We start from the raw sequence: 70,918 nt of genomic DNA, 5'->3' as shown, positions 1-70,918 counted from the left end.
AATTTTCTATACTTTGATCTAGCCATTTAGATATTTGAATATCTACAAATGGCTATTAATAATTTGATTCTCAATAGAGGTTACTAAAACAAACATAATTTTTTAAAATGAACATTTCATTTAACACAAGAATATATATAATTTGTTATATACAAGTTTTAACAATTAAAAACAAGTAGTAACTTCTCCCACTGGATGAGCTGAGCAAATGGTCCCAGGGTCAAGTTAGCATGGTTACCTTTTTTCTGCTCTCTTCTCGACAAGATATTGAGGGCAGTATCTCCTCCAGTGCCCTTCATCGTTGCAATGGAAACATTTCCCTTTGCAACCCTATCTTTGCCTTTAAATCCAGTAGGCTTCTTCTTCCCTTTCCCTTTGTCTTTCTTCACAAGAATACTCTTACTCTTTGAAGAGGAAGCAACTTCAGGTTTGGAGGACATTCCTCATTTCTCGGCAGTAGTAACATTTACTCTAGCATTAGACCCGTTATTCTCAACATTTTCTGGTAAGCCTGTAGCTCATTAAGCAAAGTAGACAAATTTTATTCATTAATGCATTTAGAATTGCAGAAAACTCTTCAAAAGAGATTCTAGAATAAAACCAACTTCTCTCGTTCATGATAACACCATTTACTTCTGTCATATTAAAGTGGACCATCATGTCTAGGACATGTTCACAAACATTGGTCCCTGCTTTAATGCGACTGTTGTAAACGTGCTTAATGGCATCCCTCGTAGAGATTCCATAATATCTTTGGCAGTACTCATATCCTCATGCTTCTTTTGTCAACACATCAGATAAGCTAGCGAGGATATAAGCACAGGCTATATCATTAGCCTTGACCCATCTGTCATGTACATCCCGAACATTTCGGTTTGTGTTAGAGCTAGGAATGGAAGGACAGTCCTCAGTTAAGACAAATAGAAAATCGTTTATCACAAGTATCGTGTTCAAATTTGATTTCAAACTCACATAATTATCCCCAATAAATTTATTTGACGCCAACACTTGTATTAATGAACTTTATGTGCAGACATAAAGGTGGATCAGATTCGAGTAAATAGTCAAAATGATATATAGTACATGGATAAGGTTGGGTACCTTATTCTGGTAACACTATTGGATACGGTCCGCTCTGTAGTTGTTACAAGGAGTTGTGAAGTGCTACAAACGAAGTGATCCTAATTCGTTCATGTTGGACACAAGGAGTGGGGGTGTCCTTGTGCAAAAGAGTTTGTACAAGATCGGACCACGAAATGAATCACTCTTACTTTATAACGCTGTTTACTGTTTAAGACTGACTATTTCAAAGTGATGACCTAGGTAACTTGACCTTAATCCTGAGCTAACTATGAACTCCTGTTTATCTGGGATTGCCTTTAGATTTACATAGGTAAGGGTTGGCTCAACAGCACTGACCCAATATGACTGTCATTTCAGGAGTAAGACTGGATAGATGGTCAGGTCTTATACAAACTCTTTGTATAGGACGCTCGTGACGTGAATTTGGGTAACACAATATATGATGCATGTCTTAGGTTATGTGTTGGTTCTCTTGCGTTTTAATGGAATGTATGCGTTAATCTTATATGCAATGACCATTCGTTTCTGTCACAAGTTTTCTTGCAATCTCGCCAAGTATAACGAGATCACAAGTTTCGCGGATGATCCGAGGTCGAACTCAGGAACTTGTAGCTAAATGTTATGCGGTAATGTGTATGCAATGAATAAATAAAAGAATGATGAAGGTGATAAGTTATGAATTACTCTTATTCCTAACTAACAGATTAAGTGGTGGAAGCATGACTGAGAGGTAGAGACACGACAACTATTAACACGTAGTAAAATGCATGGAAAAATAGATGAAAAGGCGAGGATGTCTTCACTGCAACACTAAGCTTGATCGCAAAGGTAACCCCAGCCAACGCAAGCTATGCGATCATGCTATACACACTTGACGTAGACGCATGCGATGTATATGCGATAATGTCGAGAAGCCTATTTCTAAGCCTCTATATCCCATTCACGTGTTCTCACATATAAACGAGATGACCGCATACCACCATATCCTACTCAAATGCATACGCTGTGTAATATCAAACGGAGCTTATTCCTAAGTTCCTCATTCTTGCTTATGCGACCCAATCTGCTCTCCCGAGACATAGATTTGGTTTTTAGACTACTCTCCCAAGTACGCCTAAATGATAAATGATGCGCTCATAAGACAAGATAATCGCATAAACTTTCTGATGTAAGATTATTCCTATCCCTAGTAAACACTTGCTTACATTGCTTAATGCGACCAACCACTTACCCTCTCGGGCAGTTAACTGCTACTGATTCTACTCATAGACATACATTACGTCCGCTTATAGACAAGCGTTGCTACAGCTTCACACTAAGCAAATAAGGTTTTCTCACAACACTCGCACAATGCACGCCTCCCGGTGGTTTGCTACATGCTTCATATCCCTATGTCGCATGATTAAGTATGCGATACTCTAACAATCTTACTCAGTGATGCAATGAAAGTAAAGGATGCTAAGTAAATGAAGATGGAGATGGAATCGCAGGAAAATATAGAAATGCATTGATCACAAAATGTATTAATTCCTTAAGCCAAAATGTAATACAATACAAGGAAAGAAGAGAAATGGGGGGCCAGCTGGAAGCAATGTCTTGCTTCCAGTAGATGTGTGTCAAGGCTGCCGGTGGTGCCATGGATGGGCGGTGGAGCAGACTCTCTCGAGCTCTAACTTCGACGAAGGCTCCGGTTATCACTCGGAATGATTGAGGGGATGAAGAACTTTCAAGCTATCTTCTCACGCTTTGGTCTGGATCACAAGGATCCACTCGAACTTAGAAACTTGGATGATCTGAAATTCTGCTATACAGATTCTATTTATAGAGTTTGATCGCCAACAACATTTATGGACCTGCTCTGAATCTAACACTTGCGACGTGATGGTCCTTTTCTGAATCTCTGCTGCTAACGGTGTGGTAGGTGAAATGTCAACATCATCTTTTGATACTCCCGAGGTATGCGTTCATGCTTACATTCCACCAACCTTGCGTTCATCCCTATATTATGGTTATTATTATGTAGCCGCAATCTCTCTACGATGACCACATTCGCTTGACGGCCGCAACTTCTATGCGATGGATGCATGCAGTTGATGGCCGCAACATCCATGCGATGGACGCATGCGGTTGATGGCCGCAACATCCATGCGTCAAGCGTATTCGATCGTCTCCGCGATAACCTGGATCCCTCGTATGCGATCGATTTCTGCGGTTGCTATAAAAATAAATAATTGAACGCATAATAGTGAGTTAGCCGAGATTCTTAATGTCGATCGATACAAACTCGTTTTCTCATGAATTCCTAACATATTCGCCGCATATTCTACTTAACAGCCCTCATAATTCTAAATAAAAAGCCTATAATGACATGCATTTCTGCCCATCATCACACCCCCAAACTTAGAATCATGCTTGTCGTCAAGCATGCATTATACTCAAGAAATTCAATATTCACCCTCTGACTTTCCTTTGTGATGACCAGCCTCTCTGAATATAATTTACCCATACCTCTAACCATGGTAGCAACACTCGCCTCCACTTCGGCTATTTTTCCAAATAGATCTTTTCTAAGTTTAAATTTAGCAAGCCTCTGCTAAAAAACTTTTTATTCATTCCCTACAACTTTGCGTTTAGCTTTTAAGAATGCGTTTGTTGAAACAATTCAAAGCTTTGTGATTTTATTATTAGAATGCGGTGTTGAACCTGGTTACACTCTTCTTTTGGCTTGCCCCCACGTGTGTCATGCGGACAGCCAACTTCGGTTGCGTGCCATATTAAACTCAACTTTTGTTTTGGCTTAACTTTGTGCTAGACAGAGAAGTTGCGCTTATGCGCTGATCCTAGCGACTTACTTTCGTTTTGGCTTGCCCCCACAGGTATCATGTGGACATCCAACTACAGATAAGTGCCTTTAACAACTTAACTCTTATCAGCATGGGTTTCCCCATTGCGCTGATAGTGGAGTTGTTATTCTCAAAGATTTTTTTTTGAATGACATTGCAATGTAGTGAACGCATTTCTCCGAGATCGCTGCCACCCCCAAACTTAGAGGTTGGCAGCGCTCTCGCTGCAAACGTAAAGACAAACTCAACAGGAATGCGGTGGTAACTATTTGAGCAGAGGTTTGTACATAATAAAGCTTAGACTGTCAAATTTTGAAGAAGCTATTAAAAGTAAAGTGAACCTTGCAATGTTCAATTAGCGGATGAGTAAATTATATATACCATCATAGATGCATCGCAAAGGGAAGCAATCAGACAAAGAGAATTTCAAAAGGATAATGCATAAAAGATAACAAGAAAAGAACCTTTAGTAGAATCATGCTTGTGACCATGCATTGAAATTCATACGGTCGAAGCCATGCATTGAATGATGGGGAGGATTCTTTCATTGTAACTGCGCACCCAGGAGAATTATTGTCGCACCTATAAGGAGCAAACACACCATATCCAAGGAAGCAACCGCATATCTAAAACAACAATAATTAAAATAAACTAAACTAAGAAAGCAGGGTAAAGATAAAGTAGAAGACGTCCCTAGAGAAATTGGAGTGATGTCACCGCAAGGAGTCTCCCATGCATGAGATTTCTCTCAACTGCTTAGGTCAAGGGGCTCGCCTTGACCATTGGAACTTCCGGCAATTGTTGGTGCATGCCGGCCGTCATGCGCTTAGAACTACCTTCTGCTCATGCGACTGATTGCCCTTCTATCTTAGGGTTCATATTGGCTTTCGGTACATCGTCTACACTTCAATATTGTTTGCAACTTGGTCGCACAAGCTACAATACTCCCAAGGTAAAAAAGTTGCCTGCAAGAACACAAAACTCAACAAACTATTAGCTGCCAAGTCCCCAGCAACGGCGCCAAAAACTTGGTGGCATGAATTTGGGTAACGCAATATGCGATGCATGTCTTAGGTTATGCGTTGGTGGTCATGCGTTGGAATGAAATGTATGCGTTAATCTTTTATGCAATGACCATTCCTTCCTGTCACAAGTTTTCTTGCGCTTTCGCCAAGTATAACGAGACCGCAAGTTTCTCGGATGATCCAAGGTTAAACTCAGGGACTTGTAGCTAAATGTTGTGCGATAATGTGTATGTGGTGAATAAGTAAAAGAATGATGAGGGTGATAAGCTATGAACTACTCCTACTCCTAACTAACAGATTAAGCGGTGGAAGTATGACAGAGAGATAGAGACAGGACAACTGTTAACACGTAGTAAAATGCTAAGAAAAATAGATAAAAAGGCGAGGATGTCTTCACTACAGAACTAAGCTTGATCGCAAGGGCAACCCCAGCAAACGTAAGCTATGCGATCATGCTATACACACTTGACGTAGACGCATACGATGTATATGCGATAATGTCGAGAAGCCTATTTCTAAGCCTCTATATCACACTCACGTGCTCTCACACATAAACGAGATGATCGCATACCACCATATCCTACTTAAAGGGTGCATACGCTGTGTAGTAGCAAACAAAGCTTATTCTTAAGTTCCCCATTCCTGCTTATGTGATCCAATCCGCTCTCCTGAGACTTAGATTTGGTTTTTAGACTACTCTCCCAAGTATGCCTAAATGATGAATGATGCACTCATAAGACAAGATAATCGCATAAACTTGGCTGACGTAAGATTATTCCTATCCCTAGTGAACACTTGCTTACAATGCTTAATGTGACCAACCACTTACCTTCCCGGGCAGTTAGCTGTTGCTGATTCTACTCATAGACTAGCATTGCGTCTGCTTATAGACAAGCATTTCTATAGCTTCACACTAAGCAAATATGGTTTTCTCATAACACTCGTGCAACGCACGCCTCCCGGTGGTTTGCTACATGCTTCATATCTCTATGTCGCATGATTAAGTATGTGATACTCTAACAATCTTACTCAGTGATGCAATGAAAGTAAGGGATGCTAAGTAAATGAAGATGGAGATGGAATCACAGGAAAATATAGAAATGCATTGATCACAAAATGTATTAATTCCTTAAGCCAAAATGTAATACAATACAAGGAAAGAAGAGAAATGGAGGGCCAGTTGGAAGCAATGTCTTACTTCCAACAGATGTGTGTCAAGGCTGCCGGTGGTGCCATGTATGTCACCACATACATGCTTGAGTCACATACAGATAACAAGGGATTTTATGTTTATTGGTTTGTGGTAAAGCAAATAAAATAAGCAAATGAGCAAAAATACAAGATGTAAAGTAAATATATTATATTACCAACACAAACGTTCATAGAAACTATTTACAAACTATAGGACACGAGACTTTAGGCCATCAACCCCAACAATCTCCCACTTGTCCTAAAGCAAAGTGGGGTGTACAAAACAATAACCTGGGGCATAAAAGCCCAGTACAAGAAAATCCTCCACTTGTCCTAGTCCAACCGTGGGCGATCTTGTAGACCCATGCTCCGTAGGTGACCCTCAAACACTGTAGTTGTGAGAGCCTTTGTAAATGGGTCAACAACATTGTGCTCCGAAGCGATCTTCGTGACGATCATGTCCCCTTGATGCACTATCTGGCGGATCAGATGATACTTCCGCTTTAATTGTTTGCCACGCCTGTGACTCCTCGACTCCTTGGAGTTTGCCACTGCCCCACTATTATCACAATAGAGGGTAATGGGCCTAGACATATCTAGAACAACTTCCAGGTCTATCAAGAACTTCCTGAGCTAGATTACCTCCTTAGCAGCTTCGTAAGCCGCTACGTACTCCATCTCCATAGTGGAGTCGGCGATGCATCCTTGCTTAGTGCTTCGCCACACTACAGCTCCTCCGTTAAGAGTAAAGACTGACCCTAATGTGGACTTGCAAGAGTCCTTATCACTCTGAAAAATAAGAATCCGTGTATCCTGTAAGGACCAAATCCTTAGAATCATACACGAGCATGTAGTCCCTCGTTCTCTGAAGATACTTGAGGATGTTCTTCACTACGGTCTAGCCCTGGCTTAGGTTTACTGATACTTACTGACTATGCCCACAGCGTAGCAGATGTTTGGACGAGTACAAAGCATCGCGTACATCAAACTGCCAACGACAAATGCATATGGGACTCGTCTCATCTCTTCAACCTCTTGAGGCGTCTTAGGACATATGTCCTTAGACAAAGTGACTCCATGTCTGAACGGCAATAGGCCCCCCTTAGAGTCCTGCATCGAGTACTTGAGCAACATCTTGTCAATGTATGATGCTTGAGATAGAGCTAGCACTTTGTTCTTATGATCCCGAAAGATCTGTATACCTAGAACAAATTAAGCCTCTCCCAAATATTTAATTTGGAATTGGGTCGCTAGCCAGTACTTAACTGCAGTTAGTACACCTACATCATTCTAAATAAGTAGGATATCGTCTACCTACGACACTAAGAAGACTATTGAAGCGTTGATGATATTCTTGTAGACACAAGGTTCATCAACGTTTTGGTCAAATCCATACGACTTGATCGCAGTATCAAACCATATATTTCAAGATTGAGATGCCTGTTTCAGTCCATAAATGGACCGATTCAATTTGCAAACCTTTTACTCTTGACCTTGGGCTATGAATCCCTCGGGTTGCACCATATAAATGGTCTCCTCAAGATTGCCATTCAGAAAAGCCGTCTTGACGTCCATTTATCAGATCTCAAAATTGTAATAAGCTGCAATGGACAGGAGAATGCGGATCGACTTTAACATGGCAACAGGTGAGAAAGTCTTCTCATAGTCGACTCCCTCTACCTGGGTATAACCTTTTGCCACAAGTCGAGCCTTGAAGGTCTGTACCTTTCCATCAGCACCCTGTTTTCTCTTGTAGATCCATGCCAAATCAAAAGAAGAAATTCACTCAACAGGGCTTCCAACGTTCACAACGGCAAGCAAAAATTTCCCAAAGCACTCAGGGCGTACAGTCACAACAGAAAAGTCAAACATTCACATATCCTAAGTGCAGAAATTGTGGAAAACACCATCAGGGGCAATGTCTTTGGAACTTAGGGGTGTGTTTCAACTGCGGCCAGATGGGTCACTATGCAAAGGCTTACCCAAAATTCATCAACCAAGTATCAACTGCCCAGATCACCCAGCCTACTAGTAACAAGGTTACCCAACAACAGAAAGGACGGGTGTTTGCTGTTACACGTCAAGAGGCAGAGGATCAAGATGCAATTGTTACAGGTACATTACCCATCCTCGGGTATTATGCCTTCACTTTATTTGATTCGGGCTCTAGTCATTCATTCATCTCTACAACATTTGCACAACATGCTCAATTAACATCAAAGGCCTTAGGCTACATTCTATTCATAGCTACTCTTGCCGGAGTATCTATGTTGGCCCACTCAGTAGTAGAAAACTGTGAATTGTCAGTATCAGGACATAAACTAGGAGTGACCCTTATCATCCTAGACATAAGTGATTTTGACATAATACTAGGTATGGACTGGTTAGCAGCAAACTATGCAAGCATAGATTGCCATAATAAAGAAGTGATATTCATCTTTCCAACAGGAACCAAGTTTAAGTTTAAGAGTTCTAATACATAATCAGTCCCAAGAATAATTTCAGCCTTAAAAATAAAACATTTTCTCAACCATGGGGCTTGGGCATATTTAGCAAGTGTAGTGGATTTACGAAACCAAAAGGATGAAATTAAGGTCATTCCTGTAATAAGAGAATTTGAAGATGTATTCCCAGAAGAGCTACCAGGTTTACCATCTAGTCGAGAAATAGAATTTTGTATAGATCTAATACCAGGAGCTGAATCAATATCTAAAGCACCATATAGAATGGCACCTGCGGAATTAAAAGAACTCAAAATAAAATTACAAGAATTGTTAGATAAGGGATTTATATGCCCTAGCGTGTCTCCATGGGGAGCACCTGTTTTATTTGTTAAGAAAAAGGATGGATCAATGCATTTATGTATAGATTATCGGGAGGTGAATAAGTTGACAATAAAAAATAAGTACCCACTCCCACGCATTGATGACCTATTTGACTAATTACAAGGAGCCTCAGTATTCTCCAAAATAGACTTACGATCTGGATATCATCAACTACGAATCAAGGAGTCTGATATACCCAAAACTAATTTTCAAACAAGATATGGGCATTATGAATTCGTTGTGATGCCCTTTGGATTAACGAATGCCCCAGCAGCCTTCATGGGCTTGATGAATAGAATTTTTATGGACTATCTTGATAACTTCATGATCGTATTTATAGATGATATTTTGGTTTATTCCAAGTCTGAGGCAGAACATGAAAAAATATCTTAGGGACGTCCTTTCCATATTAAGAAATGAAAAGTTGTATGCCAAATTCTCCAAGTGTGAGTTTTGGACGCGACAAGTCACCTACCTAGGGCATATTGTAAAGCAAGAAGGAATCTCAGTGGATCCTGCTAAGACTGAAACAGTTAGCAAGTGGCCTCGCCCAACAACAGTCAGCGAAGAATTTCTCAAGTATAGCATTACCCTTAACTAACCTCACCAAGAAGAATAATCCTTTTGTCTGGAATCAAGCATGTGAGCAAAGCTTCCAGGAACTAAAAGAAAAGTTGACCACGACCTCTATTCTCACTATACCTGACGGATCAGGGGGTTTAACTGTGTACAGTGACGCATCAAAGAAGGGGCTTGGTTATGTATTGATGCAACATGGAAAGGTAAAGCATATGCTTCAAGACAACTAAAACCTTATGAACAAAATTATCCCGTTCATGACTTGGAGTTCGCTTCCATAGTCTTTGCCTTAAAGATATGGAGACATTACTTATATGGGGAAAAGATCCAAATTTATATGGATCATAAAAGCCTTAAGTACTTCTTTACCCAGAAAGAGTTAAATATGAGGCAACGAAGATGGTTAGAATTAGTCAAAGACTATGACTGTGAGATCCTCTATCATCCAGAAAAAGCTAACATTGTTGCTGATGCTCTTAGTAGAAATTCAGCTCGTACAGCAGCCCTAAGTACCATCTCCAAATACATAATGGATGACCTTCAAAGAGCTGAGATCTCATTAATACCAGAAACCTTCACAACTCAAATAGCACAGTTAATTGCAAGACCTGCATTAAGGCAAAGGATAATTGATGCACAACAAATAGATAAATATCTAAACAAACAACTGCAGTCAGAGAATGAAGAAACCAGTCAATTCTCTACAGCCCCAGACTCTGCACTCCTCCATCATGGACATCTATGTGTACCAGATGATGAAGAAATCAAGAAAGAACTATTGAAGGAAGCTCATGAATCCTGCTTTTCAATACATCCTAGGAGTACCAAAATGTATCGAGACTTGAAAGCACATTACTGGTGGTGTAACATGAAAAAGGATATAGCCGACTATGTAAGTAAATGTTTGGTTTGTCAACAGGTGAAAGCTCTGCGGCAACAACCACAAGGACTCCTCCAGCCTCTAAATGTTCCAGAATGGAAATGGGAGCATATTTCTATGGACTTCATCTCAGGACTCTCGAGAACTGTTAAAGGCCACAACATGATTTGGGTGATTGTAGATCAACTCACAAAATCGGCCCACTTCCTACCATGCAATACTACTCACACTACGAAAGCACTAGCTCAAATGTACTTAAAAGAGGTCATTCGGTTACATGGAATCCCAGTATCAATTGTTTCAGATCGAGACCCTCGTTTCGTCTCCAAGTTCTGGAAAAGTTTGCAGAAAGCAATGGACACACAACTAAATTTCAGCACAGCCTTCTATCCACAAACTGATGGCCAAACAGAACGAGTTAATCAAATCCTAGAAGACATGTTGAGGGCATATGCTTTGGATTTTACTGGAGCATGGGATTCGCAGATACATCTTATAGAATTTGCTTATAATAATAGTTATCAGGCGACAATTGGTATGGCTACCTTCGAAGCCTTATACGGAAAGAAATGCAGATCCCCTGTACACTAGGATGAAGTCGGGGAGCGAACACTACTAGAACCTGAATTGGTGCAGTAAACATTAGAGTCAATTAAGCTAATTCGGGAAAGAATGCAAACAACTCAAAGTAGACAGAAGAGTTATGCTGATAACCGTCGAAAAGAGTTGGAATTCAAAGTAGGAGATCACGTATTTCTAAAGGTAGCACCAATGAAAGGCATTATGCGTTTCGAACGAAAAGGCAAACTTAGCCCCCGCTTTATTGGACCCTTCGAAATATTAGAACGTATTGGCCAAGTAGCTTATCGATTAGCATTACCACCTACCCTTTCTACAATACATAATGTCTTTCATGTATCGATGCTTCGAAAATTCGTGTTTGACACATCACATGTAGTAAATTATGAACCTCTGCAAATAAGTGAAAACTTGGAATATGTAGAGACTCTAGTTTGCATCCTAACAAGAGAAAAGAAGTCACTTCGTAATTGGGAAATAAGTTTAGTGAAGGTTCTTTGGAGAAATCAGTAAGTAGAAGAAGCTACATGGGAACGAGAAGAAGAGATGAAAGTCAAATACCCTTATCTATTTAAGAACCAAAAAACTTTCGAGGACGAAAGTTCTTAAGGGGGGAAGAATGTAACAACCCAAATTTGTACGCATACACTACAAAAAATTAAATGTCAAATGTTAAGCAGGACGAAATTTTATTTAAAGGGGTGGTAAATTTAATACCCTAACCCGAATTTAGAAAGCATGAAAATAAATAAAATATATAATTAAGAAGGAAAAATATATAAACTTAATAGGAAAATCAGGTGGAAATTTAGAATTGGAAAAAAAATAAGAAATTTATTAATTATCCAAAAATAATGAATAAGGGGCAGAATCAGGGAGGATTAATTAGAAGTTGGACGCTTGCTAATTCAAGAGACAAAGGGCAGTAGATAACTTTTTGTTTGGGCACTGCTCATTGGAAGAATTGAAAGTGAATTAATTGCCCACATACTCTTAAAATTTGAAATAGTTAAAAAGGGGAAGTGGAATCCACAAGCAGTGAAGGCAACCCACGCATGAAAACTAGCGAGATTAGAGAGAAAAATTGAGAGAGCGAGATTCTCAGTGAGAGAGTGAGAGCGAGAGAGCCAAACCAGCGAGAGCGAGAGTCACAAGAGTCAAACCAGCGATAAAGCTGGAGAGAGCGAGATTCTGAGAACAAAGAGAGCGAGATTTGGACAGAAGCGTGGATTATGCGTTGAATTTGGCCACAATCTTATAGATTATACATGGAGAACCCTAAAATGGAATACAAACAAAGGTGGATGACGTAAGGGCAAACGTTAGCCAAAATTAGGTGTCTTATTAAGAGAAATTTTAAACCTAAGTAATTTTAAAGAAGCCATGTGTAGGATGAGTTGTCACACAGAGAAGAGCTGAAAACGGCTATAAATAGGAGGCTTTAGGCTGGAAGTTAAACGGATTCTCAAACAAAACTCAGTAGTAAAAATCGTGTGAAAAGGGTGAAGTAATTCTATTAGTTAGAAGGAGGAAATGCAAGGGAAGTGCTGCCTAAATTTCCTTCTGATTTAAGAGGGAAAGCTCTACTGATTAAACCATAAGGAATAATAAGGAATAACTAAGATCGCAGTCAAGGTAAGTAGTTTATCTCACCCTCTCTTTAAGTGTTTCATGGTAGTATACCTTTAATATGTTGCATAATTATGTTATTGTTATGTTGCATTACATGTTTAAAATATGTTTATTGACAAGGAACCTCATGCATTATGCTTGTTCACAACGATGAAATAAGATTAAATTTTAATTAGATAAAGGTTATGCTTCTAGGGCTAGCAGGGCATGTATGGTTGCACCCCTCTAGACCCAATTCTATGTCAAGTTTATGCTAGGGACTAACAGGGTATGTATGGTTGCACCCCTCTAGTCCAATCTTACGTTTATGTTAATGGTTGATGTTGGATGTGACTCTGGCCCTACTGACTGCATGACCCGCTAATCATCAGATGGGTTAGTTTCTGCCTAAGTCCTCATCTTCCGATCAGGGCATAACCGACCACCACATGTTATTATATGTTTTTGGTCCCAATCATATGTTTTCAGGACATGTTGCATGTGATCGTGCATTTGGTCACTACCTTGTGTGAGAACTACTTACTGGCTATATTATATACTCATTCTATTTTTACAGACTTTGTAGGTAAGGACACAACGTAGGTGGCAGAACTGGACGTCGCTCAAATGGCCAACCATCAAACTCACTATTATAGGCATATGCATTTTTTTATCACTACGCTGATGTTTTATGGGTCCTGGTGTTTTGTAAAATAAACTTTTTATATAGTTTTCTACTTAATTAATAAAATCTTAGATATGTTCTTTTGAGATTTTTACCAAAACTCATCTCATAATAGAAAAGTCTAAGTATGCATGTCGTAGCGGTCGGACCATAATATGTAAGAATCCGGTCGTTACAGTGCGTTATTAACGATCGTTTATTCAGTTACTAAGTGATGAAGCTTACTGACCTAAACAATCGTCTAATGTGCGCGTTAAACGATATGCAAGCATCTAATTATCTACACGACGCGATACTCAGCGATCGCGTACCTGAGTGTCAAAACGATACGATCAACTCTTGATCACATACCTCATCGTTTAATCGATGCATTCATCAGCAATTGCGTACTCCATCGTCTTTACGATGTGATCAACAGCGATCGCCTCCTTTCTTGAAGAACCGCAACGCTTGCCCAGAACTTCTTCGACGAATGACTCAAAACTTCAAACAAACATTGAATACAAACTCGATGACGATTATTAATGCCCAAAACGCAGGGGCCTTTACAAACAACCACAAATGTAATAGGATCTAAATCAAACCGAGGCTAATCAACCCCAAAACATCCATTAATCCGCACATCCACAGCAAATTTAACCATTAAACAGTGTAGAAATGCACCCACCAAGAACGTAATTGTCATTTCGTTGCAACAGATGAAATCAGAGTATCAGAACCTTGCTCTAATACCAATTGAAGGATCTCTTACCGAAGAGTTTCATGAGCACGTTCGGATTGCTCCGATTCATACGTACAGTTATGCAAACAAATATTAATTAACGACATGCTATGAACAAAAAAATAACAAGGGAATGAGTTGCCATACCAATTGAAGATAGACTTCAAACTTCGAAACTCAATGCAGCAGAACCCTCCACGCGATCTACCAACGCCTAGCAATAGTGTCAACGATAGTAGCATGAACAACCGCATAAACACGAACGTTGCAGGGACGACACCACCAGAAAAGAGCCTTAGTTATTCTCGGCGTGAGAACCCAAAGCATGGTATTTGGTGATTTTGGTAGAGGAAGGAGGAAGCACAAATCGTGTAGGCGATAATCAAGTGGGAGGGAAAAAGCGCTATCACATAACAAAATGCTTATCGTTTAGGAGAAGCTACACGATCGTGTAGGTTTTATTGAATGATCGTTTAGGAAATGGTATACAATTGTTTAGCAAAAACTGCACACACTACAATCATTTAGAGAAACTATGCGATCGTGTAAGAACTAGTGTGCGATCGCTTAGGCGCGAGGAGGACGATCGTTTAGACGGAGAGTGCTATCGTATAGGCTCTCAAAATGCTTAAGCGATCGTTTTCTATTCTACCAATGCGCGCTTCACTTTTTCTTTTGGATAACCGACGATGAACTATTCAAAAAATTAAACAATTTCATTTTTATTTCATCAGTTACAATAACCGACTCATTCCCACTAACCCACGTCCAAACGTGATTTTTAGGTTAATTATCATATAATTAACTAACTAAAATATTAATAAATATAATCATATTATATTTTTATCCTATAGTTTGATATCACATATCTACTATAGTATTTTCTCCTCTACTTGATATAAATCACATTTATATCTAATTTCCTCCAAAATAATATATCTCATACATTTAGCCAATTATATCATATATAATTAACCAGTCAAATTATATCATATATAATCGAACATCTTCTTGTCAATTTGAACATTTCAAATTAACCTAAACACCGGTTCTCTACTTTATCTAAGCTACCTAGGGGACCTAATGGACCTGTGGCTCAAAGCTCTAATGGTCCGTGAATAGCTGACTAAACTCTTTAGCCACGAGATCCACCATCCGTTAACTGTCAAGCATTCCACTAAAGACCAATAGCTGAACTCTTCTTACCATAGATATATTTCTGTGTCCATCGGATATAACTAATCATGAGTACGATGACCCTTACCAGATGCTCGTAAGTACAGTTGGACCAAATTACCGTTTTTCCCCTGTAGTTACATCTCACTCCTTAAGTACCACTGATTCCTCTAATGAACAATACAACATAGTCCAACTATGTGTGAATATCTCTCGGACCAAGGGAAGGTGTGTGGCGCCATATCGTTCAAGCCCCGAAATCAGCCCTTAAGGGAGCTATCTATCAACTTAGCCCTACCTCAAGGAAGAAGTGAATTCCATCTTATGTAGCTGAGTTCCCAGCTCCCAAATCAGACGAATCCCCAAAATGGTAGGTTTGAATCGGCGACTTGGGCACTCCACCCATACAAATCAAAAGACTGCTCTCAATGGGAGGAGTTCCCAACTCACTCAGAATTGAGGTCATGTTACCTATGGTCATCCTAGTAAAGTGAAGTATCTATCATGAACGACGTTATATAATGAGACGTTAACTCTTCATGGTCTGGTCTTTTACAAACTCTTTGTATAGGATGCCCTCGCTCACATGTCTACAACACGAATGATCAGGATCAAATCATCTGTGACAAGTCACAACACTTGTGACCATTCCACAAAGCGAGCTGCATCCGTAGCGTTACCAGGATAAGGTTTCCCTCCTATATCCATATACTACAAATCATTTTGATTATCACTCAAGACATGATCCACTTGTATGTCACCATATACATGTTTGAGTCACATATAGATAACCAGGGATTTTGTGTTTATTGGTTTGTGGTAAAGCAAATAAAACAAGAAAATGAGCAAAAATACAAGACGTGAAGTAAATATCATATATTAACAACACAAATGTTCGTACAAGCTATTTTCAAACTACAGGACACGAGACTTTAGGGCATCAACCCCAACAAGAGTGACTTATTTCTTGGTCCGGTCTTATACAAACTCTTTGCATAAGACGCCTCCACTTGTATGTCTCCACATGAACGATTTGGGATCACATCGTTTGTACTAAATACAAAGTATGTTGCATCCGATAATGTTTCCAAAATAAGGTACCCAATCTTATCCGTATACTATAGACCGTTTTGGCTATCTACTCGAACTTGATCCATTCTTATATCTCCACATAAAGTCTAAGTACTCATGTAATAGCCATGGGTTTTAGTTTATTGGATTTAGTTATTTTCTAAAACGAAATGAGCATTTCATACATTTAATAACAATTTTATTGAATAAAACTTCAATAACATCTATATTGATTAACAAAATTAGTTTATTGTTTACAAACCACGAGTTTTAAGACATAAAACCCAACACATACTTGTGGAGACATGTGAGCGGTGATATCTTATACAAAAGAGTTTATATAAAGACCGGACCACGAAATGCTAAGTTTCTCTTTATAACGTCGTTGCTAGAAGAGATTTACATTTCACTAGGATGACCATAGGTGACTTGACCTTAATCTTGAGTGAGTTTTGAACTCCTACTTATAAGGGCGATCATTTAATTTGTATGGGTGAGAGTGGTCAGATTCGTCGACTCAATAAGCCTACCATTTTAGGGATTCATCTGATTAGGGAGCTGGGAACACGGCTACATAAGAAGAAATTCACTCTTTTCCTATAGTTATGTTAAGAAGATAAATTGCTCCTTTAAGGGCTGATTCCAGGGTATGAACATTGAGGTGCCTCACCTTCTCCTAATCCGAGAGGGGTTTAGTCATAGTTGGACTATGACTAATTGTTCATTAAAGGGATTAGTGGTACTTAAGGAGTTAGATGTTACTACAGGGGTAAAATGGTAATTTGATTCAACTATACTTACGAGTAGTTAGATGAAAAACTCTAACTTCGGTCGTCCTCGGCAACAGTGTCAAAAACTTGATGACGGTAAATTAGCTATCAATTACTTGAAGACTAAAATTACATGAACGCATTATGCGATGCATGTCTTAAAGTATGCATTGATTATCATGCATCGTTGGTCATATGTTAGAACGAACTATGCGTTAACGAATGTATGCAATGACCATGCATTTCTGTCACAAGTTTTCTTGTGCTCACGCCAAGTATAACGCGAATGCAAGTTCCTCGAGTGATCCGAGGTTGAACTCCGGGACTTGTAGCTAGACGTATGCGATAATGTGCATGGGCGGTTGAATAAAAGAATGATGGAGGGGTTTTTATGTTAACACTACTCCTACTCCTAACTAATAGACAAAACAATGAGAATATGAATGAGAGGTAGAGACACGACAACCGTCGACGAGTAGTAAATGCATGGAAAATAGATAAAATGTGAGGATGTCTTCATCGCAACCCTAAGCTTGACCGCAAGGACAACCTCAGCCAATGCAAGCTATGCGATCATGCTACACACACTTGAGCCTAATTCTAGGACGCATGTAATGTATATGCGATAATGTCGAGAAGCCTATGCCTAAACATCTATAACCCGCTCATGTGCTCTCGCCGCATGAGCGTATAGCCGCATACCACCGTATTCTACTTCTTGATGCATCCAATATCCTATCTATAGGGTGCATACGCTGTGTAATAGAAAACGGAGCTTATCTCTAAGTTCCTTATTCTTGCTTATGCATTCCAATCCGCTCTCTTGAGTCTTAGATTTGGTTTTTAGACTACTTTCTCAAGTATGCCTAAATGATGAGTGATGCACTCATAAGACAAGGTAATCACATAAACTTGGCTGACGTAAGATTATTCTTATCTCTAGTGAATACTTGCTTACATTGCTTAATGCGACCAACCACTTACCCTTCCGGGCAGTTAGTTGTTGTTGACTTTACTCATAGACAAGTGTTGTGTCTACCTATAGACAGGCGTTGCTATAGCTTCACACTAAGCAAATAAGGTTTTCTCACACACTCCCGCAATGCACACCTCTCGGTGGTTTGCTACATATTTCATATCTCTAATCCACATGACTAAGTATGCGATACTCTAGCAATCTCACTAAGTGATGCAAAGAAATTTAAGGATACTAAGTAAAGAATATGGAGATGGAATCGAAGGAAACACAGAAATGCATTGAACACATAATGTATTAATTCCTTAATCCCAAAATGTTATACAATATAATATAAGAAAATAAGAGAAAATGAAATGACCAACTAGAAGCAATATCTTGCTTCCAGCAGATGTGTGTCAAGGCTGTCGGTGGTGCCATAGAAGGGCAGTGGAGCTGACTTTCTCGAGATCTAAATCCGGTCGAAGGCTCTGGTCGTCACTCGGAATGGAGGAAGGAGATGAAGAACTCTCAAGCTTTCTTCTCACGCATTTGTCTAGATCATAAGGATCCGTCCTAAGGTGAACCTCAGGCGAAAACCTTGGATGATTTGAACTTCTACTCATCGCCTTCTTTATATAGAGCTTGGATCGCCGACAGCATTAATGGACTGCTCTGATTCTGACATTCGCAGTGCGTTAGTCCTTTCTGAATCTCTGCTGCTAACAGCATGGTAGGTGAGATGTCAACATCCTCTTTTGATTTTTCCAAGAGATGTGTTGATGCGTTCATTCCACCAACCTTGCGTTGATCCCTCTATTATGCGTTATCGTGTAGCCGCAATCGTGTAGTGACCGCATTCGTTTAATACCGCAACTTCTATACGATGACCGCAATCGTTTAATACCGCAACTTTAAGTGTTGCCCCCGGTGGTTTTTCCCTCTGTTGACTAGAGGTATTCAAAAAACTCGATGACCCGAAAAAACCGATCAACCCAACCTAATCCATACGATTTGGGTTGGGTTCAAATAAATGAAAATTTTATGGGTTGGGTTGATTCATGGGTTCACCTAATATAATCCAAACCAACCCGAATTTATTATTAACTTTAAAAAATAAATTTTTACTACTTATAACACAATTATTTATACATATATTGATTTTAATTTTATTTAATTCCAATATTTTTTGAATAATTTATTCTTCAACAACTTTTAAAGATAGTTTATTTATACCTTAGAAAGAAATTTTTCACTATATAAATTGAAATTGAGTTGTTAACCTTAATTCAATATATGAAAATAATTAAATTAGATTTTTACATATTACATTTTGCTTCTTTTTAGAACAAAATTTTAAATAAATTATCCGATTAACCCGAACCAACTCAAATATTTCATGGTTGGGTTGGGTTCATTTTTTAATAAGGGTTATTTGGGTTGAAAATTTGAGTTGGATCTAAAAAGTCTTTCAACCCAACACAATTCAACCCATGAACACCCCTACTACTGACTTGGTCAAACGCTCGCCCGAGGTCAGTCGCGCTGCTCTTCCACCAACCGTTGTGGGTTTGTCGTCACTGCTGTCATCCGTCAGCCGTCGTCGACCGTCTCTCACTCTCGTAGATCACACTGTCGCACGTCTGTCACGTTGTGCCACGTTATTCCGTGTCATCCAGCCGTTTTTTCCTTCTCCGTTTCAGATCAGGTCACATTATTGGGGTTCCAGCACCGCCACACATGTCCCTATTTTGTCGTGCAGTTTCCAGTCACCCAAATCTTGAGATTTGGGTGAGTCTTGGTGTATTTTTTGTGGTCTTGAAAACTATTAGCGGCCATTTGGTTGGAGGGAAAAGAGGGTGGGAATGGGAATGGGTTTACAAAGCCCATGTTTGGTTGGTGGGATTTGTTTATTTATCTTGGAAAAGGTAATTCCTAGGCATTTTTTTACCCACGCAAATGAAGGAATTGCATACCTATTGAGAAGTGTGGGTTTTCATTTCTTCTTCCGCTTCCTACCACGATTTTCCTTCCTTCCAACTGTGAAATCGTATAACATTTTGTTACTCAGCGATCGTGTAACATTTGGTAAGCGATCGTGTAGCATTTGGTAGCCGATCGTATAACATTTTATTACTCAGTGATCGTGTAGCATTTAGTAAGCGATCGTGTAGCATTTGGTAAGCGATCATATAACATTTGGTAGGCGATCGTATAGCATTGGGTAGGCGATCGTATAGCATTTTGTTACTCAACGATCGTATAACATTTAGTAAGCGATTGTGTAGTATTTGGTAAGCGATCGTGTAACATTTGGTAGGCGATCATATAGCATTGGGTAGGCGATCGTATAGCATTTTGTTACTCAGCGATCGTGTAGCATTTGGTAAGCGACCGTATAGCATTTGGTAAGCTATCGTATAGCATTTAGTAGGCGATCGTATAGCATTGGGTAGGCGATCGTATAGCATTTTGTTACTCAGCGATCGTGTAGCAGAGTTAAGCGATCATGTAGCCGAGCTCAGCGATCGTGTAGCCAAGCTCAGCGATCGTGTAGCATTTGGTAAGTGATCATATAACATTTGGTAGCCGATCGTATAGCATTGAGTAGTCGACCGTATAGCGTTTTATTACTTAGCGATCATGTAAATAATTTAAGCGATCGTATAGTATTTTGTAAATGATCGTGTAGCGGAGCTCAATGATCGTGTAGATAATTTAAGTGATCGTATTGTTACAGAATCGACAATTAAGAACACAAAAAAAGGAAACGTAGAGATAGAGAAGATCGACACACAGATATACGTGGTTCACTAACAGTGTGTTAGCTACGTCCATGGGCAGAGGGAGTACAGTATTATTAGAGAGAATATTTTTAGAAAATTACATCATAACGGCGCCTCTAGGATTAGAGAGTTTATATAGCGCACTACTCTAAACCCTAGGGTCATAATCGTAAATAAGTACAAATAAATAAATATGCTGAATACGAATTCTGAATAGGTCAACGAGACCCCATACTTGGTTTTTTGAAACGCCAACAAACAGATTCAAGACATTTCATCAAATGCTTGATAGGGATAAGACCCTCAAACTATCTCCACAATGATATGATATTGTCTACTTTGGGCATAAACCCTCATGGACTTATTTTCACAATCTCAATTTTTTTTAATTCTCACATACTATTCCCAGACATTGTTTTCCCATGCACAACCAAACAAAGTCATCCTTGATTTTCAGTAATTTTATTCCCAGATATATAATTCCTAGACATCTTTAATTCTTGGACATTGAGAAAACCTCAATCCAAACGACCCCTTAAGGATTGGGTTAAAAATTCGATTATCTATCGGTGTTGAAGGGAAAATTAACCTACTGTCCAGCAGATTCGGGATCTATTTAGATAATATTTGGGTAAGTTAATTGGAGATTTTTTTATATTAATTACGGTGATTTTATTAAGACCTAATGTTGGAATTTAAAATTAGCTAATAAAGATTCCATTTGATATATTTTCAAATCAAATTATATTTGAAATTGAATAGAACAACTTTTTTTTAATAAATATATCAAAACAATATACATATAATTTAAAAAATATGAAAAAACATAAAAAAATTTAAAAAGCAAAAAAAAAAAAAAAAAAAAAAAAAAACCGTGAAACCAAACCTGTCACATCCCAATTTTTTTTGTATGATTTAGTTTCTGTTATTTGTATTATTTGAGAATTATTTTGAATTTTGGAGATTAAATTAAATTATTGTAAAAGGATAATTCAATTTTAATTTTTACTTAGAGATGAATTTTTAGAATTTATAATTGATCTGCAGAAAAGATGATTGACACAAATGGAGGGCTAGCATTGTGGGATCAGTTTAAAGAGCATTTTTATGAAAAATATTTCTCTGCCAACACTCGATATAATAAGCAAGTTGAATTCCTGAATCTAAAGCAAGGGATTGGTAGCCAGTGGAGAAGTATGAGCAAGAATTTGACAAGTTGTCCCATTTTGCTCCTAAATTGGTAGCCACAAAGGTGGCAAGGACGAAAGGGTTCGTTCAGGATTTGAGGAGCAGACTACGAGTTATGGTTCATGCTCTTGACCTCAAAACCTATGTCGCGGCACTGTAGGTAGCCGTGAGGATCAATACTCATTCCCAAAAGGGGATGAGTATAGGAAGTTGTTGGGAATAGAATCCATGAGTCAAAAAAGGAAATCAAATCGGGTGGGTGAAAATTCTCAGCATAAGCGCCAAAGTTTTGATAGACTAGTACAAGTTCTTGTGGGAAGCATCATTAGGCGCATTGTTTGGCTGGTACAGGAAATTGCTACTAATGTGGTTAGAGTGGGCATATGTTTGATAGGTGCCTTGAAAGAAATAACAAAGGTGGCAGGGATCAGGGACTACTGAGAGGCAAGAATAACGAGGACGAGACATACTATGACTCGACACGAGGCCAAGAGGTTTGATCCTATGGAGAAAGGTATATTTTTCATTCTAGGAACGTATACTATGGTGATGTTTATGATTATGTTTCCGTGTGTTCATTCGTGCTCTTAGTTTGCAAAGTATGCTAAGTTAGTATGAAAGATCATGTTTGCTCAGCTTTCCTTATACAAAGTTATTTTATGGTACATGAAAGGAATAGGGCACGATAGGTTTGTTGGCGTAATGAATGCTAGCTATAACCTTGGTAGTTTTTGACAGGTAAAGTTTAATGTTATTTAGTCATAGATTGGATGGTTGAGAACAACATTAGTAAAAATTGTTTCTATAAGGAGAGTGACTTAGCTATATTGTAAAGACAAGTTCTACACATGAAAGGGCCAAAACTGAAGCTAGTATCAGATATAAGAACAAGAATGAGTATCAACCAAGGTATAAAGGGCCTGGTGAACATGATTAATGCGAATGCACTAAAGTCACATGGTTGTTAGTGTTGGTTGATTAGGGATATGTTAAACCATTTAACTTATGACTTGGAATTGGTTTTTACTTTAGAGATTTGGAGATGTTACTTATGTATTGAAAATTATAGATCTTTACGTACTTATGAAAGTTTCTTAAGGGGGGAGGAATGTAATATTCCAAATTTTTATGTAATGTAATTTTGGTTATTCGCATTATTTGAGTACTATTTTGAATTTTGGGGGTTAAATTGAATAATATTAAAAGGATAATTCAATTTTAACCTCCAAAATTCAAAATAATTTTCAAATAATACAAATAATCGAAATTAAATTACATAAAAAAATTGGGATGTCACAGAACCAAACCGAACTGCTTATAATCTAGAAAATATGAAAAACATAAAAGAATTAAAAAAAAAACTTGAAACCGAACCGAACATGTAGTTCGGTTTGGTTTCAAAAAGTACACTTTTTAAAATTTGTGACTAGGTTTGATTTGAGCCTCAAATCAAACCAAACCGAACCGTGACACCCCTAATGTACATCCCCTATGTATGTTTCGATGTCCTTATGGGTTCGTCACCTATGTTTATGTTATTATGACGCTACCGAATTACTTCTTATGAAAGCGTGCCTTTGGGTTTGCCCTTTATGCCTATGCCTATATCTATGTTCAGAATGTACACCTTTGTCTTGATAGGGAAACTAACATATGCATCTAGTGGATCCAGTAGCAGGTCACTTATACTCACTCTTTTATCTACATCATTTCTAGGTAAAGACAAGAAGAATTTGTGATCGAGCCATTGGGACTTGTCAAACGCTTTTGCCTATGTTTTATTTTTCTCATGTTTTCATGTTATGATTCATAAGTTAAACATTTAAATTCTTGAGTGATTTATTCACATATTTATTTATTTTGTTTTCCAATTGGATTTAGGAGTACCCCGAATGGTGAAATTATTTTCTTTGTGATTTATTATTAGAAATTCATTTTATGAAACTTTGTTGTATTTAGACAAATTTTGCGAAAAAGTCATTTTGAGTTTTGTGCATACATGTAGTAACAGTCCTTTACCTATCTTAGTGAGTCAGATCATTACAAGAGTACTAAAAATAATCTACATATATAAGAGATTGTATTAAATTTGAAAATTATTTTTTTACGATAAAATTAAATTGTTTTAAGATTGAAAATATGGAACTAAGGCCACGTTTACCTCGGATGAAAAGTTATTCGTCAATGGTAATGTAAAAAGTGAGCCTAGTTCATTACTTTTGTTATTGTATACATGTGTTTCGTATTTCTAGTGTGTTGTAGGATCCATCTCGAAATTTGTAATCAAATTGTGCAATCTAATTGAGGAATGAAGAGTGTTCAATTTGATTGTAGTTGAAAATTATGTGGATGCTACTACTTTGACTGTCACAGTTATCGTTTTATTTATTGTTACCTTTACTGTTATCGTCAGGGTCAAGGAGTAACCGTAATGATAAAGGTAACAGTAAAATGTGATAAATTCATAATTTTATGTAAACACGATCAAAATCAATTTAATTATATTTGCAATTTAGGTTTATTACGATTCATCTATCAATAAAATCTTATTCGGATTATACCAATTTTCATTATAATTTGATAAACATGACCTAAATCATCTTCATCTAAATTCTATGAACTAGATTGTTGTTTGGAAACTTTTTTTTTTTAAACAAAAAAATAATAAGAAATAAACACATGAAAGTTAGTTCACAAGTAAAATAAATCACATTTAAATTAGTCAAACCTTAGTTTTTAAACCATTGTCCAAAAGAGGGAGAAAATCATGTTACACGTTATTTCACATGTTTCATGTCTTTTAATTGTGGCTAATTGTACCAAATAGTTTCTCACCTTGTTAGAATTTTCTTATTCACTGTTTAGTTTTTTAAAACTCCCAATTTGACTCTATAAAAAACTCAATTATATCCTTTTGAAAAGACTCAAAAAGAGTTGAATTTTGTAAACTAAATAGCAATATCATAAATTATTCTTTATTAACATATTTAAACATGCGAGTATACATTTTGGATCGTAAACATGATGTAGTTCAATTCTCACTCGACGTATTGTAAAAAAAAAACCTATCTAAATATATAACATACAAAAAAGTGAATTTAATTAATTAGCCATTTAATTTATCAAATTTTATTGATAAGTAGATTGAGTTTGAAGTATCAAGTAGCATTCAAATAAAAAGATAAAAAAAGCATCAAAACTTCTTCTCTCTCTCTCTCTCTTTTGTCTAGGTTGTACTATATTCAAATTGATTTTAAAAACGTTTAGAATATTGAATTGGTTATTATAATTAGTAGATTATAATAGTCAATGAGTTATAATAATTAATGTTTAAGGTACAAAATAATATTTTAGTTTGAGTTATAATAATTTGTGTTTGGGTATAAACTATTTTTGTTTAGGTAGGAAATAGTAAACAAAATAAAATATGAGTGACAAATGGACCTTTAATATTAATATTATTGTTTTCAAAACTTATTAAAGAAATATTGTTGTTTTGAAACTTATTAAAGAAATATTGTTGTTTTGGGAATTCGAGGCTAGAGGTCGAACGTTGAGAACTCGACGAACAAAAAAAAAACTTGGAAACAATACATAAGCCGAAACTTCAACCCTCGACAAGGAAAATCTCGCGAATCTCGCTTAGGTTGTCGAAGGTTGAAGTTTCGACACATATCCACCCTCGAGATTGCAGGTTTATTATTTTTCTTTTTCCCTCATAGAGGAAATAAAGTAATGAGATGGTATACTATATGTATCTGTGTACTCGAGCTGCTTCTAACAACCTATGCATTTTGTTATCATTTCGAATTAGACGAAGGCTTGTAGGATTGACGTGAGGGGGTGGGGATGACTATATTACTGGGAGCGAACTCCAGGCGAATATGAAGCGCATGGATACAAGTTATGCCTTGGAATGAAAGACAATTCCGAATTAGTTTTGTCTACGAACAAAAAAGTAGATCCATAATCAAAAAAGTGTTTGTGATTGTTCCAGAAGAAATGAAAGCTAGTAATCATTAATGGAAAAATAACAACAATAACAGAGAGAGTGAGGTATTGAGATCGAGAGCGAGGGCTTAGGAGATGGCGATTCTGAGAGAGCGAGATCTTAGGAGAGAGGAGAGTGAGAGAGCAAGATCTTAGGAGAGAGCGAGATTGAGAGAGCAAGATCTTAGGAGAGAGCGAGAGTTTTCACTTTATTTGAACTTTTCATAGAAATATATATAAAAGAAGAGAAAAAAGAGCTAATAATCATACTATAATTGAATAATCACTAAACTATAATTGAATATATCATATTATTATACTATAATTGAATAATCATTAGACAATAAATTGAATATATTAGATTATTATACTATAATTGAATAATCAGTAGACAACAAATTGAATATATTAGATTATTATACTATAATTGAATAATCATTAGACAATAAATTGAATATATTGAATTTATTAGATTATTATACTATAAATTGAATATATTAAATTATTATAATGTAAAACTTTATTGATTACAAAAAAAAAATTGAATATACAGTAGATTATTATAAAAAAATTTGAATATACGATAAATTATAATAAAAAATTGAATATATAATAAAAAAAAATTATTTATTATTCAATCCCTAACTATCTAGAGCCCGTCTTAGTAACGAAGGACACTTCCTTCGATTATGTCCTAACTGGTTACAAAATCTACATCCTTGTCGAGTAGCTGGTTCTGTCCAATCCATCTCGTTGTGATAACGTGAACTTTTCGGGTGTTAGTTTATGTTTATCGTGTCGGGTGTCAGTTTCAAATTCAAAAGTTCAACAAAGCAATTGAAGATATCAAATGAATAAATCAGAGCTGTCTAAGTTTTTTTGACAACATTAGTTTAGAGCAATGGACTTGCACATGATGGAGGATTCAGATATGGGTGGATGACGACAAATCTATCAGAGTGCATAAATGGAGTCCTCAAAGGAGCTCGAATGTTGCCTATAAATGCTCTTGCTCAGATAATATTCTTCAAATGCGTGAACTATTTCGAGAAAAGAAGAGCAGAAATAAGGGATGCATTGGAGCGTCAAGATAAACCCAAGACCTGTTGATCCCGATGTTTTGTACGACCAGTCCATTCATCGATCATATGTTGTATGGTGAGATCGTACTACTGGAGAAATATCTTGCAGACGTCAAGAGGCAGGATTTATTCAGTTGGACTGGCATCTGATCACAGCCTTGGTCGAGAGATGGAGGCCCGAGACGCATACATTCCATATGTCTGTTGGAGAGTGCACTATCACTCTACAAGACATAGAAGTGTTGTTGGGGTTACCTGTTGACGGTGAGCCGATCACCGGAGTGATGTACGATGACTAGTTAGAAGTTTGTCAACTATACCTCAGTTGGAGCATGCTTGGCATGGTTGTATAGACAACTATGCAAAGCAACAAGACCTGAGGTTCGAGAGATAGCTGGGCCTTTCATACTTTTGCAACTATGGGCTTGGGAGCGATTTCCAACAATGGCTCCACAGCTACATCATGTTAATAATGCTCAGTTAGTTGGACAAGCCTACGGTTCTCGGTACGTTGTTTTAATTCAATTTAATTTTTATATCACTGATCTAGTTAATTTAAATTCTAAATTATCAATCTAAAAATTTAGGTGGAGTGACAAAATTTGTGTGACTAGGACAGCCACACATGTAGTCAACCAGTATTGATACATGTTTGATCTGCTTCAACCTGAACATGTATATTACACTAAACCTAATTGATTATTTTATTCACATTTTTATTGTATTTGTCTTTAATATTCTCTAATATAATATTTTGTGTTTCAGGTTATTTGGGAGCCATACAAAATTATTGTGCATACTTTGCCTAATTTTTGTACGAATGGTCAAAATATATGGCGGATGATGAGTCCTCTCATATGTTTTCACATTGGTGAGTGGCATCTTCCTGACAGGGTGATGAGACAATTCGGTTTTCAGCAGGATATCCCATCGCCTTGTAATACTGAACCCGTACTGCATGATATTGACCTAAGGACTGGAGATTGGTCCGAAAAAGTTGCACATTTGGTAGTGCGATAGCACTATCGTGCAAGGTTTATTGCAGTGAGGGTTTCTCTTGAACAGTTTGACACAGATGTCACTCTAGAATATATTCATTGGTATAATAATATCACAAGACGCTACGTCACTCGTCCGGGAGCAGCTATGGGTCATCTAGTAAATGAATGAATATTATCTAATTTTTTTTAATTTAAATTTATTTTAAATATTGTCTAATTGTTTTATAATTCACAGAGATCGAACAATAGTAGACTCCGTGAGGTTGCGAATGATCCGAACCAGGTTCTTGCTATATGTAGTACAACCAAAGCTATATGGAGGAAATTCATTATATGTACGATATACCTATTGTTCCTCCACCAGCTCTTAGACATAAAGGACCTGTTCGGGAAGAGGATGAGTTTGATGAGGTTGCACATAATGTGGAAGAGTTGCCTCCTATGACGCAAACGCAGAATCAAACTGATTATGTTAGTTCGATGATGATGATGCCAGCATTTGGTTCAGGACATTATGACTCAGAGGCTGGTCCTTCGTCTTCATACGTGCATGGACATGGTCAGGGTCGTGGAGAGCATAATGAATATTTATATTATGAAGTGCCTGCAGAGGTACCAGATCAACATCAAGAAGAACCCGAGCAACCTCAAGTTCGAAGTCGACGACGACAACCAGCTCGAAATCGATGACGTCTGCCTTGCGGGACACATTGATTTTTGTAATTATTTTTATATAAATGAGATATTTAATTTACATTTTTTTTATTTTTATGAGTTATTATTTTTTTAATTTATTCTTTTTAGAGTTTAAATAAAATAATAATAAAATAATAAATATTTTTAGAATTTTTTTTATAAAATGGAAAATTAAAAAAAAAGAAGAAGAAAGGATTAGAAAGAAGAAGGTGGAATGTGTAATAATTAAAAAGGAAAAAAAAGGAAATTTGTACGGTATTCTCGCTCTCTCAAACTCTCGCTGTCTCCATTAATGATTACTAGCTTTCATTTCTTCTGGAACAATCACAAACACTTTTTTGATTATGGATCTACTTTTTTGTTCGTAGACAAAGCTAATTCGGAATTGTCTTTCATTCCAAGGTATAACTTGTATCCATGCGCTTACTGGAGTTCGCTCCCAGAAATATAGCCATCCCCACCCCCTCACGTCAATCCCACAAGCCTCCGTCTAATTCGAAATGATAACAAAATGCATAGGTTGTTAGAAGCAGCTCGAGTACACATATACATATAGTATACCATCTCATTACTTTATTTCCTCTATGAGGGAAAAAGAAAAGTAATAAACCTGCAATCTCGGGGGTGGATGTGTGTCGAAACTTCAACTTTCGACAACCTAATCGAGATTCGCGAGATTTCCCTTGTCGAGGGTTGAAGTTTTGGCTTATGTATTGTTTCCAAGTTTTTCTTTGTTCGTCGAGTTCTCAATGTTCGACCTCCACATTAGTCGAGTTCTCAACGTTCGACCTCTAGCCTCGAATTCCCAAAACAACAATATTTCTCTAATAAGTTTCAAAACAACAATATTTCTCTAATAAGTTTTGAAAACAACAATATTAATATTAAAGGTCCGTTCGAAACGGCCTCTAGGGGATGTTTGAGGGCAAAGATTATCCTAAGCTTATAATATCACCTCTTTCTATAGTAAATACTATTTTGTCTTTAATTAGCTATATCTAATACTGTTTTAAAATTCTCATTTATTATAGTATTTACTATTTTGCATTCATCATTTTTTTTATTCTTTGCTATATTGTTTACTATTTTCTTCTCAAACTAAAATAGTTTACGTCTCAACACATATTATTATAACCAAAACTAAAATAATTTATATCCAAATACAAACTATTATAACCCAACTATAATAATCGGACTATATTTTAATTTGTTTAGAAAGTTTAAAATATTCATCTATTATTTTTTAATTTTTAGTGTCAGCTTTGGATTTTCAAGTTTTCTTGAGCAAGGAACGGGTCGCACAAGTCGGTCCAGTCGCATCTGAGCCATACAAATGCGTGACCCCACCAGAATAGACGGCCGACATTAAGCCGAAAGCACGTGTGTCAAAAAGTGAACGGAGAGAATCCACGTCATAAATACGTGTAATTCAAATCCGAACCGGGAAGGACACGTTAACCTGTTCCCGTTTTCAGAAAGCTCTCACGCGGGCCATTGCCTGACTGACACAGTCACCACCGGCCTAAAGCAAACAATAACCGATTTCCATTTTACGTCAAGAATCGCCGTTGTTTTTCTTTGTTTTTCCTTTTTGCTATTTCCTAATTTTGTTCTTCAGGTTTTCCGCTTCTTTCTCCGATTCGTTGCCTGAATTTACGCCTCCTAATTAGGTTTGGATATTGTTTATCTCTCTCTTTTTCCGATTCCGTAATTTTTTTCGGATCGGAAAGAGATTGAAGAGCCTTAATAAATGATTCAACGATTCGTTGACGATGTGCTTGCTGTTACCAAAGAGTGAGTTCTCATCTTTCTTCCTCTTTTTCCAGTTGATCGATTTTGTTTCCTGAAACCGGAGGATTTGATTTTATTCTTTTTTGCGGGAATTTTTGTTTTTGGCGCTTTATGATATGTGTTGTTCATGGAAGATGTTTCTAAATTTCTATTACAATCGAACCTCTTATCTCGTTGTAATGCGAGAGGAAGGAAATTTCGGAAAATTAATTAGTGCAAGTTAGCTACGTAATAGAACTGGATTTGGATATGGATGCCTCTTTGGAATGCTGCAATAGTTTAATGAAATCGGTGCTGTTTCACTTAAGGAATTGTTTCGGATTATATTGGATCGTGTCATAGGCTTGTAGTTTTAGCACCTTTTTTCCTTTTTGTTCGTCTTGTTATATATATATATATATTTCCTTTTATTTAATTTAGTTCTTAACTTCTTTGCTTTCTCTCTGTATTTTTGTTTCAACGGAGAAATGGCTACTGTTTTTTTATCGCTAAAGCTTTCTTCTTGTTGCCAATTTTAATCCGTAGGTGCGTTTTTAACTTGCGTCTAAGAACTGCTTTTTGTTTGTCTACTTTGATTTCATTACAAGCTTTGGTTTCTTACTAGTTGAGCTTATCTCCTTGTAGAAGTAACTTCTTTCCTTTGTGTATATATTTTTAGTGCAGGTCGGTGAAGACATTTACGTACGAGTCTTTGAACAATGTTGTGAGGCTGATCAACGGATTATCTGCACTTCTGCTGACTCTTTTACCAGGGAAAGGTTCTGTACTCGAAGGTGTTCATGGCTGGGAGCTCAGACCAACCTTTCGGGGGCCTCGTTTTCCTCGTTGGATGGAAAAGTATGTCTATTGACCTGAATTCTGTCACTGTGTAGGGTGTCAAAAATGATCTTATGTCGTCATTTTTTCCCACCAGGGAAGTCCCTGGTTATTATGATGTTCTCACACTCGATGTACTTTGAAAACTTGGTTTATTATTCCAGTTATAAAGATACGCGGGAAAAGGTTGCCATGATTCGTTTAATTATATCTCAAAAATATCAAAATCAATCTTTCAGCACGTTTCTTAATTTATTTACTGTGGAAAAAAAAATTGAGACACCAATTAGAACTTTTACATTCATGGTATAGGTGAATAGCAGAGCAAGTTTGGTATTGCGTTGACATCTTATTATGTATGTTAATTTTAACTTTTTAGAAAACACCTTTAATGCCGGAATAGATGTGTAGGATATGGGACAAATATGGCCAAAGCAATCTCGAGGATAAAAAAAACCCTTCAAGTCATTATAGATGCAACATGAGAAAGTAAACTTTGTTTTTCTTATTTGTATGAAATCAAGTGCGTTAAAGACAATATTGGAGCATGAAGTTTGGAATAGTATGTGAATTATATGAATCGACAATTTCACATTGTTATAGTGGGAAAATATGTTGTCCTCCATAAATGAATTATATGGAGATCAATTTATTAAAAAAAAAAAAAAGGCAAGAAAGAGAGTCTGCGATATTGCATTTACCTGTTTGCAACGTCAATGTTGTTCTCTCCACCTTCCAGCATGATTGTTTGCTGGTAGCCTGGTACCCTCGAAAGAGCCTTTGTACAGTCATGGCTGGTAGAACCTTTGAACAGTAATGGCTGGTAGAATTTATGTTCTCCGTATAACCAGGTAGGTCTATGAGTTGATGAATTCACTTAAGTGATTGTGAACTTAAGTGTATGATAACCCACAAAAAAAAGGTAGAACTTTTGAAGGTTATACTAGTGCCTTTTTTCCTGACATGAAGTGTGCAAATTCCTGTACTGTAACGCTCATTTTCCATAATTTAAGTTCGCTTCTCTGGATGGAATGGGTGTTTCTTTTGTTTTATCCCTCTGGTAGTTTGAATTGCCATTGATATAGAAGACATGCATCACATGTTGTTTATGTGTTGTTTTGGTAAATGTGTGGTTGACATATGTATTTTTTTCATGTGATAAATAGTGGCGTGTCCTCTTTCAACCAGTTCATTCATGAACTTTCTGTGGACTCTGATGATTCAAGCTTAGATTATTCCTCTGGGGAGGAAGATGGTTTTGGAAATGAATATCCTGCAACACCATCATCTCAGGGTTCACGAGGCTCCATGTCTAGGGCTGGTTTTCATGTCAAGAATGTTTGGCACTGGACAGAAAGGATCAGAAGCATCTTTCTTTGGATCCTCTTACCCGCAAAGTTCCTTTTGGGGATTCCATTTCGAATTTTTCACTTCTTTTTTATTAAATGGTCTGGGTCCCCATCCACCCCTGGAAGTCCTTGGCCCTTGATTAGGAGAGTGCACAGCCATAAGGACCATGTTGTTCACACCACTGACCGGAGACGTGGAGTTATTGAGGTTTCTCTCTTATATCGACTACTTTTGTGACTTCATTTAATACTAAGAAGTGTTGTGCTGATATATTTAGATATGCTCTACTAGGTCTGATTTCTATTTCTTTTACTTGTGAATTAGGATCTTCATCTTGCAAGTGAAATCTTTATTGAATCTGTCTTTGAAATGGTCCATAAGGCTGCACATTTTATCCTCTCGCCATTAGATGCATTTAGAACTTTGTTCAGATGGCTTTTTCCTCGGAACAGTTGTGAGAGATATCATGATGCAAATGTCACTGTGCCCACAGCGACACTTGGAGATGATGATCCTGTGCCCAGTGAAAGGAATTACACTTTTCATCAGTCTCTGAATACAGATGCCAGAACATGCCAAGATGTTATAACGGAGCTTGGGTAAGGTCATTTGTAACTTCTCAATTTAGTTCCATACGTTGGGTTCAGCACGAAGCTGTTGGTTTCTCATTTTTCTTGTGTCCTTTCTATGTCAGGTATCCATATGAAGCTATTCGTGTTGTGACTAATGATGGATATGTTCTTCTTCTGGAAAGAATCCCCAGGTACAATGCTAGTTAATTTGTTCTTGCCTATTTCAACTTTTTGTCCAAATGTAATGTGGCTAACACTTACACTGTGATTTGCAGGCGTGATGCACGTAAAGTTCTTTATCTGCAGCATGGAATATTTGATTCTTCAATGGGGTGAGGGTTCCTCCCCATTTCTTGCCAGTTCCTGTTTCACAGTGTATTTGGTCTTTAGTTTAACCTTGTGATGTTGGATAAGATAGAGAAATTATGACTTTATGCTGCTTTCATTTAGGGTCGATGACATCCTCAAAACTAAAAAATTCGAAGTCGGATAACACAACATAACATCTAAGGATAAGGGGACACAGATTGTGTTATTTCACATATAAGCTATGTTAAATTCTGGACAGTTCCATCGGCCACCACATTCACCCACACACACACACACATACAGACACACGTGGTTGCACTCATCAGTTTTGTAATATTTAAGGTTGGATGGGTAGGGAGCTACATTGTAGCATGCTTCTTTTATCGATGTGCATCCGTTCTCTAATTGTGCTAATTTTTTTGTCTGATTAGTTGGGTGTCCAATGGGGTTGTTGGTTCTCCAGCCTTTGCAGCTTTCGACCAAGGTACCTTCACGTTTGCTTCAGAAGTCCAAGCCTTTTGTATTGAAACATTAGGCTTTGTTTATCCACTCCTTTTCTTTTTTTGTTGTAATTTTTTAGGAATTCAAGATAATAAACAATTTATTTATTTTAATTATTGCAGGGTATGATGTTTTTCTTGGCAATTTCCGTGGCCTGGTCTCTAGAGAACATATTGATAAGAATATATCTTCAAGGCAGTAAGTATCTGCATTTTTCATTTGATGCATCTTCTTTTCATTTAGCACACTATTCCTTAATCTAGGTATAATAACGTAAAGGCTCATGGCCTCGTATGTTTCTGGGATGTCATGTTACTGACTGATTTTGTGAACTGTCCAGGTACTGGAAATATTCTATAAATGAACATGCCATGGAGGATATTCCAGCGATGATTGGAAAAATTCATGAAGTCAAAACTTCTGAATTGAAGCTCAGCCAACCTGAACTTGCAGAAGAACCTGACAATGATCAGCCATTCAAGCTTTGTGCACTGTGCCACAGCATGGGAGGGGCTGGTATACTGATGTACGTTATAACACGGAGGATTCAAGAAAAACCACACAGATTATCTAGATTGGTCTTACTATCTCCTGCTGGTTTCCATGACGATGCCCCATTTATTTTCACTGTGATTGAGAATCTCTTGCTCCTGTTAGCTCCAATTTTAGCTCCATTTGTGCCTGGGTTGTACATACCAACAAGATTTTTCCGTATGCTTCTCAACAAGTTGGCTCGTGACTTTCATCACTATCCTGCTGTTGGAGGTTTGGTTCAAACCGTGGTGAGTTACTTCTTAGGTGGGGACAGTTCAAATTGGGTTGGCGTATTGGGAACTCCGCACTATAACATGAATGACATGCCTGGAGTTTCATTTCGAGTAGGTCTTCATCTTGCTCAGATGAAGCATGCCAAGAAGTTTAGAATGTTCGATTATGGAAGTGCATCCCTGAACATGGAAGCCTATGGATCACCAGAGCCATTGGACTTGGGTGAATACTTCGGGCTTATAGATATCCCTGTAGATTTAGTTGCTGGACGGAAGGACCAGGTAATTAGACCAACCATGGTGAGAAGGTACTACAAAATGATGAAGAATGCTGGTGTTGATGTATCATTCAACGAATTTGAATATGCACATCTGGACTTCACTTTCTCGCACCGGGAGGAGCTCTTGTCTTATGTGATGTCTCGTTTACTTCTGGTTGATGAGCCCGGATCGAAACGGAAACTGAAGACCTCACAAAAGGTATCAAAAGTACCAAAATTGAAACGGAAGGACAAGCAGGATGGCTAGCCTTACATACACCAGAAGAACCCACTTTGCCTAGGTTCCAGCACGTGGAAACAGGAGCATAAGGATAAAGATGATGGATCTGCGGGAGTTGAGGGGTCGTGTAAATGTATCTAATAGAGTTTGGAATATAGTTGTATATTTTCAGTTAAGTGTCACCACGTCATGGGTTTGATCATGGTCCCATCAAAAAAATTTCGTAGGGAACGAATTGAAGGTGATCTTATCTGAACTTCGATGATGTTCTTGAATTCTGTTTGCCTATAGAAAATCAGACATTGGTGAGATTTGTAGCCTGTAAATTTAAGTATGTAGAAATTGTTCATATATATTAGTGGGAGTTGGAATTGAAGGCATCTATTAAATACAGTGGATGCCATATATCTGATAACGTGTTATTTCTTTTGTATGCGTCAGAATTGAGATCTTTCTTCTATAATATTAGAACGGTTATGTTCTTCACAATTTATCGAGATTGTAGTTCTTCAAAAAAGCACTTGTAATAGAAGAGTAGGTTCCGATTTCCAAAGCTTGAAGGAGCTTGAAGAACTAGCCATGAGTTCGCGTCTTGGAGGTGGAGATCACATTCATGTTCGACCAGGTATAAACTCGTTATTGTAAAATATCAATGGTATTGCCTTTTGAGGTGAATCCTTCAGTTTTGCTCTGTAGTATAATGTCAATGGTGTGTTTGGTTTAAAAGGACGATCGAAAAATATTCAAGATTTATTAAACATATGTAATGGGAAGTTTGGAGTTGAAAGTTTAATTTAATGTTCAATTGGAAGTTTGATGGAATACATTATATATCAAAAAATGGGCTAGATGTTTAAACATTTACCTAGTTTACCGATTTGGTCTCTTTTATTTTTATTTATTATTTTCCGTTTCTATTATACTTCTGCATCAATCTGAAAATTCTTTCAACTCCTTACTCCTACTACTGTTAACTTATTAGTAAATGCAGCTGATTCAAGGTCTTATTTATTTATTTTCCAAATCTAGCTGATACAAGGACTTGTCTGAGTTTCTCGAGAAGGAATTTTTGTTGTTTAATATGGAGCAGACTGGCAGATGCTTTAGAAGAATATATGACAAGAGGTAGTTGGCCATTGTCCTTTTAACTTTGGGATGATTGCGTTTTCAACTTTTTTGTGTTTATGTGGTATAGGAAATGGCAAGTGTACGAAACCTGCCCTCTCTTCTTTCCAACTTTGAATAAATGATTGAATGATATTGTGAGTATCATCTCTACTTGATTGGTTCGAGTTGTCGTGTCGTGGTTGATGTCGTGAGAATTTTTGTGCAGTTCTTGCTTTGAGCTCCTTTTGCTTGGACCTTTTTTGTTTTTAACTACCATTTATGCATTTTCCTTTTCTTTTGAATTTACTCTCACTCACTTGGTACTGACTAGTGGCAAAATGCATTTTTCTTTTCTCAATCAATTTAAACGCGAAACCAGGGTAAAACGTAAATTTGGCCTGTGGGTTTCTGATTAGTACTTGATTTTAGTTTGTTGGCTCATAATTGTACTGTAAAATCTCTAATTTTCCAATTCTATTACTGAAGTGTCTTTCCCATCATCAATAAATTTATGACATGGTGTTGTAAAAGAGGAGGATTCCTTTAGTGAAATCACCGTAGGGGGAGGGTGGACAGATTAAAATGATAGGGACTCAAATGAGAGATTAGAGAAACAGGTAAAAGTATTGAGGATGATGATATGATTTTCCTCGTTGTCTATTTTTGAGTACATATGTTATGGTTAATCATTCAAATATTTCGATATGATGTTGTCCATTTTAAGTACAAGTCTTCATGGGTTTGTTTTTAAAATCACTCGAGAGGTCTTGTATGATTAGAGATAATTGTCTTTACTTAGTTCGATTTCTGTTTTTTGTGAAACTTCGTTTTCACTCTTACCAGTATGTCACGAGTTACCCTTGACCACATATTTGTGCAAACAATCTTCATATTTTAAAGATTTGTATTATACGAAATATCCATTCTCGATCAGGGGCAGCCACCCAGATCATCGCAACATCAACCCCTACTACATCTGCCTTTACGATATTTACTATATTTCGTCTAGCTTTTATAAGAGTAGGTACTTCCCCTTAGTTGGGTTGGGGGAAGGAAGAGGGGCGGAATCGAAGAAATTCTGAGTTTCGACGATTTATATAGAAAATTTGCCTTTTTCTGTGCCGGATTTTTCCCATTCTGTCTTGTTCCCTAGCATGTTTTTTCACTATCACAAACAATTGTTTTTTTAGGTTTAAACTCGTTTCTAAGGATTGAGCTAGAAGTTCCCTAGGTTTCTAGCTTTAAAATCGTTCTTGGGAACAAACTTCTATTAGCAACTTTGACAAAATATTGACGGGGCATTATGATTTGAATATTGAATGCTCGTGTCTCTTCCCATGGCAATTTCTCCTCCAATTGGACGCCCTAACCATGGCTTCCATCTTGTCATTTGTTTGGTGTTAAATTATGAAAAAAATATCTTTGAACTTTGTTCGTTGTTTTAAAAGCTACTTCTATTTCTTTAAAAGTTATAATATTAACCTGGACCTTTTTTAAAGGTTTCAAACCTACCTTAAAGTAGAAATTCTTTAGAATTTTGGATAAAAACCTGAGATATGAAATGGTGGGGTGTGGACTCTGAACGAAAATTAAATCGCTACAAATTACAAAAAAAAATTTCCTCTATCACGATAGTTTGAACAAAGGGTTAGAAGAGAGGGGAGAGATGAGAGAGAAAATAGAGTAAGAGTCTACAAACACAAAAGACTAATAAAATTTTTGCATAATAGGTAAAATGCATTAGTTATTCTTATTTTTCTTTAGGCTGTCCCAAAGAACCATTCAGAAACACACTTGGTTCCTGAATTTAGTGATAAAAAAAAAAAAAAAAACATAGCCCAAAATTTATGGATTATCAATGTAATCTGTTTTTTAATATAACTGCATAACTTGCTAAAGATTTAAATTGATGTCTACCATTTAGATATGTTAGTCGACTTATCTTTCTTATGATCTGTTATTAAAATAGAAATACCTATGCCTCTTGTGAAATATTAGCCACTATAGTGATAGATAACCACTGTACTTTTGTTTTCCTTTTGTGGCTGGAACCGAAGTGTACACAAAGAAACAGGGAGTTTGTGGTGGGGGATCCCTTGAACATCCATGGTCAGGTGCATCCTAAAATTGCTTAATGTCCATACCTTTTTGTTTTAATATTTAGGTATAATTCCTGAATGAGCCTGAGTAGTTCTCTTGTTGTATTGCATGCAAAAAAACCAAAAAACGGAAGTTTGTGGAGCATTGTAATTGTTCATCATAAGAGAGGGTGTCTGAAACCAAACAAGGACAATCATAAAGATGGGTTCGAGCTGAGATTGTTCCCATCAACTTTCTAATGCTATTTTAAACAGAACAAGGAGATAGTAAAGTAACAAAGCTTAGTGTAGTTTGTGGGAACTAAAGGAACAAGTTTTTTCTACAAAGGTGTAGACGTGGAATCATTTTAACCTCCTAATTTTTCACTTCATGGGGCGGGGAATTACTGTATGTTTCTCATTGGAACAGAAAGTACTATTTACAATGATGCTTTGTTTTTTGACCATTAATGTTTGTTGTGGCAGCCAATTATGTTTCCTCCAAGTTCAGATAAGTCTTTTTTGTATGTGGACCAAAAGCTTAGCTTCTAAATATGGACCAGGGAAATATCAGAGAAGGGTGTGTTCAAGGTAATAACAAGCTTTTGTAGGTCAGCCACGCTTTCTTATCTGATAATAGGATTTAAATTTAGCAATGGTTGGATGAGAATCCTCAAGCCAATTGAAACTGTACAATCTTGATTTATGTTTTCAACTTTATCGTAAAGTTTCTGAATTTAGTAAAAGATTCATAATTTCTGTATCTTACCAGGCATGAGCTGGATGAAGTAAACCCCTCTGGCGGGCTGCCTTGTTTCACATTCCCTTTCAATTCATGGCAGGTGCGAAGTGTCCTCCCCTCTCTCCACACATTTTTCCCCAGTTCATCAGCAACACATGAACTAGAATTGGAATTTTGTTAACATTTCTAATCTGATTGACTTATCAACAAACACATAGGCACAAAAGAAAAGAGAAGAAAAGTAGTCCACCCCTTTCTTTTGCTCACTCTACTTTTAGATATTTCAAGATGACTTAAAATGTGCAAGCAGGGATTTGGGTTAGGAAAGATGATTACTTTAAAGCCCCCATATTGGAGTGTACAATGTGAGGCAGAGATTTCACTTTGGTTGTATATGGACCTACATAAATAGTGACATTAATTTAACATGGTCTAGGAGTTTTAGAGTGTCTTAAACCATACATGTAAACCAAGGTTGTCCTCCTTGTTAGACATTTGCCATGCCTACCCTCGTGAACTTCACGTACATGATTTTGAATTTCACGTGTACAATGTCTTTAATATGGCTTTTCCCTTTTAAGACAATTGACCCAATAGTCTGGGGGCCCCCCCTCTCCACCCTTCCCTTAGTTATTTTGGGTTCTTCCTTTTCTCTTGTGGAATCTGTATTGGGAATATTTTGGCTTCCTCACCTACCTGACTAGAGAAAAAAGGGAGAAAAAGCTGAGAAACTTTCTTCCTTTTACTCAACAAGACATCTCTGTGATTGAGTTTTTTTAATTTTGATGGGACCAAAAGCTCACTGATTAATCAGAGTTCAGATTATTTTATCTTTGGTGGATTGTTATTTTATTTTCAAAGGTGGGACCCGTCTTATTTTGAAGCCTGATAAGTCATGGCCTTTGATTTTTGGATCTTGTGGTTGGTCCAAGTACGAAGTATAAGCTGATCTCATCCATTCTTTCCCTTTAAGAACATCCATTTTTTTCCCTGCACTTTCCATCACTTTCTCAGGGATTTTTTCCCCATGCCAAGCATGAACAGGGACCATGAAAAATGAGTGAGTTTTAAAGCAGCATTGAGATTATGATCAGTGGAAGGCCCACAAAGAAGGAAATTGAAGAAGATATGAAGATTAAACCTGGTTCTAGAATTGAGAATTCTAAGACAAAATCCTCATATAAAGGAGCTGCAGGATTCGTACAAGAAGGAAAAGGTAGGCTGTATATATTTGGTAGATGTGTTGCTATGCTTCTTTGCTGGCATGATTGAAGCAATTATTTGTAATGATTCCAATTCATCTGTTTTTGTTAGCTATTTGGTTTGTTTTTGTTTTCCTCTCTCTATATCTCTACATCAATATGTACATTTTACTGTAATCTTTTTTATATGAAGGTTTCTGACTACAATATCTACACATTGAGAATGAGTTTTGATCTTTATTATCAAGACAAGACACTGTTATAATTGAGACTATGATATGATAAGATAATGATTGAGCTATAGTTAGAACTTGATGTTTGTTTAAGAATCATTTTCAGTTAACATCAAGCTGAAGACAACTTTTTAAGCAGTTTGAGGTTAATATTGTTTAACAGCAAGCATAAGAGAGAGAGAGAGAGAAAAGAGAGAAAAAAAGTCCATATGCAGTTTCTGTATTTTAAATTGGTTTTGGACCGTGGGCGTACATATTCTTGTTTGGGCCCAGTACCGTCTAGGCCCAAAGGCAAACTTAAAGTTGGTTTTTTCAATGAGTGGTCGTAAGCAATTAATGGATATTTTTAAAGCAGTGAACAGTAAGTAAACTGTGAAAATGACTATTCAGTAAATTGACGGTAAAATTGTATTACAGTAATTTGTCCAAGTTATTGACTAAGTAGTTGTATTTTGAAAATTATAACTAATTTTATTATGTTGTAAAGATGGAATTAAAGCCCGTTTTTGGTCTTTCGGACCTAGGATTTGGTTATTCATATGAATTCGACATTACTGTCAAATTGGATTATTTATGAATTATAGTTTGAAAGATATAAAGGCTTAAATGTCAATATCCATTGTGATGTAAGAATTTAATTATCTTCCAATTAAATGAGAGTATGTGATTGAATTTCACCTGCAACAATTACTATATTACTATGTGTCCATTACTTGAATGATGAATGACAAAATGCTAAATCGTAAAAAGAAGATGACAGCTAAATGATGACAGCTAAATTACTTGTATAAATCAGAGCATAACAAAATTATCGAAATTATAGACATAGTGAACATAATTCAGTTAATATCCTTAACAAAAAGGAATGTGGTTCAAATGAATTAATTAATATATAATATGTGTTAAATGACAAAAAGAATGTAGTTCGAATCTTTGACTTCTATTGTAAAAGAAAAAAATTATATACATATACAAACACCAACCCAATAAAAACTGTTTTCATTACTCTTTGATGTGGGTTAAAGCCTAATTATGATTTTGATTGTGTGGAGATGGAAGAAGAAAGTATAGCTGACTCAAAAAGGGGGAAAAAAAGTCTTAATTGGTATAAAACTTGTATTTCTCTTCCCTTTCACATATTATTAAAAGAGAAAAAAAAGGTGAGAGAAGAATGAAGAAGTACGCCATTAATCTAATGTACCGTGTTTAATTTTTTTTTTATAAACATCATTTTGCTCCATTGATTTTTTTACTTTGTTATTTATTTTTTAGTTTTAGTTTGAATGTTTCATTCGAAAAAGAAAACAAAAATGATTATAAAAAATTGTGAGAAAATATGCCCACCTGTTGGGTGAAAATTTACTTTTAAAAAATAAGAGAGGTTTATTTTTAAAAATAAGATGCAACCAACTTTTGGTTGGAGAATTTCACATTGAAATTTTTTATTTTGGAAGTTTCCGTTTTGTACTTCAACCTTGGGCTTTGGGTTTGGTCCCTTACTCATGTTTTGGAGGGAATGAGGAGATAGACCAATATGGTTTTGGTGGACGTCTCACATACACGTCGTCACCGCCGCTATCCGTCCAGGCAGGGATGGCGCGCTTTTTCCGAGCCACCCTTGCACGTTTTGAGGCTGCCTGCCTTTCTCTCACACTGAAGGCCTATAAAAGACGTGACCTTCAACAGTTCAGAGAGCGCATCATTTTCACTTCCTTCTTTTCTTCAATCGAAAGCTCTCCTCTTCTACTTTCTCTTCCACTTTCCGTTTTTCAAGTAGTCAATCAAAAAGGGTGTGCATTCCGGTCGGTGATGGTGCATTTTCGATCGGATTTTCTTTTTGAGCTATTTATCCAGGGGACGATGTGGCAGTATTCCTGAATTGCTTACACACTTGGACAGAGCCGCGAAATATCTTAAAGAGAGTGAGTTCCACAACTCAGCCTATAATGAGCTTCTGTTTTGCAGGTTTCGTTCTTTGCTCGATTACCGTGACCTGATCGTTTGCTGCTTTCCTGTTTGAAATCTAAAGATCTTGCCGTTTACTACAGACCCAAATATTTACTAAATGGGTCTTATATTTATCAATTCATTTATGTAGTTTCTCTTAATTATGTAGCTGAAAGTCAAACCAGATTTAGTTCATGATAATTGACATAACTTTTCTCTCTAGGAGTCAGAGATTTGATCCTCCACCTTGTCATTATTGTATTAAAACATATTATGTAACTGAAAAATGACTTGAATTTTGATTTTCTTTCCTTCGGTATTTTAGCGTCTGTTTGGTAGAAAATTTGAAAATAAGGGATTGGATGAAAACAAAGTTATATTTCATGTTTTCAGATATGTGTTTGATAGCAGAAGTTAAGAATTGAATTCTAATTTAAACAATTGCAAATTACTTGGTAGTTACCTACTAAATATTAGTTGACAATGAATTATTATTAATTTCTTTATGAACATGGCTCTATGTTAAAATAATTGTATGATTATTATTTTGTAATATTATATAATCTATAAGATAAATTAAAATTTATATCCCAATAGTTTAGAAGAAATTAGAAAATAGGTCTTATAGTTTATAATTAAAATTTTACACCTATGATTTGATAAAAGCTTCATAAATAGTCTCTATGGTAGGAACTATAGGGACTATTTAAGAGGATTTAACAAACCATAGGGACTATATATGAAATTATTATCGAAATGAACTAGATTCTAAATTTTAAAATCATATGGACTAACTTTTAATTTTATCAAAACCGTAGGAACCAAATTTATAATATACTACATAATACTTATTTTAATTTTTAAAAGATTAAGTTACCAATAACTCTAGAATATTCTAGAGAAGACACACCTTCATCATTATTTTTCTTCAACTTACAGTTTGGATCAAATGGATTAACAACTAGCTTACTCTAAAAATGATCAAATTTTCTCAACACCTTCTATATATAGTGAGATTGAGAAAGTATGTATCCATTTGGATTTCTTGTTATTCAAATTCCAATGATAATATCAGCAAGACCAAGGTCTTTCATATCAAAGTTGGATTTTAACATCCTTTTGGTAGAATCAATGACAATTCTATTTGTGCTCATTATTAACAAATCATCCACATACAAACAAACAATGACATACTCTTGGTCTATGGTTTTAACATAGACACATTTATCACACTCATTTATCTTAAATCCATATGATAACATAATGTGATCAAACTTTTAATGTCATTGTTTAGGTGCTTGTTACAACCCACAAAGAAACTCAACAAGTTTACAAACTTTGCCTTCAAGTCCTTTAACAACAAACCTTTTAGGTTGTTCCATATAAATTTCATCATCTAAATCTCCATTTAAAAATGTAGTTTTACATCCATTTGGTGTATTTCCAAATTTTTAAAGCTGCTATCGCAATTAACATCCTTATAGATGCAATCCTCGTCACTAGAGGATAGGTATCAAAGAAATCTAGCCCTTCTTTTTAGTGAAAGCCTTTAGCTACCAAACAGGCTTTGTACTTATCAATAGAGCCGTCAACTTTTAGCTTACTCTTAAAAATCCATTCACTCCCGGTTTACTTCTAGGAGGTAAATCAACCAATACCCAAGTACTATTCTGTAAAATAGATTCTAGCTCACTTTTGATAGCTTCCTTCCAATAAGGTGCATATTAAGAGATGATACAACTTCTTGAAAAGTCTGAGGCTCACCTTCTATCATATAAGTTGTGAAATCATGTCCAAAAGAAGTAGCTTTCTTAGCTCTTTTGCTTCTTCTAGGTTTAGTCTCAGTATTCTAATCATCTTGACCTTTCGAAGAGATAGCCTCACTAATTCTTTTGACACCAATAATTTTGTTTCCTTCTTCCTTTAAAGGAAATATATTTTTAAAGAATTCAGCTTCAAAAAATTCCATTATGGTATCATTATTGATATAAGATATTTTTAATTTAATCAACATGAATCTGTAAGCAACATGCATTGCATAGCCTATAAAGATACAACTAAATGTCTTAGGCCCAAATTTGGTCATGTTTAGTAAAGGAACTTGTACCTTTGCCAAACACCCCAACACTTTCAGCATTTTATATGAAGGTAATTTTCCATTCCAACTTCATAAAGTGACTTATTTGTATGAAATTTTATTTAGTATAAACTTTTTTGTAAGCAAAGCTCCTCCCCCACATATTGTGAGGTAAACCTGAATTATTTAACATGCAATTAACCATATTCTTTAAATTCTGGTTCTTTCTATCAGCTACAACATTGTGTTGTGGTGTATAAAGTGTTGTAGTTTGATGGATTATACCATTAATGTAACACCCGTATTTTTTTTAGTAGTATTAATGTAATTTTAGTAATTTTTTAACTAATTGAGGACATTTTTGGAATTTTGGATCTTAATTGTAATTGTGGAAATTTAATTATGGACGTTGGAAAATATTATATTGGAATTGAATGGCAGGAGTTAAATATTTTTGAAAGGAAGGAGTTTAAAGAATTTACGTGGATTAAGAAAAGAGTAATATATTTTATTATTTTTTTCCCTTTTCATTCCTATTTTTTTTTACTTTTCTTCCCCCTTTCCCACTTCTTCCTCACGCAGACCTAACAGCCGCTGACCTTGATCACCGCCCTCCTAAACCCGCCGCCCAGACGCCGCCGGTCTGACCCTAGCCGCTCGCCGCCGAGGTTTTTGCCCTAGCTGACCACCCTTCATTGCGTTCCGCTGCCATTGCTGCCCAGTCGACGTCCCATCGTTCGTCGAGGCCTGACCGCGTACGAACCCCCCCTCCGACGGCCGTCGCTTCCAGATGCATCAGTAGTCGTTCCGGCATTTTGCTACCCGCGTTATCGTTCAGATCTGCTCGCGCTGTTCCGGTTCGCCCTTCCAACTGTTGTCCGCCGGTGTAGCAGCTGCTAGCTGTCAGGTTCATCCTCTTCCGCCGTAGTTCCGTGGGGTTTTCGCCAGAAGCTTGGAATCTGGGGTAAGATCTAAGATTTGTGTGTTTTCTTGAATGGGTTTGGTCACCCATTGAGTTTTGGTCTAATTTTAGTTATACCAATTATGTTGTGAAGCTTGGATTGAACTTTCAAGGCGTCGGGAACCACTTCCTAGTATAATTAGAGTTGGCTTTAGGGAATTTTGGGTTATGAATAGATTGGAATATCCGTGCTAAGCTTGGAACAGATTTCTGGATCAGCACATCGTTTGGGTAAATTGTTTTGTGGCATACGAGGTATTTTCGTATTTGGAATTTAGTCCTGATTGTCGGACTTAATTTTTGTTTAATTTTTGATTTAGGGTGTGATTCAAGAATTTTACTAAGTTAAAGGAGAGTGTGGATTACTTTTTGTTAGATTTAATTTCGAGGTAAGTAATCTTACTACTTGAACTGCCCACGGGCCAGACTCTAAATGTATGCTAGCATGATAGATGAATGTTATGGCAGAATGGCAGCATGATAGACTGATAGTATATTATAACCAATATATGTTCTGGTATGAGATCTGAAAGATTTATTTGTGCACCTAGACACTTGAATGCTAGCATGAGATGATACTTGATTCCATATGGTTGTATTTGATGTGAGGATATTGAGGTATACATGTATGCTGTAGAACCATGATGTTGAGGTATATGTGTATGTTGTAGAGCCATGATGTTGAGGTTTATATGTATGTCATAAATTCGTATAGTGATGATTATGATATTGAGACTGTGCAAATGTCCTTACTGATTAGTTAGATGCCCATTAGATATTATGTTTCCTTCGGGATTCACCTTCGGGATTCACCAATTTGTGTTTCGGGATTCACTAGTTTGTGTTTCCTTCGGTATTCACCAGAGGTAATGGGCATACTTAACTACAGTAGGATAGGACTCAGTTTCCTTTTGTATCATGTGTATATGTGTCCCATGAGGACTAGAGCAGTTTATGTATTTCACCAGAAGTAGCATCTAGAGGACATAGATGCCTAGTCTGACCCCAGTAGCGGGATTACTTACTGAGTATTTTATACTCATTCTTTCTCATGTTGTTATTTCAGGTAAGGGTTGGGACGTGCTGGCGAATGACAAGCGGAATCCGTGATCGAGCTACTGAGACCAGTTTTTATGCTTCCGCTCATAAGACTTAGATTTCCTTTCATGTTTTGCTAAATTTTCAGTTTTGGTGTTTGAAACTTATTATTGAGAATTGTTTTTCGTACTTATTTATTAACCTTTATGATTTATGGGTACCCTATTGTTGTTTTAACATTTGCATTTAATGAAGGACTTTTGAACTCCCCTTATCTAATTAGCATTTATTTCACCATAAAAGAGTGTCGTTTTAAGTTACATGCATGCATGTTCTTTTTAGTAATGACCTAACTTAAATCCTAGGGAGTTGGGTCGTTACCGTTGGTATCAGAGTCCATGTTTTGGGTTCTGTAGACTGACTTACTATGTAAGTCTAGATAGTCCCTGTGGCCCAGTAACGGATCCCTCATCATCGCCCGGTACGTCCTACTAATGAAAGTTTCAATGCATATATGAGAACAATGATGTAGTGTTTTAAATGCATGATTTCTGAGAAAGACCCAGAAATAGCTAGTTAACGTATGAACTCATGACAGGACATGGCACCTAAACCTAGATCAAGAAAGACAGTTAGATAAAAAGTACAAGCAGAGAGAGCTGAGAGTAACCAGACTGTTCCGGTAGCTCCAAATCCCCCTGTGACCCAAATTGATGAAAAGGCAATGGAAGCTGTGCCACTCGAGCAATTACAACAGACCCGAGCAGGATAGAGACATGCAGGGCCTGTCTCTTGAGGCTAAACATCTGAGGGATTTCCGGAAGTATGACCCTCTCTTCTTTGATGGATCGTTGGGGGACCCCACCAAAGTAGAGATGTGGTTGTCATCTATTAAGACAATATTCGGTTTTATAAGGTGCTCGAAAGAGCACAAGCTTCAATGCGCAGGTTTCATATTGATTGGTAACACGGAAATCTGGAGGCGTTCAGCAGAGAAGATGATTGATACTGGTGGGGAGCTTATAACCTAGGAGCAGTTCAAGGAGCGCTTTTATGAGAAGTATTTTTTGGCCAACACTTGGTACAACAAGTAGGCAGAATTCTTGAACTTAAAGTAGGGGGTTATGCTAGTGGAGGAGTACGAACAGGAATTTGATAAGCTGTCTCGTTTTACTCCTAAACTAGTAGCCACCGAAGCAGCGATGACAGAGAGATTCATCCAGAGCTTGAGGAGCGGACTGCGAGGTATGGTGCATGCCTTGAACCTAAAGACGTATGCTGCAGTACTGCGGGCCGCTGTGAGGATTGATGCTGACTCCCAGATGGGAGAGGATTACAGGAGGTCGCTCGAGATTGGGACCTCCATAGGTCAGAAAAGGAAGGCTGAGCCCAGGGCTCCTGAGCATCAACAGAGGAACCAGATCACAGTGAATGCTTTATGTTAGTGGGGACAGCAGGGTTCCCAAGTTGTGACTGGCAGGGAAAATAGGCCGATATGTACTACTTGTGGTAAGCGACACTGGGGACATTGTCTATCCGGCTCTGGGATCTGTTTTCGATGTGGCCAGAAGGGGAATATGTCAGAGAGATGCCCGAGGAGGAACGTGCCTGAACACAGGGGCCAGCCCGTAAGCTTGTTTCAGGGGGGCCTGAGTCGTCAACAGCAGCAAAGTAGGGTGTTTTCTACCACTCGGCGTGAGGCCGAGAAGTCAAGCACCATGGTGACAGGTACGCTGCCCATTTTGGGGTACCATGCTTTAGTTTTGTTTGACTGTGGCTCTTCGCATCCGTTTATATCTGCGGTATTTATGAGGCATGTCATGTTAGTCTCAAAACCTTTGCCTTTTGCATTGTCCATTTCCACTCCATCAGGAGAGATCATGTTAGCTACAGAAAAGATAAAAGCATGTCAGGTAGAAGTAGCCAATCATGCATTAGATGTAACCTTGATAATTTTAGATATGCACGATTTTGATGTGATATTGGGCATGGATTGGTTAGTTGCTAATCATGCAGCATAGATTGCTCTCGTAAGGAGGTCATCTTTAACCCTCTTACAGGAGTTAGTTTTAAGTTTAAAGGGGTTGGGACCGTAGTCCTACCTAAAGTGATTTCAGCACTGAAGGCCAGTAGACTATTCGACCAAGGAGCCTGGGGATTTATGGCCAGTGTAGTGGACACTAGAGAGACTAAAGTCACCTTGACTTCGGAGCTAGTAGTGAGGGATTTTCCAGACGTTTTTCCAGAGGATCTTCCCGGACTGCCCTCGCAGCGGGAGATAGATTTTGCTATTGAGTTGGAGCCAGACACAACCCCTATTTCGAAGGCTCCATACAGGATGAACCCGGCAGAGTTGAAGGAACTAAATGTCCAATTGCAAGAGTTGTTGGACAAGGGTTTCATACGCCCTAGCGTGTAACCATGGGGTGCACCTATTTTGTTTGTGAAAAAAAAGGATGGATCGTTACGTCTGTGCATTGATTACAGAGAGCTGAACAAGGTGACCGTCAAGAAAAAGTATCCCCTTCCCCGAATTGATGATTTGTTTGACCAGTTGCAGGGAGCTACGGTATTCTCCAAGATTGATCTCTAGTCAGGATACCACCAGCTGAGAATAAAGGACAATAACATACTGATGTCGTTCGGTCTAATGAATGTACCAGTAGTGTTCATGGATTTGATTAATAGGGTGTTCAAGGAATTCTTCGACACCTTTGTGATTGTTTTTATTGATGATATTTTGGTTTATTCTAAGATAGAGGTCGAGCATGAGGAGCATTTGAGAAAAGTTTTGGAGACATTGAGGGCCAATAAGCTGTATACTAAGTTTTCTAAATGTGAATTGAGGCAAATGTCCTTTTCAGGACATGTAGTATCGAAGGAAGATGTCGATATGGATCCTGCAAAGATCGAGGCACTTACGAGTTGGGCTCGTCCAACCACAGTCAGTGAGGCCCGACCGCGTGCGCAGTTTCCTAGGGTTAGCAGGCTACTATAAATGGTTTGTAAAGGACTTCTCTCGCATATCCGCCCCATTGACTCAGTTGACCCGGAAGGGAGCCGCATTTGTTTGGAATGAGGCTTGTGAAAACAATTTCCAAAACCTCAAGCAGAGGTTGGTTTCAGCCCCAATTCTTATAGTACCAGATGGATCAGGTGGTTTTGTCATTTACAGTGATGCGTCCAAGAAGGGGTTGGGATGCGTATTGATGCAGCAGGGCAGAGTAGTTGCTTACGCTTCACGACAGTTAAAAAAGCATGAACAAAAATCACTCGTGTCGGACAGAGATCCTCATTTCACGTTTAATTTCTAGAAAAGTCTTTAGGCAGCTTTGGGACTCGGTTGGATTTCAGTACAGCTTTTCACCCACAGACTGATGGGCAGACAGAGCGTTTGAATAAGATATTGGAAGACATGTTGTGTGCTTGTGCCATAGAGTTTTCAGGAAGCTGGGATGCTCACTTGTATTTAATGGAGTTTTCTTATAATAGTAGCTACCAGTCCACTATTGGGATGTCACCGTTTGATGCCCTATATGGGAAAAGTTGTAGGTCCCCTGTATGTTGGGATGAGGTAGGAGAGAGGAAATTTTTAGGACCTGAATTAGTTTAGGCCACGAATGAGGCAATACAGAAGATCAGGGCTCGTATGCATACAGCTCAGAGCAGACAGAAGAGTTATGCTGATGTAAGATGTAAGGACCTGGAATTTGAGACTGGTGTGAAAGTGTTCTTAAAAATGGCACCCATGAAAGGTATTATGAGGTTTGGCAGGAAGGGGAAGTTGAGTCTGAGATTCATTGAACCTTTCGAGGTCCTGGAACGAGTTGGCCTCGTAGCTTACCGTTTGGCATTGTTGTCTTCCATGTTTTGATGCTAAGGAAGTATGTGATAGACCCATCCCATATAGTTGACTTTGAGCCCTTGTAGTTGAATGAAAACTTGAGCTACGAAGAGAAGCCTGTAGAGATCCTCGCCATAGAGGTAAAGACATTGCGCCGCTGGGAAATTGCTTTTGTGAAAGTCCTGTGGCAGAATCACCAGTTCAAGGAGGCTACCTGGGAACGAAAGGATTAGATGAAGGCCCAGTACCCGAAGCTTTTTCAAGAATGAACTTTGGAGGATGAAAGTTCTTTAATGAGGGAAGGATGTAACACCCCTATTTTTTTTAGTAGTATTAATGTTATTTTAGTAATTTTTTTACTAATTGAGGACATTTTTGGAATTTTGGATCTTAAGTGTAATTGCGGGAATTTAGTTATGGACGTTGAAAAATATTTATGTTAAAATTGAATGGCAAGAGTTAAATCTTTTTTAAAGAAAGGGAGTTTAAAGAATTTATGTGGATTAAGAAAAGAATAAAATAAAATAAAATATATTTTATTTTATTTATTTTCCTTTTCTTTCCTATTTTTTCTTTTTCTTCCCCCTTCCCTCTTCTTCCTCACGCAGACTTAGCAGTCGCTCACTCTCGCCGCTGACCTTGACCGCCGCCCTCCTCAGCCCGTTGTCCAGACGCCAACGGTTCGACCTTAGCCACTTGCCGTCCAGGTTTTTGCCCTAGCCGACCACCCTTTGTTGCGTTTTGCTACTATTGCTACCCAGTCAACGCCCCACCGTTCGTCGAGGCCCGACCGCGTGCGAACCCCTCGACGGTCGTCGCTTCCAGATGCATCAGCAGTCGTTCCGACATTTTGATACCCGTGTCATTGTTCAAATCTGCTCCGCGCTGTTCCGGTTTGCCCTTCTAGCCGCTGTCCACCAGTATAGCAACTGCTAGCTGTCGGGTTCATCCTCTTCTACCGCCATTCCGTGGGGTTTTCGCCAGAAGCTTGGAATATGGGGTAAGATCTAAGATTTGTGTGTTTTCTTGAATGGGTTTGGTCACCCATTGAGTTTTGGTCTAATTTTGGTTATACCAATTATGTTGTGAAGCGTGGATTGAACTTTCAAGGTATCGGGAACCACTACCTAGTACGATTAGAGCTGGCTTTAGGAATTTTGGGTTATGAATAGATTGGAATCTCCGTGCTAAGCTTGGAATAGATTTCTGGATCAGCACATCGTTTGAGTAAGTTGTTTTGTGGCATATGAGGTATTTTCGTATTTGGAATTTAGTCCAGATTGTCGAACTTAATTTTTTTTAATTTTTTTTATTCAGGGTGCGATTCAAGAATTTTACTAAGTTAAAGGAGGGTGTAGATTACTTTTTGTTAGATTTAATTTCGAGGTAAGTAATCTTATTACTGGAACTGCCCACGGGCCATACTCTAGATGTATGCTAGCATGATAGATGAATATTATGGTAGAATAACAACATGATAGACTGATAGTATATTATAACCAATGTATGCTTTGGTAAAAGATCTGAAAGATTTATTTGTGCACCTAGACACTTGAATGCTAGCATGAGATGATACTTGATTCCATATGGTTGTATTTGATCTGAGAATATTGAGGTATACATGTATGTTGTAGAGCCATGATGTTGAGGTATATGTGTATGTTGTAGAGCCATGATGTTGAGGTTTGATGATTATGATGTTGAGACTGTGCAAATGTCCTTACTAATTAGTTAGATTCCCATTAGATATTGTGTTTTCTTCGAGATTCACCAGAGGTAATGGGCATACTTAACTACAGTAGGATAGGACTCAGTTTCCTTCTGTATCATGTGTATATGTGTCCCATGAGGACTAGAGCAGTTTATGTGTTTCACCAGAGGTAGCATCTAGAGGACATAGATGCCTAGCTTGACCCAGTAGCAAGATTACTTACTGAGTATTTTATACTCATTCGTTCTCATGTTGTTATTTCAGGTAAGGGTAGGGACGTGCCGATGAATGACAAGCGGAATCCGTGATCGAGCCATTGAGACCATTTTTATGCTTTCGCTCATAAGACTTAGATTTCCTTTTATGTTTTGCTAAATTTTAGTTTTGGTGTTTGAAACTTATTATTGAGAATTGTTTTTCGTACTTATTTATTAACCTTTATGATTTATGGGTACCCTATTGTTGTTTTAACATTTGCATTTAATTAAGGACTTTTGAACTCCCCTTATCTAATTAGCATTTATTTCACCATAAAAGAGTGTCGTTTTAAGTTCCATGCATGCATATTTTTTTTAGTAACGGCCTAACTTAAGTCCTAGGGAGTCGGATCGTTACAATTAACTTCATAGAATTCATAAAGTGATGATGATTCACTACCTTTATCTGGTATGAGCACCTTTACTTTCTTCTCAAGTTGATTTTCAACTTCTATCTTATATGTTTTAAAAACATTAAAACTTTCACTTTACTATATAATAAATATATATATTAATATTCACTACAGTCATCAGTGAATATGACAAAATATCACTTACCACCTCTTGTGGGAATACTTTTCATGTCACATACATCACTGTAGATTAAATCGAGTAGCATCATTACTTCTTTCCACAGATGAAAATGACTTTATAGTAAAATTTGATTCAACACAAACCTCACATTTGTGTCTATTATTAATATTAAAATTCAACAATAGTCCTAAGCTTACTATTCTATTTAAAGAATGATGATTGACATGTCCCAATCTAGAATACCAAATATCACACAACTCAACAATCTAAGTAGAAAAGTTGAAATTATTAATATCTTTGGCATTTGTGCCAATACATTCAAGTTGAACATGTCATCATTTAGATAGCTTTTTCCCTCATACATTCCCCATTTTTTCAAAATAACTTTATTTGACTCAAATACAAGCTTGAACCTAATTTTGTTAAGAAGGGTTATTGACATTAGATTCTTTCAAATCTCTGGCACATTCCACACATCATTGAGGGTAAGTATCTTTCCAGAAGTCCATTTAAGTAGGATCTTCCCTTTGCCTTCCACAGAGGTGGTTGAAATATTTTTCATGTACAGCTTATCGTTGCCATCTAGCTTCTCATATGTAATGAACAATGTCTTGTCCTTACAAAAGTGCCTAGTAACACTAGTATCAATCCACCAACCTTTGTTGTCTGATGCCATATTTACCTAAAAAATGACACCAATTAGATCGTCATTTTTCACGATATTGGCTTGATTGTTGGAACTTTGTTCCTTCTTATGTCTGCACATTGCAACAGTATGGTCACTCTTACCACAAGCCCAACAATTACCACGAATGCACTTACTAGCATCATTCCTTGACCCATTATTCACATTTTTCTTCTTAAAATTCTGCTTCTTGGGTTTATGTTTTAAAGCTTCAACAATATGAGCCTTGACTTCAACTTCTAGCGGATTTTCATCTCCATTTCTATTATCCTCTTCTAGACAGAGTTTTACCTCGAGGTTCTCCATGGATAACTCATTTCGCTTGTCTTTGAGATAACAATCCTTCCAGGAATGAGGTAACTTCTCAATCACAGCAGCAACTTGGAATGAGTCACTGATGTCCAATCCTTTACTTCCAAATAACTAATGATAATTTGCAATTTCATCGGATTGACTACCAACTTAGTATCAATCATCTTATAATCTAAGAATTTTACCACAAGAAATTTCTTAGTACCACCATCTTCTAGCTTGTATTTCTTGTCTAATGCTTTTCACAATAGTTTTGACATATTGTAGGCATTGTAATAGACATTATACAAAGTGTTCTCAAGACCACTAAGTATATAATTACGACATAGGAAGTCTGAATGCATGCATGCTTGCTTTCAGCTTCTGTTTCAAGTGTTACAGCTTCTGACGGGATAATTGGGCAATCTTTCTTTAAAATATGAGCAAGATTTAGTCTAGTGAGATAGAAGATCATCTTCTATTGTCACCTCTTGAAATTGTCTTCCTTGAACTTATCTGAGTTTTCAGCCTGAGGTTTGACAATGGTAGAAGTAGCGACATTGGTGGAAGAGTTTTCAGCCATCAGTTCAAATATAATAATTGTCTTCAAATTGTTGGGGGGAAATGATATATACAAAACTGAATACACTAGCAAACTGATTACATCTCAATTACTAGAAATAATACACTCAATGTATAATATTCAAACTCAAACGAAAGCAGATTGTGTAACAAGGCTTAGATATGAAAATAACCAAAGAATTGAAAGAACTTCAAAATCTTTGGAGACTTCACAACATAGGCAAGACGCGCTTTTTGTAAGCATTGTCTTGAAGACAATTGATCTGCATGGGCTACAAGCAGACTACAACGATCATCTCAATAGGATACAACGACTAACTCCGGTAGAACTACAACCTCGAACTACTTGAATCTAGCAGAACTCTTGGATGTTTGCTTTCAACTCAACTCAAGAACAAAAGAAAGAAAAAAAGAGAGAAGCAAACTCTTCAATTTAGAATGGGATACTACAAATGAAGAACCAAGTTGCTATTTATAGGCTAACAACTTAGTAGCTCTCCAAAATACAACATAAAATCAAATAAATACAAAAATTGAAATATTTATCAAATTTAACTCAATTGAGTTGTTACTTGATAAAAATAAAATGTAACTCATTCAAATTGAAGAAACTACAAATTTAATTTTTATATATGTTAAATTTGTACCTAAAACATCATTTTAATTTGAAGTTTCAATCTAATTTAAAAATTTGTAAATAATGATAATTACATTCATTTTATGTTTCAAATCTTCACCAAACTTTCACCTTCTTTCCCTATACATATCCAATAGTTTTTCCTCTCCAACTAATGGGTTAAGTTATCAAGTCTAAATATTTTATGTAATGCTAATGGTTAAAATGTAGATCATAAAAGTGATAGATGCTAAACAGAGCCATATGAAAGAACTAAAATTTAAAAATGTTCAGGTTCACCGACTTAGTACCAAGGTCACTAATGGCTGGTGTCCCTGCGTAACAAATTAGGGGAACATTTTCACCATGTTTTAATCTCTTCAACACTGTTTGCTCTCTTTCAGACTCGTTGAATTTATGAAAACTCAGTTGAAATCTAAAAGTCTTCATTAGAACAAATGGAAAAGGAAAAGAAAACTAAATATCAGCAAATAAATGCCTCAACAAAATCACAAGAGGTTTGGAATGTTGAAATGTTGAAGCAACTTTCCTGAGTGTCTTGTATCCTCTAAAAGAATGGTGTCTGCCGATTTTAAGACATGTAGAGCACTATATCATAGAATTTTATGGGGATAAATAGGCAGATTACCAAAATAACTTAACAACATCATCAAATATGAACCAATATAAAGGAGAAGATCCTGGAACTTAAGAACTTAACATTCTACCTCAGGGAATGAACAGCTAGAAATATCACAAAAAATAAAGCCTATTTCCAAATTATGAATTTACATATGTACACATTGAAAAGAAAAGAGCAAATTAAGTGTCAAAGTTTTCAGTGTTGATATGCTATGAAGATAAGATAATAATATATATGCTCTTTATTGAACTTTCATACCATAAGATGATATCTTTATCGAAGTTAAATACTTCATCTTCACGGCTTCGAAGGAACTTGCATAGATTTTCATGAATTGCAGATCAATTCAAATCATTACTTAAATTCAAGAAGACTAAAATTTCAATTTCTAATTATCACCTTGGAAAATGAGGTTGTACTTTTCCTAAGCATAATCTGAAAATATTCTCCTATGGATTGGAAAACCCACAACGACAAAGAAAGAGGCAAAAAACTAAAACACAAGAAGAATTCACAGTTGAACCTAAACCAACAGATTTAAGAAAGAACATAGAGAATACTAGAAGATGATTAATCCAAAAAAGAAGAAATCAAGACAATGACATCCTAATCACATAACAAACTAGAGTAAGGAAAAAAATATAGTAATTTACAAAATTGAAGAACAATACCTAGAAGAGAAATTAAATAAAGAAATTGAGATGTACAAATTTCTACCCCCATTGACTAGATATAAGAAATAGAGAAGAAATTAAAGGTAGTTAAGTAGATTGTCTTTAATACCAACCTTTTTGACATATGCAATGGCGAACAGGGGACGAACGGCGAACAACCTCTCTAGTTTCAGACGAACGACGGATTTTTTTTTTCTTTTCATACGAACAGTGGATGCATGGGTAAAAATTGAAACCCTCGAGTGAATGCAATAGAGTGGAGAAAAAAATTCTTGTGACTAATCACTATTTCATCGTAGTGTACGACGACAACTACTTTTATCACAGATCCTTAAGTGTCAAAACTCCTGCCCAATTTATTGGACCTATGACTAAAGCCTAATTTGTCGCAAAGTAGCCTGCATCGAATGTAGTTTTCGTTGCATGGTGCAACATATTTTGTTGTTCTCGCAAATGTTATGTGATGATATAATTTTTCATTGCATAACAACAACGACGATTGGTGTTAATCGTTGCATTTTTCTGACTTATCATCGTTTCGTCGCATAGGTAGAGATGAAAATTGTAGTTCATCACTAAAGATGCGATGATTATGAAATAGTCACTACTAATTCATCGTTAAAGGTCTGATTTCTTGTAGTTATGTATCTGCAGTGTGTAAAAAGACTCTAAATCTAAATTTTTTATGAGATATTACTTTATTTTCAATGGAAATTCAAGAGTTTTTCTTCTCCATCCTCGCCTTAGTCTCAGTTTCTTTCTTTCCTTCTCCTTCTTCTAACCCTAAATTTAAACTTTTATGAAATATTATTTCATCAGTTTGTTAAGATATTCCAGATTTTCCAGAATTTTCTTTTTATTTGAGACTTTTTCAATGAAAATTAACCATTTAAATAATACTCCCACACTCAATCGCCTCTCAACAAAACAAAAATACACACACTCTCTCGAAAAGAATTTTTACCGAACTATTCAATCTGTAAAAGTTATTCTTCCCTTCTCCAAAGTAGAGATCCCATCATCTCGATTTTTGTTGAAAAATAGTAAGGAAGGTCCAGTGGTGGTGTCCTTGTTGGTGTTTATGCAGAGAAATTCGAGGAAGAGGTTTGTGGTTTGAAGTGTTCATGACATGGAGAGAAAAGCATTGGAGATTGTCTTCAAGGATAAGTTCTCTCCCTCTCAAGTATGCTTATATATTTTATGTTTATCCTGTTTTTTTATATGTTTCTATGTTTTTCTCGATTTCCAAAAACAAGTTTTCAAAGCACATGCATTCACATGTTTCTTCTGAGGAATTCGATTCCTTCACTGTGTCTCTTATTTGCCCATGAACATATTCATAAATTGAATATTCATTAAAAGATTATGATATTATTTAATTTAGACTTTGTGAGATAACAATTTCGTTTGAAACTTTCTTTTCTTTTTTCTTTTTAAATTAATATTTATTTTCTCACAATTTATTCACTATAAATTTTCACATTTGTTAAAGCAATAGTTAAATTTCAAAAAGTTAACAATTTGGATTTTGAAACCAACATTTAGAAAGTAAATAACAAACCAAAAGAAATTCATCGGGAGAAGTATAATGTTTATAAGCTAGCTTCATTCACAAAAAAACAAAATAATAGTTATAAAACAAAACTTAATTATCTAATACGTTTAAATTTTATATAGTACTGATAATTATGCTTCATTATTTTGCCAATCTTAACATATCTTCATTAATATAGACATATATATCAATTAGAATGTTAAAAGTTCAAATAATAATTAACACCAAGAATCTGGCCAAAATAAATAAATTAGAACTCGATCATGATCGTAATATTAAATTTTCGTCGACATATCGATATTTCTATCAATATTTTCACATTCCCATGGATTCTACATCAACATGAGGGGTTAATCGATATTTTCATTATATAGTAAAGATACCCACCAAACACAAAAAGTAATCACCAAAATGTCATTAATTTAAATATAATATAAATAATAGTATGTTAACAAAATCATAAAATATTTATTTATTAATTAAATTTGATTTTTTTTACATATTTTCTTTCTACAATTTTTTTTCAAAAATATCCATCAAAATAGATTATTTTATCGATATTTTAATCGAAATTTCCGTAAAATTAATACTTCAATATTTCTATCAATATCCACATTTGATACCTTGGTCATGACTTTTTCCATGAGTGAAACTAGAACAAAGGGCCTAGTATTTTCGGCAATTGCAATGGCTTCTTTATTTCTTCATTACCGCCATTTTGATATTAATCCTAAAATGAAATTCAATTTCATTCAAACATTTGCACCAATATTTTTTTATTTTCACACTTGGAACCTAACGTTCAAAAATATTAAAAATATTTTTAAGAGGTGTTTGAGGCGCTAAGTTAGTTCATTATTATAGTCTGTAATTATTATAATTTATGAGTTACAATAGTCGATGTTTGGAGGTCGACTAAAATAGTGTGAGTTATAAAATTTGTATTCCACATGTTATAATATGTGTTTAGAAGTTTTCTACTATTTTTTCAAATTTTGTTGTAATTACATTTGTTATGCTTCACGATTTATAAATATAGTAAAGCTAAAAAAAAAATGCTAAAAGTTGAAACTTTTTCATTTTTGTTGTAATTACATTTTTTATACTTACATTTAAGAATAGAATTTATTTTAATTAAATTTTTTTATACTTCATTTTTTGTAACTATACTAAAGCCAAAAAATGGTCAAAGCTGAATATTTTTCTATTTCTTTTAATAACAATCTTTTAGGAAAGAAGTTTGGTTGTATTACAAATATTATGATAATAGATGCAATTAGATGTTCATGTTTAGTGTTCATGGACCATATGTCATACCCCCATTTTCTAAAGTATTGTCCATGTGTTTCAACAGTACACATTATTAGTGTCCAAATTGCCTATAAATAGTGACATTTGGTGGGTTTTAGAATACACATTGGCAAAATCCAAAAAGATTGGAGAAAGTGGAGAAATTCATCATTTTATTTTATTTACTTTTGTTATTTGTTTATTTCATATATTTATATATTATGTTTAATTTATTTTATTATTCAGTTATATTATATTGGTATCCATGTTCTTGTTGTATTCTTCAAGTTCACAATACATTATCAGCACGAGCTCCTATCGTTTTCCTCGCTAAAGGTAGTCCTAAAAGTATATCGATTTTTCTCTGTCGTTATAATTAATAGATTTAATGTTGCTTTACATATTTTATGTATATTAAATTTCTAATATAAATATAATATTTTGTAATAGTGTTACTATGAAAATATTATAAAATTAGAATTTGTAGCATTTGATATTAATGGTAATAATTATTTGTCATTAGTACTTGATTCCCAAATACACCTGGATGCCATAAAAATATGATCATCGGAAAACAAATTTTTTTCCTAAAGCTCGTCGTAAATTGATGAACTTGAGACTCCAAAACTTTAAATCAATATGTTAGATAATACATTTTTCTACATTTCGAATATGCTCTTGCAATAGTAATATTGAAATAAAGGTTTTAAACAGTATTCTGAACTAATTTCATGTCTTCTCGTGGTCGAACAAAATAACGAGTTATTGATGAAAGATTATGAATCTTGACCAACTAAAATAAAACCATTCCCTGAAATGAATGTTGTGAATATTAATATCGTGGTTGAGGTCGTGGTTGTGGTCGAGGTTCTGACCGTGGCAGAGGAAGAAATAATTATGATTTTTGTGGTGGTCGTTCTAATCATTCAAATTTCAAAAGAACCATACAAAATGATGATCACGAAGGAAAAACTTCACAAGATAAGAGTTCAAAAAATATTGAAAATAAATGCTTCCGATGGTCACGTACCTGTCGTACGTCAAAACACTTAGTTGATCTCTATCAAGCCTCTTTGAAGAAAAAAGGGAAAAATGTGGAAGCAAATTTTGCATACTAGGATAATGAAATATTTTACCAATCCAATATAACATATTTGGATGTGGCACATTTTTTCAAAACTCCCGAAGAGAAAATTGGCACAATTGATGGCATAACAAGTGTTTATTTTGATTTTGAGAATATTTAGTATTAATGTTGTCCGATTTTTTATTTTTTATTTTCATGTGTTTTTTTCTTGGTTAATATTAAATTTTGTATATTCCAAGTGTTGTTTTTCTTATTGTAATTATTTTCGTTTAATGAAGAAACCTGATCATTTTCATATGTTGGTGAATAAAAATTGAGTAAAAAAGATCTATGTCTGACAGACAGTGCAACTACACATACAATATTTACAAGTAGAAAATAGTTTTCCAAACTGATAATGTTGGAAGCAAAAGTCAATACGATATTAGGTTCTACAAACTTGATTAAAGGCTTTGGAAAAACAAATATTATTTTGCCTACATGAATAAAATTTACAATTGACAATGCATTGTTCTTTAGTTAATTAAAGAAAAATCTACTTAGTTTTAAAGATATACGTTGTAATAGTTATCGTATTGAGAATGATAGTAAGAATAATGTGGAATATCTATAAATTATATCTACAGTATGAAATGAAAAATGTATACTAGAATAGTTGTCTGCTTTATCTTTTGGATTATATTATACTCATATATGAGTAATTGAAACATATGCAACAATGAACCCGAAGTTCATGAATCCAGACATATTTACAATTTGGCATGACAGATTAGGTCATCCAGGGTTTATAATGATGAGAAGAATTATTAAGAATTCAAATAGACACTCATTGAAGAGCCAGAAGATTCTTCAATCTAATGCATTATCATGTGATGCTTGTTCTCAATGAAAATTGATAATTAGACCATCACCAGCTAAAGTGGGAATTGAATCTCCTACATTTTTAGAACGAATTCATGGTGATATATGTGGACCTATTAACCCACCAAGTGGACCATTGAGATATTTTATGGTATTAATATACTCATCCAGAAGATGGTCATACATGTGCTTATTATCAAGTCGAAATCTTGTATTTGCAAGTTTACTTGCTCAAATAATTAAGTTAAGAGCACAATTTTCTGATTATACAATTAAGACCATTCATCTTGATAATGCTGGTGAATTTACATTCCAAGCTTTTGATAATTATTGTATGTCAATTGGGATAAGTGTTGAACATCCTATATCTCATATTCATACACAAAATGGTTTAGCAGAATCATTCATAAAATGTTTGTAGTTAATTGCTCGACCATTGTTTATAAAAGTTAAGCTTCCTACATCTGTATGAGGACATGCTATTTTGCATGTGGCGTCACTTGTACGCATTAGGCTAGTAACTTATCATGAGTACTCCCATTACAATTAGCTTATAGCCATGAGCCATATATTTTCCATATGAGAATTTTTAGATGTGCAATATTTGTTTCAATTGCTCCATCACAATGTACGAAGATGGGTCATCTTAGGAGGTTAAGAATATATGTTGGATATGATTCCCAATAATTATTAAATATCTTGAACCCCAGATGGGTAATGTATTTATTGTACGATTTGTTGATTGTCATTTTAATGAGACAAATTTTCCAACATTAGGGGGAGGAATTAAAAAGTTGGAAAAAGAAATTACATGATGCACCTTATTGTCTCATTTAGATCCCCGTACAAATCAATGTGAACCTGAAGTTCAAAAAATAATTCATTTGCAAACATAGCAAATCAGTTACTAGATGCATTTATAAATGTTAAGAAAGTGACCAAATTGCATATACCAGTTGCAAATGCTTCATTAAATGCAGTAAGTTGTCACTAATGAGTCTAGGATACGCCAGAAGCGTGATAGACTATTCGGTTCCAAAGATAAAAATCATTGAAGAAGAAATAGTCAATAAAATAACTCATTTAAGAATATGGATGTTCTAGAAGAAATCATAGATATGAGTACTCAGAAGGATATTGAAGTAAATGAGGATAATAATGAGATCTCAATAAATTATGGAACCATATAAGTTGATAACATTTTTGCATACAGTGTTACTCACGATATTATTTATGAAAGTGAGTATGAAAAATATCAACATAGAAAGGATTGACTTACATGGAAAGAAACAATCCAATATAAATAAACTCATTTTTCAAATCGTGAGGATTAGTAGTCCAGACATCAGAGAATGTCAAACATGTGGGATACAAGTTGAGTATTTGTAAAACAAATAGAGTGAAGTCACAAGATATAAAGCGAGACAGATCCCACAATAATTCTCACAATAGACTGGTATTAATTATGAGAAAATATATTCTCTAAATGACCCTATTTGTCTATATCATTTTACAAAGAAATCACAACCTGAGTATATGTTGATGATTTAAGCAGAAACCTCTGAAGAGATTTCAAAGACAATAGAATTTTTTAAGAAAGAAATAGAGATGATAAATTTTTCTTTAGCTTGCAAATAAAGCATAGAGCAATGGAATTGCATCAATTTATACATTAAAGATCATGTGTGGATTATGCGCATCATTGAATAATAATCCTATGGTGGTTCATTCACTCGATGTAGGATATATCATCTGATCTCAGAAAGATGATGAAGAATATTAGGTCTTGAAGAACCATAAATTTTGAAAAAAAAGTGCGCTTATATAGCTTGACTTGTTTATACACTGCACTTTGTAGTATTTTTCAATAACTTTGTTACATATATATGATATTCCTCCAAAAGAAGGATATTGGGGTAGAGTTAAACACATGGTACGTTTTATTTGAGAATCAGTTTGATACGTTTTATTTGAGAATTAGTTTGGTACGTTTTATTTGAGAATTAGTTTACATTGATTTATTTTATTCTAATAAATCTAATTATGATCTAGTTGGTTGTGAAGATGCATGTTAGTTATCTAACTCTTACAAGCTAGATCTTAAACAAGTTACTTAGTACATGAAGAAGAATTTTTATATCATGACGATCAATGAAACATACCATAACGACTACTTCCTCAAATCATGTTGAAATTCTTGCAATTCACAAAGCTGTTCGAGAATGTGTATGGCTAAGATCAATGACTCAGCACATTCGTGGAACATGTAGTTTGTCTTCTAGTAAAAATCTTCCAACGATATTATACAAATACAACACAACATGCATATCTCAAATTAAATGAGGATATATTAAAGGAGATTGAACAAAACATATTTCACAAACGTTTTTCTACACTCATGATCATGAAGAAAATTGTAACATCACTGTACAACAAATTTGTTCGAAAGATAATCTAGTAGAGTTATTTACAAAATCATTACCAACTGTAACCTTTGAGAATTGATGCACAATATTGAAATGCGATGACTCAGAGATCTCAAGTGATGTTTCCATGAGGGAGAGTAAATATACTGGATTCTTTTTAAGAGTATTAGATTATATGAAACATGTACTCTTTTTCCTCCACTAGGGTTTTTTTCGAATGAGTTTTTTCCTAGTAAAGTTTTAACGAGGCATATTTCATATATATAATGTGGATCTAAGGGGGAGTATTATAAATATTATGATAATAGATGTCCATTAGATGCCCATGCTTAGTGTCCATTGACCATGTGTCATGCCCTCATTTTCTAAAGTGTTGTCCATGTGTCTCAACATTATACATTATTAGTGTCCATGTAATTCACCTCCTACTTGCCAAATTGCCTATAAATAGTGGTGTTTGGTGGGTTTTGAAATACACACATTGGGCAAAATCTAGAAAGATTAGAGAAAGTGGAGAAATTCATCATTCTATTTTATTTACTTTTATTATTTATTTATTTCATATATTTATATATTATGTTTAATTTATTTTAATATTAATTTATTTTATTATTAGATTATATTATATTTATTTTGATGTTATATTTTATTGGTATCTGTGTTCTCATTATGCTCCTCATGTTCACAACAATTTTTATGCTTATTTTTTTATAATTATACTAAAACTAAAAAAAAAAAGTCAAAGTTGAAATTTTTTCATTTTTTTAATTACCTTTTTTATACTTTAATTTAAGAAAGAAAATATAAAACATTTTTTATACTTCATTTTTTTTTTATAATTATACCAAAGCTAAAAAAAATGTCAAAAGTTGAGAACTTCTTAAATTTTTGTTTGTAATTAATTTTTTATACTTTAGTTTAGAAATATTATTTGGTAATTTATTAGTTCTCTATTATTTTATATTTAAATGAAAATACAAAAATCATTCAAAATTATGTGAATATATTTCTACGTACTTGAACATACAATAACCAAACAAAAATTATACAAAATGTCTATCATGAAAAAAAATATATATATATATATATATTATCATGTGTTCATGGTAGCTAATTGTGAGTTCATTACCACTAAAGAGAATTTCTAAATAGTATTTATTGTAACTAAAGTGGGTTGTAAATAGTCTTAAATGTAACTAATTGCGAGTTAAAATCATTGTAATCTTCAATTATCATAATAGAGGGTCCAAACAATGGGTGCACTATAATAGCTCACTCCACCTAACTCAATTTGGAGCTTGAAACATTTTCTTAGTAATCAGTTCATAAATATGAACATTTTATTACACTCGTTGGTCGTGGATGCTCTTTGATCTACTAAATCTATTTTTTTTTCATGCTTATAATGCTGTTATAGTTGCCTTCAATTGACATGTTTTCTTGTAACTTCTCTGGTTGATCGCTTTCTTTTTACATCTCAACTACGTCTTTCAATAAAGTATCATTCTTTTTTTTAAAAAAAATAAAAAAATAAAAAAATTCACACCCTTTCTGAAAAATATTTACCACCAGAAAAGTGGAAAAAGCTACTCCATGAAATTATAGCTCTCTGAAATGTGATATATAATCCTCCTTTTCACAATGAGCTGGTTCTTATTAAAAAAGAAAAAAGTTTCATATTTCTTTTTGAATTATCATGACCAATTACTTTAATATAAAAAAGAGTTCAATCAAACCTTCTTAGAACCCATCTAGTTACTCTCAAAGATATATTTCAATTATGTGTGTGTGTGTATATATATATATATAACATGAACATGCATTGGAAGTTCAAATCTGTCTCCACACTAGTTTGTATTAAAAAGACTAATTTTGTGTAAATTATATAAATAAACATCATAATATTGAAATTACGAACATTAAGCTCTTTTTAATGAAATTACTTTTCTATTAACAAATAATATTTAATAAATTAAATATATGTAAACTTCATTTCTAATTAAAGTATATGTTCTCGATCAAGAAGTTAGAAATTCAAATTTCTCTATCAATATATTTTGTTCTAACATTTATGGACCTATAATTATCAATATTTGCAAATTCATTAAAAACAAAAAAAAAACCCAAGGAATATTCTATGATGAGATAAAGCCAAATAAAATAGTCTATATACATAAATATATTTAATTTTCTTTCTCAAAGACCATATTTTTCTCCCTGAGAGACCTTTATTCAACCGTACTGTTGAAACCATTATTTGATGGAGATAAAACCCACCCAGGCCCCTAGCTAAGGGAATCCACTTAGTTTGACTGATTCCTCGCACGTGCGCACGTGTAAAGTAACATCACAATGTGGTAACTTTTTTTTCCCATTTTCTTTCAAACATATATTGTGAGCCACCAAAACATCCTAAAATGATATTTTGGTTAACATGAAAATGATATAATTTTAAGAAAAAAAAAATATATTTTAGGTCCCTAAATTTTGGATCTAATTTCTATTTGGTCTCTAAATTTCAAAATATTACACTTTTAATACTTAGGTTTTGAGTTTGGTTCAATTAAGTCTCTAAGTTTCAAAATGTTATAATTTTACCCTTAACATTTGAGTTTTGTTTCAATTTGGTCTATGAATTTCAAGATTTGCAATTGTTATATCGATTTTTCACTAAATACTAATTTTTTTTTCTTTAATATTAATGTATGTTGATAATTTAAAATAATTAAATGAATGATAATTAAATTAAGTTTCACTATTTTCCATCACTTTTAGAATTAAAATTAAAATTTCACTTCATGATTATTTAAATTAATTAATAAACATTGACATCAATAATTGATAAAGTGAGTATTTAATGAAAAATCGATGTTAAAAAAGTAAAATCTTGAAATCTAGGGAATAAATTGAAACATAACACAAATCTGAATGTTAAAGTCGAAATATTTTGAAACTTAGGGTTTGAATTAAAACCAAAATCAAAACTTAAGGACTAAATGTGTAACATATTGAAATCTAAGAACCAAATAGAAACTAGAACCAAAGCCGACCAAATAGAAAACTAAACCCAAAATCTAGGGATCAAAAAGATTTTTTTTCCAATAATTTTTAGACATAATTTAATCATCACTCCATAAAAGAAATACTTAGTTAGTCAAGTTGTTATTAAATTAGAATACATTTAATTTAATCATTTAACATATATTCTAAAAACTTACAATATATAATAATGTTTATTTTCATATATTTCAAAGAAATGATTTTATTTTTTTTAAAAAAAAAGGTAAAAGGCAAAACTACTGACAAAAAAGGAAAAGAATTGAGCTTGCTAGCTCATTCATTGAAATCATATTCAATGAACAGACAATAAAGGCAACTTAACCTATCTTCCTTTTCCTTTTTATGTTTTCCTTTTAACATATTGCAAGTGAATTAAAAAATAATCTAATATAATTGCCCTTTTTCCCTAAAGTTTGGATTATACTAAAATGAATATATGTATATAATATATAAATATCCAAACCACTCATATCAATATTATAATATGAAGATGACATAGAGTACCAAGAAGATAACATCATTTGTGGAACATCATATTATTGTGGAAAATAATGTCTTTTCAATTACAAATTGAGACCCCCCCCTCAAAAAAAAAAAAAGACAATCAAAATCAGATATAAACAAATGAAAAACTGTCCCCTTAAACAAGTAGGTGACATTGACATATCATCAAAGCCAAAAATACAGTAATAAAGCCAAAATAAATGAATAAATCTTGAAAGGCATAAAAAGTTGAAGCAATGAAAAATTAATGGCAATGAGCACTAAGAAACAGAACAGAAGAGACCACAATTAAAAAAAAAATTAAAGGGATAAAAAATGGGTCGATTGAGACTTACAAAGTAGACATGTCACATGAGAAACCAAATTCAAAAGTTTGGAGAGAAAAAAAAAACCAAGGATGTGTGGAAATCTAGGGGCTTGTTTCAAATAGAAATCTTGGTTGTCGGGTCATGATGAAAATATTAAGGATATGTCAATTTAGTTGAAATATTTTGATGCATCTACTGATCCATTTCTTTTGACTTTTCTTTAACAAGATAGATTTTTTTACCAAGAAAGGAAAATTTTCTATTATCTTAAAGGGTGCACTACAAGGACTTTCAAGTGGTAACCCAATTTAGTATTACTCTCGTCCAAACACGCTTAATTACATTAGTGTTGATATGATCACACACCTAAAAATTTTCTATTATGCGTATTTGAGCAATGTATGAATGATTTGATTAGAACATAACGATCCATATGTTTATCAGTAACGCATCTAAGTATAACTCTAAGGAGTTGTTTGGGACGTTGAGTTGAGATAAGAAGTATAGAGTTCATATATACCTATGGAGTTCATATGCCTATGTGTTGCTTTTATAGCCAATGGAATATCACCACATTTCTTCAATAATTTCACTTTCAACTTCACCAAATTTAGATGATCATTAGAGAACAAATTTTTATTTTTCACTAATTCTTGCTAGAAAATATTCCCAAAAAAAAATCTATATTTTATGTTTTTTTTTGTTATATAATGTCTAACTATATACATACTTTTCTGAATATACTTAACACTCATTTGATATGTGAATTTAATTAAATAAATATATATTTTACAAACTTCTACATATAAAATATTGTACTTATTGTGGACAAAATATTATTATTTAAATAATCAACAATCCTAAAATATACTTAAGAGTCATTAGTCTTATAATAGTTGGCAGTACTTGTCAAAGTTGATTATCGAAGATGATTTTCGTTGAAGTTTGTAGTTGTAGGTGGTTGTTAGAACCTGAAGTTGGTCGCATGAGTTGGTCATCCAAGTTTGTTGTCAGAGGCCGTTTTTGGAGGCCAGAGTTGGTCTTGCAAAGCTGGTCGTCGAAGGTGATCATTGAAGATAATTTTCGTTGGAGGTGGTTGTTGGAGCCTCCGGTTGGTTGCATGGAGGTGGTATTGGAGTTGTTGTCGGAGTTTGTGTGGGAAGTGGTTGTCAAAACCTGAAGTTGGTCGTTGGAGTTGCTCGCTCGAAGGTGGTCATCGAAGTTGATCATCGAAGGTGATTCTCATTGGAGTTTGTAATTGGAGATGGTTGTCAGAGCCTATAAAAGTGGTTGTTGGAGTTGGTTATCGGAGTTTGTTGTTGAAGGTGGTTGTCGAAGCCTGAAATTGATCGTCGGTGTTGGTTGCGCAAAGGTGGTCGTCAAAGTTGGGTCATCAGAGTTGTCATTGGAGGTGGTTGAGTGGAGCCTGAAATTGATCGTCGGAATTGGCCACACAAAGGTGGTCGTCCGAGTTGTCATCAAAGATGGCTGCCGAAGTGAGTTGGTTCCCGAAGTGTGACAACGATAGTCACCGATACTGGTCGATAGGTAGAGCCATTAAAAATATTGGAAGAAGATAGTTGGGATGAGTTGGTAAAATATACCAATTCAACTCCACCAATATTTAAAGTTTGTAGACCAAACATTGAATTGGTATATTATACCCAACTCAACTCAACTTAGTGAATCAAACGTACGTAATAAATAAAAACACCTAGTTGATCAAATCCCATAAAAAACATATTTAGTTAGAGAGTAACAACCAAATTTTATCTGCTTATGGTTGATTTATCAATCAATTCTTTATCATAGTTATTTTAACCTGATATTTTTATATTATGACGTATGTATATATTGTATTTTGTTTCTCAAGTACGTGTTTTAATAAATTAAGTAAAATCTTTTAATGGTAATAAAGAAATTAGAAGTTAGTTTCGAAATTCAGTTTAAACCCATATGTTTAATAGCAAAAACTTACAAAAATAAATATTTGGAGCATTGCTTTTGTTTAAGTTTATCTTAGTTTAAAACAGAACATATCACTTTAAGAAAAATTAAAAAAGATCATGGCTCCGGATTTAAGAATAAATAAATAAATAGTCATTAAGACATATACCATTGATTATTGAGTAATCCAAACTTTTAAAAAATCATGTCAGATCTTAAATTTCCTTTGATTAAGGTAATGATTAAGTGCATATCAGACTATATCTAACCCTAATGCTTCTCTTCTCTCCACCACTCAAAGAAAAATAGAAAAAAAATATTTTTCTAAAAAAATGATCACGTATCATTTTTTATTGGGTATAGTTTGGACTGCACAGAAGATGTGTGCAGTGCAGATGCACCAAATTTTTTTCCATATTTTTTAAGCTTACAAAAGGGTCATTTACTCTAGATCCATACACATATTTCTATAAAAATTGATAGCATGTTGTATTTACTTTCACATGAATATTGTGTCATGAATTACTTTTCTTTGAATAGTCAATAGTTCCTTTAGTACAAATAAAGGTAGGACATAATATTTAAATCTTTGACTTTACAAAAAAGAAGACATGTCAATTATACGTCAAAATAAAGGAATAAAAAAAAAAAGAAAAATAACAAAACTATGACATGAAAGAAAATCCCTGAAGAACATTTGGGCGAGTCATTAGGTACAACCTTTTTTTTTTATCTTGAAGAGTTGAAGAGTTCTAAGAACAAAAAGCCTCTTTATGCGTCGGCAGTTCTAGGAACTCTCGACGCTCTATTCTATGCGTCGGGAGTTCTAGAACAACTCCCGATGACCTATTTTATGCGTTGGGAGTTCCTCTTCCGACGGATTTTTTTCGATCAAATTTCCAACGATTCATCTATCGTTGAGAGAGGATCTCCTGACGTAGTTTCCATCATTTCCCGACGATTTGGGACGTCAGAACAAAAATGTAATTTCTTGTAATGAGACCCAATTAGACACCTCTTTGATCCAATCGGTTGATGAAGAGCCTAACAAAACTTGGTTTGCAAGAGAGTGAGCAACGTCATTGGCTTGTCAGGAAATACAATGGATCTCCAGTACTCAAGTTTTTCCTGAGATATATAATATACACAATTACACTTTCCCAAAACCTTACTTTTATAAACTCTAGCTAACTTCTTAAAAATCTATGAGTTAAGCATTTCCTAGGGTTGTATGGAGCCATAAAAACTCCTTTTTCCATCTAGTTTTCTATTTTTTTTTTTTTAACAACATACTTAAAGAGGAATCAATAGGTG

At 35.4% G+C, this 70,918-nt stretch overlaps 1 protein-coding gene and 3 long non-coding RNA genes across 7 annotated transcripts; 3 read left to right on the top strand and 1 right to left on the bottom strand.

The window, feature by feature from the left end:
• Positions 1–30,182: 30,182 nt before the first annotated feature.
• LOC120082972 (alpha/beta-Hydrolases superfamily protein) lies at positions 30,183–35,751 on the top strand. Of its 2 annotated transcripts, none has more exons than XM_039038429.2 (9): positions 30,183–30,531; positions 31,192–31,365; positions 32,511–32,901; positions 33,019–33,293; positions 33,389–33,457; positions 33,542–33,598; positions 34,007–34,059; positions 34,199–34,274; positions 34,417–35,751. In XM_039038429.2, the coding sequence occupies exons 1-9, from the start codon at positions 30,488–30,490 to the stop codon at positions 35,369–35,371; spliced, it is 2,094 nt and encodes a 697-aa protein (XP_038894357.1). In that variant the 5' UTR covers positions 30,183–30,487; the 3' UTR covers positions 35,372–35,751. The 2 variants fall into 2 exon arrangements, with proteins under 2 accessions (XP_038894357.1, XP_038894358.1); XM_039038430.2 differs by having other exon boundaries at positions 30,188–30,531; positions 31,187–31,365.
• LOC150034563 (uncharacterized) lies at positions 35,059–40,347 on the bottom strand. The gene is made up of 2 exons (XR_016531297.1): positions 39,299–40,347; positions 35,059–38,724 (listed from the first exon to the last, which is right to left on the bottom strand). It is a non-coding gene; the product is annotated as an uncharacterized LOC150034563 (long non-coding RNA).
• Positions 40,348–45,259: 4,912 nt separating this feature from the next.
• On the top strand, positions 45,260–47,008 carry LOC150034562 (uncharacterized). Of its 3 annotated transcripts, XR_016531039.1 has the most exons (4): positions 45,266–45,694; positions 45,786–45,922; positions 46,012–46,080; positions 46,758–47,008. It is a non-coding gene; the product is annotated as an uncharacterized LOC150034562 (long non-coding RNA). The 3 variants fall into 3 exon arrangements; XR_016531041.1 differs by lacking the exon at positions 46,012–46,080 and having other exon boundaries at positions 45,260–45,694; positions 45,786–45,946; XR_016531040.1 differs by lacking the exons at positions 45,786–45,922; positions 46,012–46,080 and having other exon boundaries at positions 45,260–45,694.
• A 4,077-nt stretch (positions 47,009–51,085) lies between these two features.
• On the top strand, positions 51,086–52,792 carry LOC120082408 (uncharacterized). Its single transcript, XR_005483165.2, has 4 exons — positions 51,086–51,573; positions 51,665–51,800; positions 51,891–51,959; positions 52,549–52,792. It is a non-coding gene; the product is annotated as an uncharacterized LOC120082408 (long non-coding RNA).
• Positions 52,793–70,918: the final 18,126 nt, after the last annotated feature.

This window comes from Benincasa hispida, chromosome 8 (genome assembly GCF_027475165.1).
Source record: "Benincasa hispida cultivar pf3 chromosome 8, pf3_genome.v1.1, whole genome shotgun sequence".
Lineage (NCBI taxonomy): Eukaryota > Viridiplantae > Streptophyta > Magnoliopsida > Cucurbitales > Cucurbitaceae > Benincasa > Benincasa hispida.
This window is presented reverse-complemented; position numbering and strand designations above follow the sequence as displayed.

What these genes read in the sequence shown, in the direction of transcription:
- LOC120082972 (XM_039038429.2), top strand. Translation starts at nt 30,488, where the DNA reads ATGATTCAACGATTCGTTGACGATGTGCTTGCTGTTACCAAAGA. An exon ending in GATGTTATAACGGAGCTTGG is followed by an intron (nt 33,294 to 33,388) that starts GTAAGGTCATTT and finishes TTTCTATGTCAG; the next exon opens with GTATCCATATGAAGCTATTC. An exon ending in ATATTTGATTCTTCAATGGG is followed by an intron (nt 33,599 to 34,006) that starts GTGAGGGTTCCT and finishes TTGTCTGATTAG; the next exon opens with TTGGGTGTCCAATGGGGTTG.